Source organism: Pongo pygmaeus, chromosome 2 (assembly GCF_028885625.2).
Source record: "Pongo pygmaeus isolate AG05252 chromosome 2, NHGRI_mPonPyg2-v2.0_pri, whole genome shotgun sequence".
Lineage (NCBI taxonomy): Eukaryota > Metazoa > Chordata > Mammalia > Primates > Hominidae > Pongo > Pongo pygmaeus.
The window spans coordinates 59,148,483-59,217,620 of record NC_085930.1 but is presented as its reverse complement, the minus strand read 5'-3'; the positions used below and the strand labels follow the sequence as shown (position 1 = coordinate 59,217,620).

Genomic DNA, 69,138 nt, shown 5'->3' with positions numbered 1-69,138 from the left:
ACACTGACAGGAAGCTGCTAAATTATACAACTACTCCCAGAAATCTTAGGCAGCCATTCAAATGTAGAGGCAGCTCTTTATAGACTGATCTGAATGATGTACAGGTCTGTTACAATTTTTGTTAAAAAGCACAGCAGAAGAGTGTGTCTGATATGCTGCCATCTTGTGTTTACTAAAAACGGTGTGTGTGTGTGTGTGTTGTGGATGAGGAGCAGGCAGCAATCATTACCTTTGAGGAGGAGAACGGGGAACCTGGGGACAGGACCAAGAGTGAGGCACACCATTTTGTGGGTTGTCATACATGAGCCTAATGCCGTATTCCTGTATTACAACATCAGTAATGTAAGGAGCGTGGTGTGGCTGCTGGAGGCTGGTGATGCCTTTGGAAAGCAAGACAGCAGCACTGGGCAGCAGGGTGCCTGCTGAAGATTTAAGGGTCCCCCCACTGTGTTCTACAAAGACAGGGGCTAGAAAGTCACCTTGGAGTCCTTGGGAGGGTAAATAAAATCAGGACACTTTGCAGCCTTCTCCCTGGAGTGGGGGCAGGGGGACCCTACTAAGTGGGGTGGGCAGGTGGCTTTATTGTCTCAGAAAGGAGGTGAAGTGAGGACCCTTGTGAAGAAAAGATTGAAGGGGGTTGGCTTCCCAGGCCCTGGGGGCAGGACACGGATGGGTTCCCAACCTGCAAGAAGCAGACCCTGGAGTCACATCTGTGGTGTTCGGGGAAGGGTAACTGGGCTGCACTGTGCCGCCTCAGCCAAGACTCCAGGCTCCCTCCCCAGTTGGGGCCCTAGGTCCATGCAGGGGACTCGCAGCGTTTGCCTGGGGATGGAGTACAGCTTCCAGCAGCACCCACAGACCTGCAGGAAGCAAAGACCCCTGGGGTCCGCTCCTGTGAGGATGGGAGCCAGGCTGATCTTCATTTGGACTGTATAAGCTTCGAGGAGGTTGGCTCTGAGGTTTAAGCTATGCATTGTTTGATATAAGCAAAATACAGCAATGCATGTTTACCATACAGCATAACCAGGGACACGAGACCCACTCTTATCCCTGCTGGGTGCTCCTTCCCCCACTTCACCACACCCTGAGTACCTTGTCCCCTGCCCATCAGGTTACCACATCCTTCTGCCTACTTGAAAAACGTTGTATCTTGGCCAGATGTGGTGGCTTACGCCTGTAATCCCAACACTTTGGGAGGCTGAGGGCGGGTGGATCACTTGAGCCCAGGAGTTCGAGACCAGCCTGGGCAACATGGTGAAACCCCGTCTCTACTAAAAATACAAAAATTAGCTGGGCATGGTGGCACATGCCTGTGATGCCAGTTACTCAGGAGGCTGAGGCAGGAGAATGGCTTGAACCCAAGAGGTGGAGGTTGCAGTGAGCCGAGATCACACCACTGCACTCCTTGAAATAACACATTGTTTGCTTTTTTCAATTATATAAGACTGTATCAAACTCTGTGCAACTTTTTCCCCTCCACAGCAAGTTGCTAAGAGTCATGTGATGATGATGCTACCGCTGTAGTTCCTTCATTTTCCACTGTTTCTCATTCCATGATGTGCCCATTCTCTTTTGGGTAGATGTCTGGGTTGTTTCCACTTTGTGCTACTGTGGGTGCTGCTGCTCTAGGCATTCCTGTCCCTGTCCCCTGGGGTGTACTCTCTCCCCTCCCCCACCCAGGATAGGATTTGCTGGTTGGTTGGTTGGAGGGCTCCTGAGCACCTCCTTTATCAGCTCATGCCAGACCAACTTCCAGAGAGTTCCCAGCCTCTTCAGGTTCCCTCTGGTCCACACCTGCACTACAGGCAGGGCCCAGAGCTTTCGGGGCTGGAGCAGGAGGGGGCTGGCTGCCTGCTCTTACACTCATGATAGCAAAGCTGGTGGTGGTTTGTAGAAAAAGTTGGTAACTCATTACCTGAATCCAGAGTCAATTATAAAAATATACATGGTCTTTAATTCGTGCCTCCTCTCCTGGGAGTTTAAAGGAAGAATCTGAGGGCAACTGGGATGTGTTTGCAGCCCCTGCCTTGTGCACCAAGTTTAGGTTTATGCGCATGTTATTCCTACAAAGAAGAAAATGAGCCCCCAGGAAGCTGAACCGCATGGAAGCCCTTGCAGAGGAGCGGGCGACAGCTGAAATGTTTGACAGGAGAGGGATGGTGCAGCAATACTCTCTAAGCATAGCTACTCCATAAACTTTAGAAATGCTCATGCAGTGGCCCAGATAGCAATACGGGCCCTGTGCCCTGCATCTCAGTGAGGCCATCTGGGTCCCCATGTGGCCTTAGGCTGTCAGCAGTTACAGTCAAACACAGATCCACAGGTGGAAAGGATGAGGCACGGTGGAGGTGCATTGGGAGGTGTGGACCCTCTCCTAGGAGTTTATCCTGCAGTCACTCACACCCGTGCAGGAGGAGGGTATGCAACAACATTCATGTCGGCACTGCCACAGAAAAGGATCCAAACTAATCTAGCATTTAAGACCAGTGGAACAAAAGCAGCACATCGTCGTGGATTTATGGTTGATTCCCTTTTGCCTGAGTCCCGCAGAACCAGCTCTGGAGGCAAGGATGGAGTGTGAGTAGTTTATGTGAGAGGCAATCCCAGTTAGCCCATAGAGAAGTAGGGAGGAGACAGGGAAGGGACGGAACCAGACTACTGGTTCCGTAGCTCAGTGTACCCTTGAGCTGGCAACCACGGCTTAGTCTGCTGGGACCACCGTAGCAAACACCACAGGCTGGGGGGAGTTAAACAATGTTCATTTTCTCCCAGTTCCAAGGAAGGCTGGATGTCCAAGGTGAAAGTGCTAGCTGCCTTGGTTCCCTGATGGGGGCTCTCTTCGGGCTTATAGATGGCTGCCTTCTCCCTATGTGAGAGGGAGAGGCGGGGAGGGAGAGAGAGAGAACTCTCCAGTGGCTCTGCTTATGAGGACACTAATTCCACCATGGAGACCGCACCCTCATGACCTCATCTCAACCTGATCACCTCCCAAAGGCCCCATCGCCAAATAGCATCACATTGTGGGTGAGGGCTTCCACATAAGACTGGGGAGAACATAATTCAGTCCACAGCAGCCACTGAGGGCATTTGGTGCCCAGTCCCTGTGGGGAAATCTGGGGTACCATGCAGATTGTGTCTCAATGTCCTTCATGCACAGATAAAAGCTGGAGCATTTATCCCCCAGCTTCCATCAGATGTAGGTGAGGACTGCTCCCAGGGGGCACTAACTCCTGCACACCCAGCCTTCTTGTGCTCAGGCCAAGAGGCCTGGTGGTCAGAGGGAGCCTGTGGGAGGGTTGAGGTGCTGAGGGCATGACAGCAGGAGGCAGGGCACATCTAATTGTGAGACACCTGGGAGTGAGACATCCAGATGGGTGTCAGTTTCAGCAAACAGGTCCCATCGGGGGCTGTGTGGGAGCTGAGTGAGCTGGGAACAAAGGCATGTGTCATCGAAATGGGTGTGCAACAATTGCACACACAGTGGCCTAGAACACAGCATGTGTGGCCTCTAAGGGAACATGTGAGGGCCAGGGAGCCCCTCACAAAGACAGTGGCCCTAGTGTGGCCAAGGCCCCACCCTTCCCTCCTCAGCCTGTCTCTAAACAGTGGGGCTCTGGCCCAGTACCTTAGTCCCTTTTCTGTTACTTGTAACAGAGCTCCTGAAACTGGGTAATTTATAAAGAAAAGAAATTTACTTCTTACAGTTATGGAGGCTGAAAAGTCCCAGCATTAGGGACTGCATCTGGTGAGGGCCTTCTTGCTGACAGGGGCTCTGGAGAGTCCGGAGGTGGTACAGAGCATCACGTGGTGAGGGGGCTGAGTACACTACCTCAGGTCTCATTTACTCTTCTTATAAAGCCACTGGTCCCACTCCCATGGTGACTCATTAATCCATCAACCCATCAATCCATTAAACCATCAATCCATTAAACTACCAATGGATTAATTGATCCATGAGGGCAGAGCTCTCATGACCCAATCACGTCTTAATGGTTGGGTCATCTCTCAAGACTGCCACATTGTGGATTAAATTTAACATGAGTTTTGGAGGGGACAAATATTCAAACCATAGCACCCAGGGAGCGCTGGAAATGGTGCAAGGCCCTGGGCTTTGTATGTGCCTCCAGTGGGGGAAGGGCCCAGGCTGGGGGAGGCCTCATGGGGAAACCAGTGGCAGCTGCAGCCCCTTCCCAGGTCCACTGGAGTTGGCCACCCCATTCCTGCTGGCAGGGCCTCTGGACACAGCCCTAGGGGAGCTCAGAGACAAGTGGCCCAAGACACACCCACACTCACACATTCACACACACACACACACAATACCTCTCACACACTCATGCACACATGCACACTCTTACACTCATACTCACTCATGCACACTCTCATACTCATATACTCACACACTCATGCACACATGCACACTCTTACACTCATATACTCATGCACACTCTCATATACTCACACACTCATGCACACATGCACACTCTTACACTCGTATACTCATGCACACTCTCATACTCATATACTTACACACTCATGCACACATGCACACTCTTACACTCATATACTCACTCAGGCACACTCTCATACTCATATACTTACACACTCATGCACACTCTCACAGTCACACACGCACCAGGGTGGGAGGCAGCACAAGGCCCCAGGGCTTGGCTGAGCTGCTGTGGGCTTCAGTCCTTGGCCCAAGTCAGGGGGAAAGAGTAGATTTTCCCCAAGTTGTCAGTGCCAGAATTTAGCACCTCCTACACAGTGCACTCTCTTCACCTTATGCCGCATGTAGCCCCTCACTCCTGTATGCACCACTGGGAGGTACCCAGGCTCTGTGGGCACTCTCATCTGATCTTCTTATGCCACTTGGCAACAGGGAAACAAAGGCTTGGAGACGGAGTGGTTCGAGATCAGACAGCTGCAGGCTCCCAGAGAAAACGGCCCAATGAAGCAGATAAATTCCAAAAAATCAGAAAGTAACAAAATACATTTATTTCAAAACCATGACCGCCCAGCTCACCAAAGTCCAATAAAACCTGTGACCGCATTGCACCAGGGGCTCTGTTGGCATGGAGCCTGAAGACCCAGCGTCTTGCCAGACTGAGACCGAAGGTGGCACCTGGGCAGGGCCAGCCGCGTGGGAGAGGAGAGGAGGCCCGATGGCAGTGGAAGGCAGCTCACAGCTGGCTCCCGGGACGGCCCCATCGTGAGGCCAGCCAAGGGAGGGCTTTCGTCCTTGGCCACAGCTGTCCTTGCCAGGGTGGGTGAGGTGGGGTGGGCACAGGCTTGGGCCACACCAACACAGGTGTCATTATTCTGTTCTGATGCACCATGAATAGGTTCAGGGGCAGGGCTGACCCCCAAAATGGCCTTTAAAAGCCTAAAACCCTGGTTATCAAGTCCTTGCCCATCTACGGGGCCTGGAGAGGTGCCTGTCAGCTGGAGCAAGTGGAGGAAGCAGGCCTCAGGCGACAGGCCGAGGCAGGCACACGCGTGCAGGGCCACCTGAGATGGGCTGCCCCCAAGCCTGGCCAGGTGTACCCTACGCCCGCTGGGCCGGCGGCCAGGTGAGTGCACGCAGTGGCTCTTGAAGAGGGGTCCTGGGGCCGGCAGCACCTGCATTCCCCGGGGGTCTTGTCGGAAAGGCACTTGCCCCGCGTGGCCACAGGCCCTCCAGGACCGCTAGTGCAGCCGCAGGTAGGAGGGGGCTGAGTAGTTGAAAAGCAGGAAGTCCATCTTGTAGAGGTCGAAGAGGCGCCGCTGGTAGAAGGGGCTGATGTCCTGGAAGAGGCGCGCTGCCAGGTCGCGGGAGGCGGCGGCTCCCCGGGGCCGCGGCGGCCCAGGGAAGCTCAGGCCGGGTGCACCCGCCAGTTCCAGCACGAAGGCCGCGTCCTCCGCCAGCGTCTCGAACTTGCCCACGACGTCGTAGCGGAGGCGACACGGGTGGCAGAGCGCGTGCGCGCGCTCCCAGTGCTCGTTGAAGGGCTCCTCACGCCGCGTGCGCGGGTCCAGCAGGTAGGCCAGGAACTCGGCGAAGCGCACGTCGTGGCCGCGGGCCCGGGCGTCGGGGAGCGCGCGCGGCCTCAGGCGCTGAACGATGCGTGCACCGAAGCGCCTCTGGAAGGCGGCGCTGTAGGGGCGCGCGAGCTTGTTGCGGTAGGCCGATGCCAGGCGCTCGAAGGGCTCCCGCACGAACAGGAAGGCCAAGTAGGCACGCAGGCGCCGGTTGATCTCGGCGGGGCTGAAGTCGGCCAGCGAGGGCAGGCGGCCGGGCGCGTGCGCCTCTTGCGCGGGGATGGCGCGCGGGTCGCCGCGGGCTTGGCCGCTCAGCGCCAGCAGCACGCGCTTCCAGTTGGTGCAGGCCACCTTGGGCACGTAGCAGTAGAGCAGGCCATGCGCGTCGTCCACCAGCACGTGCCGCAGGTCCTCCGGCTGTAGCAGGCGCTGCCGGCGTGTGTGGCGGCTACAGGCGCTGCTCAGCAGGTCGCGCCGCTGCCGGTGCACCTTCGCCAGGGTCGAGCGCGGGTCCTGTGGGCGACAGGGGACGTGACAGGGGGACGCATCAGGGCAGCGCGGGCTCCCTGACTCTGGCGCTGCCCCGGCGGGATGCGCCCGGGAATTGGGAGCAGGAGCTGGGCCGGGCACCCAAATTCGAACCCCAGAGCTGTCATTGATCACTGTGTGGTTTAGGGCCCGGGCATCTGTCCTGGGCCTGGATTTGGGAGAAACGGATTCTGACTTTGCTGAGGCTGGGAGAAGGACGCGCTGGGTATGTATGCTGTGGGGCACTCAGAGGAGAAGTGATAAGGAATTGTGGCATCAGAGTGCGCTCCGTGTGAGTATGGGCACACATGGACTCTTCATTGTCTAAAAGCAGGAGGCTGCATAAGAAGCAGCGCTGTTTAATTCCACACCCAATTGAAAACTGCAGCCGCTTGTGGGCTGTCGGGCTGCTTTGGCTCAATAATAAATGGGCTGATTCTGTACTTATCAATCAGCACTCTCCTTTGCACCTTCACTCCTTTTATTCCCCCAGCAAATTCTTATCTCAGCGCTGGGGCAGGAAGCCTGCCCCTTTTGAGCCTGTCCCTCCTATGAGAAGGAACACCGACTGGCTTTAACCTAGCACCTGCTGCGGGCCAGCAGCCTCACCGCTCTCCGAATTAGGTCCGGAGCCCCTCGCAGCCTCAGCCATGCAGAGACCCAGGCCAGCGCTTCTATGCTTCAGCTCCCCTTTCTTCAGATCCCTCCTGCCCCACCCGGGGTTCTTATCTCCAAGATTAACACCCCTGCCTATGATTTTTTGTGTAAGAGTTCATAAAAGAAAGTGTTTTAACTTTTTAAAATTACATTAAGAGCCTTCAGGATATAATTAAAAAGACAATAACGAATTGGTGAGGATGTGGAGAAAGTGGAGCTTTCACCAGTTGCTGGTGGGAGTGTAAAGGGGTGCCGTTGCTGTGGAAAGCAGTTTGGCAGTTCCTCAAAACCAGTAAACATGTGACTCAGCAATTCCGGTCCTAGGCATATTCTCAAGAGAACTAAAAACATGCATCATGCAAAAACTCGTCCGTGAAGTTCATAGCAGTATTCACATTAGCCAGAAAATCCAAGTGTGCACTGCTGAGTGGGCAAATGTATGCGGCCATCCATGCAATGGAATATGACTCAGCCATGAAAAGGAATGCGGTGCTGCCACATGCTGCCACATGGGCTGACCTGGAGGACGTTATGCCAAGCGAATACTACAGTCACAAAAGGACGAGTGCCGAACAGTCCCACTTATTGAGGTCCCTAGAGCAGTCACATCCAGAGAGACTGAAACTAGAACCTGAGTGAATTGTGGAGGACTGCTGATAGACACTGGGCTGCTGATGGACACTGGGCTGCTGATAGACACTGGGCTGCCTTTGAGGGTGATCACAATGTTTGGAAATTAGATAGTGGTGATAGTTACAAAACCTTGTAAAAATGCTGAAAACCAGTTGTAGGGTTTGAAGGAGTGAGTTGTATGGTATGTGAGTTCTCAGTTAAGAAAAAAGCCTTCCGGTGTTTCCATTTCAGAAGAGGCCAAAGCGGCCTTTGGAGGAACACCAGAGCCAGGGCCTGCTTGGGAGGGTCTGACGCCAGTGGGGTGGGAATGCGTGTCTGTGGTGCACGCGTGTGGTGTGTGTGGCATATGTGTGTGGTGTGTGTGTGGTGTCTGTGGTGTATGTGCCATGTGTATGGTGTTGGGTGTGTGTGCTGTGTGTGGTGTGTGGGGTGTGTGTGTGCTGTGTGTGTGGTGTGGTGTGTGTGTGTGTGTGGTGTGTGTGGTTGGGTGTGTGTGGTGTGGGGTGTGTGTGGTATGTGTGTGGTGTATGTGGTCTCTGTGGTGTGTGTGTGGTGTGTGTGGTGTATGTATGGTGTGGGGTGTGTATGGTGTGTGTGCAGTGTGTGTGCAGTGTGTGTGGTGTGTGTATGGTGTGGGGTGTGTGGGGTATGTGTGGTGTGTGGTGCATGATGTCTCTGTGTGGTGTGTGGTGTGCGTGTGTGTGGCATGCGTGTGTGGCATTTGTGTGTGTGTGGCATGTGTGGCGGGTGTGGCATGTGTGGCGGGTGTGTGGTGTGTGTGGTGCATGTATGGTGTATGTGTGTGTTGTGTGTGTTGTGTGTGTGTTGTGTGTTGTATGTGTGTGGAGTGTGTGTGGTGTGTGTGTTGTATGTGTATGGAGTGTGTGTTGTGTTTGTGTGGTGTGTTTGTGTTTGTGTGTTGTGTGTGTGGTGTGTGTCTGTATGGTGTGTGTGGTGTGTGTTGGTATGCGCATGGTGCACACTTTTGGTAGGTGGTGTGTGTGTATGTGTGTGTGTGGTGCACACTTGTGTGTGGTGTGTGTGGTGTGTGTTGTGTCTGGTGTGTGTGGTGTTTGTGTGTGTGTATGGTGTGTGTGGTGTGTGTGTATGGGGTGTGTGTGTAGTGTGTGTTGTATGTGGCGTATATGGTGTGTGTGTGGTGTGTGTGTAGTGTGTGTCGTGTGGGTGGTGTGTTTGTTGTGTGTGAGAATGTGTGGCATTTTTGTGTGATATGCGTGTGGTGTGCTTGTGTGGTATTTTTGTGTGATATGCGTGTGGTGTGCTTGTGTGGTATGTGTGGTGTGTGGGGGGTGCATGTGTGGTTTGGGGGTGTGTGTGTGTGGTGTGAGGTGTGTGTGTGGTGTGTCTGTGGTGTGGGATGTGTGTGTGTGATGTGTGTGGTGTGTGTGGGGTATGTGTTTTTGTGGTGTGTGGTGTGTGTGATGTCTGTGGTGTATGGTGTGTGTGTGGTGTGGAGTGTGTGTGTGGTTGGGTGTGTGTGGTGTGTCTGTGGTGTGGGGGTGTGTGTGTGGTGTGGAGTGTGTGTGTGGTTGGGTGTGTGTGGTGTGTCTGTGGTGTGGGTGTGTGTGTGTGGTGTGTCTGTGGTGTGGGGGTGTGTGTGTGGTGTGGAGTGTGTGTGTGGTTGGGTGTGTGTGGTGTGTCTGTGGTGTGGGGGTGTGTGTGTGGTGTGGAGTGTGTGTGTGGTTGGGTGTGTGTGGTGTGTCTGTGGTGTGGGTGTGTGTGTGTGGTGTGTCTGTGGTGTGGGGGTGTGTGTGTGGTGTGGAGTGTGTGTGTGGTTGGGTGTGTGTGGTGTGTCTGTGGTGTGGGTGTGTGTGTGTGGTGTGGGGTGTGTGTGTGTGGTGTGTGTGTGGTGTCTGTGGTGTATGTGCCATGTGTATGGTGTGGGGTGTGTGTGCTGTGTGTGGTGTGTGGAGTGTGTGTGTGTGTGGTGTGTGTGGTTGGGTGTGTGTGGTGTGGGGTGTGTGTGTGGTATGTGTGTGGTGTGTGTGGTCTCTGTGGTGTGTGTGGTGTGTGTGTGGTGTGTGTATGGTGTGGGGTGTGTATGGTGTGTGTGGTGTGTGTATGGTGTGGGGTGTGTGGGGTGTGTGTGGTGTGGGGTGCGTATGTGTGTGGTGTGTGTGCAGTGTGTGTGGTGTGTTTGTGGTGTGTGTGTCCATGTACGCTCCTGCACACATGTGCACGCTGTGCTCCGATGCCTTTAAAACTATCCCACAGATGTCTAAGATACACTAAGTGAGAAAACCAAAGTGCAGAACAGGGCTTAACATTGATGTTGAAAAAGGGAAAGAAATAAAAAACGTTTCACAAAGGGTGGGTGGAGGGAGACTTATTATTTTAGAGATACGTTCAGACATAGTCACAGAATCCACAAGGCTGGGACTGGCTTCACCGTCATCCCAGGTGGGAGTAGGTGGTGGGAAGGTGGGGGTTCCTTGAACTATTCTCCCTTTTTCTTGCATATGTTTGAATTTTTCAGAATGAAAAGACAGAGGCAGACAGACATAGGACACACATGCCTGTAGGTGAGATTCTGAAGAAGTTACTGTAAGCACACGGCAAAGCAGTGGACACTACTTACATGCCTAGAGCATGTCTGGAAGGACACCCAGGGACCTGGTGGCCTCCAAGAGGACAGGTGCTGGACAAGGAGACCTACTCTTCACTGTACCTACCCTTCTGTAGTGTTAAATGCCATGTGATGTGCTTACATTTTTTCAATCTCACCATTTTGAGAAATAGTGAACCCTGAGGACATCATGCTAAGTGAAATAAGACAGTCACTTAGCCACCCTCACCATGGGAGGGCTGCCAAGTTCAGCTATGCCGTGGGGGTATGGGGACACCTGGGAGACCCTGTTTCCACCGTCAGGACTGACCTCAGAAGCCTAGCTCTACATGGTGCCAGGAGAGGCTGTCCTCCAAGGGGCCCACAGCCAAGGTCTGCTTTCAGCTTTTAGATGACCCAACACATTTCTTGTGGCAGGGAATGTTGGCCATCCGGCCACCTGTCAGTCTTCCTCCTTCCTTGCCGGCAGACCCCGGCTGTGTCAGGGCATGAGCCCAGCTTCGGGGAGCCGGATCTTCAGCTTCGTGTGTCGTTGCTGAAGCACTGGGTCCAGTGATTCGGGGGGGATGTGGCCTGGCTCTGCATGAGGTGATATCAGGGGAAGTTAACCAGATGACTCCCAGGAAAGACTCCCTTAGGGTGAAAAGTCAGGGGAAACCCTTACCCCACCACTCACTTTCTGCCTGGGATGCCCTCCTGTGAGGTGTCTGCAGCCCTGGCAGTCCTCTTATAGCCAGGAGGCCAAATCTATGACAGAAGTCAACATCCAGAGGACAATGGTGGGCAGCTGGCTGCTGCTGAACCGTGGGCTGCCAGTCTCCGAGCAGCTCAGGAGTGGGCACTAACTGTCCTCATGGCTGGAAGCAGCTTGGGCTGCCACTGCTGTTGCTCATAGGCCCATGAATACCCATTTTACAGAAGAGAAAACTGAGGCTCAGGGGAAACGAGTTGCCTGAGGTCACACAGCTCTCTTTGGGGAAGCCGGGGCTCCAACTCAGGCCCCTTGGGACTCTAAAGCTGGACCTATGTCCACTGTCTGGGGCTGCACCTACAGCTCCTGTCCTCACCCCCACAGTGTGGCTGCCTGGATTCCTCACTGGCTGTAGTCCATAGAAGCTCTGTGACCTTTGCAGGGCACTTGCCTCCCCATGCCTGTTTCCTTGTCTGTAAACAATAACGTGGGGACAATAAGGTGGGGACAATAACGGCCCCACCTTATGGGTTGCCATAATGAGTCCACAGAACTGAAGGGCCTGGCACGTGGTCAGCACTTGTTGGCCAGATGGTTTTTATTACTTTATTTCTCCAGCCGCAAGGTGCTAAGCCTCCAGGGACTTGATACCCAGGAGGGTATCAAAGGTCACAGGGTCCTCAGGCTGTGAGGGGCCATCTGCCCCTCAGAAGCTGCCAGCGCTAGTGGAACCCAGGGCCCTACTGAGTGCCTGTCCTACCGTCAGCCTGCTGTGTGGCCCAGGGTCAGTCAGTCACTCTCTGTGAAGGAAGGCCTCCCTACCTGCTTGTAGGCTTGGGCCAGATGAGCTCCACAGGCCCCTTCAGCTCAGCCCTCAGGATTTGGGGAGCAGCCACCTATCCAACACCACCCTGATCCTTCTCTACACAGTGGTAGGGATACCCCAAGGGTAAAAATCTGATGCTGTCCTTCCTCGCTTAAAACCTTGCATGGCTCCCCGCTACCCTTGCACACCTGCAGGGCCTGCGTGCTGCCCACTTCTCCAGGCTCCCCTCATGCTCCCGTTCCTGTCCTCCACTCCCTGCCAGGCCTTTGGCACAGCTGTTTCCTCTGCCTGTGGCGCTTGGCCCTTCCTGTCTGCCTGTTGACTCTTGCTCTTCAGCCTCAGCTTCAATGTCCCTACCTTGGAGAGGAGTTGCTCTCCCCCATCTAAACTAGGATCCTCTCAGGAGAGCTCTTGTTGCACCTCATACTCCCCTTTAGAGCAGAATTAGTTAAGTATTAGTGTGGGTGGTGATCAGATGACATCTTCCCCTGCTGGACTGGTGGCTCCACTAGGGGAGGCACCTGGCCGACCTGCTTGCTGCTGGATCTCAGCATCCTGACCACAGCCTGCATGCAGTAGGTGCTCAATACGTGCTGTCCAAATAAGTACTTCTGTGTGTGTGTGTGTGTGTGTGTGAGAGAGAGAGAGAGAGCCAGAGTGTGGGGTTCTTGGTGGTGGGGTACAGTTGTATGTGTGTGTTTGGGGTTGTGTGTGGTCCCTGCAGGCCCCCAACTGAAGTTAGGTGTGTGGGCCAGCCAGCTGCCTGGTCCATCTGTTTGAGAATCACGCCAGGGCTGGGGGTCCCTGCACACCTCCCCACTGCCGCACGCACTGAGATTTGGTCTCCCACTAGACTGTAAACTTCCTGAGGGCAGGTACAGGGTCTGTTTTGACTCTTTCTTATCTGCAACACAAAGAACTGTGCCTGGCCTCAGATTGTTGATGGATGGGAGGATAGGTGGGTAGAGACCCCAGGTCTCTCATCTTACCCCCAAGATTTGCCCTTGTCACTGCTGTCTGACAAAGCCTGGGTTTGGGGAGGACGCCCTTCCATGCCCCAGTGTGGGGTCCAATCTCATGCCAGCAGGTCTGCACTCTTGCTCTCAGGCTCCTGGCTGGGATGGAGGTGGGCATGCCTGGGTTGAGGGTCTGTCCACCTACCTGATCCAGGTCATAGAGCTTCTGCAGGGGGCTTCTCCTCTCCCCACCAAGCCAGCTGGAGCCCAGGGCTCTGTTTCCAAATGCTGTGGGCATAAGGAGAGAGGTGTCGCCACCATATCAGAGGGACTTGCCTGGACCTGGGGGGTTGGCCAACCCATCTAGGCACATTTGACCCACCTCTGGCACTCAATTTCCTTTCTGGATCTTGCCTACCTCCTAGGGGCTTGGTGGAGTGGGGGACAGCAGGGGATACTAATGGGGCAGAATTACATCAGGGTAGTATCTTGTGTCATTCCTGCTCCCATGTCCTACCCTCCAAAGTTGGAGGGTACCAGGCAAGAGGGGACAAGTGGGAAGGTGATACCCAGCCCACCAACCCTCTAGGAAAGGCCAGATCACCCAACTTCACCCACTGCCTTCTGCCCTGGCCTCATACCCCACCCCTGTGGGGCTCACCAGGCTGGCTGGCTGCCCAGCACCCTCAGATCCTGTGTATGGGCAGCCAGAAAGGTTTGGGCAACAGTGGAGATGGCACAGTGGGCTGCAGCCTCTCAGTGCCACCTCGCTAGGCTGGGTGACCCACTGTGGATGCCTGTGGCAGCAGTGCTTCCCCATCAGGGAATATGCTGCTTCACATGGAAGCAGGTTTAGCTATCTCCAGATGAGAAGAGGGATGCTGTCTGTCTGTCTCCAGCTGAGGACAGTGATGCTGTCTGTCTGTCTCCTGGCTGAGGAAAGCGATGCTCCCTACTGTGGAAAGTGATTCTGTCTGTCTGTCTGTCTCCTGGCCGAGGAAAGCGATGCTGTCTGTCTATCTCCCGGCTGGGGACAGGGATGCTGTCTGTCTGTCTCCTGGCTGGGGACAGGGATGCTGTCTGTCTGCCTCCCGGCTGGGGACAGGGATACTGTCTGTCTGTCTGTCTCCCGGTTGAGGACAGCGATGCTGTCTATCTGTCTCCTGGCTGAGGACAGGGATGCTGTCTGTGTGTCTGTCTCCCAGCTGGGGACAGGGATGCTGTCTGTGTGTGTCTGTGTCCCGGCTGAGGACAGGGATGCTGTCTGTTTTTCTCCTGGCTGAGGACAGGGATGCTGTCTGTCTGTCTCCTGGCTGGGGACAGGGATGCTGTCTGTCTGTCTCCTGGCTGGGGACAGGGATGCTGTCTGTCTGTCTCCTGGCTGAGGACAGTGATGCTGTCTGTCTGTCTCCCAGCTGAGGACAGGGATGCTGTCTGTCTTCTGGCTGAGGACAGGGATGCTGTCTGTCTGTCTGTCTCCTTGCTGCACTCCTCAGTTTTCCTAGAACTATTATAAGTGAAAATCCGTTTACCTATAAGTGTATTCCTTTACTCAAAATCTGTTTTAAGGAATATCTTTTTAAGCATAGTCAATTAATATTAATATGTTCTCAGTAATATAATGGATCCCATTTTCATGAATGGGCAGCCAGAAAGGTTTGGGCAACAGTGGAGATGGCACAGTGGGCTGCAGCCTCTCAGTGCCACCTCGCTAAATGAATCCCATTTTCATGAATATGATTATGCATATTAATAAACTAATAAGGTGTCAGGCGATCTTTGAAAAGATCTCAAACACTGGCAAGCCTTTTGCTAGACTGACCAAAGAGAAAATAGAAAAGACTCAAATTACTAAAAACAGGAAAGAAAGAGGGGATATTACTACTGACCTTAAAGAAACAAGAAAGGATTACAGGAGAACTCTGAACAATTGTAGCCCAAGAAATGAGAACACATACAAGAAATAGACAAATTCCTAGAAAGACAGAAATTCCTGAAATTGACTCAAGAAGAAATATAAAATCTCAGCAGACCCATAACAAGTCAAGATGTTGAATTAGTAATAAAAAAAATTCCCACAAACAAAAGCCCAGGATCAGGTGGCTTCACTGGTAAATTTTACTAAATGTTTAAAGAATTAACACCAGTCTTTCATAAACTCTTCCAAAAAACAGAAGAGGAGAGAACACTTCCCAACTCACTACATGAGGCCAGTATTATCTAGATGCCCAAACCAGACAAAGACATCACAAGAAAAGGGAACTACAGAGCCATGCCCCTTATGAATATAAGTGCAAAGTTCTCAAAAAATATGGGCAAACCAAAAATAACATCCTATGAAAAAGTTTATACACCATGACCAAGTAGGATGGATCCCAGGAATGCAAGATTGGCTAAATATACACAAATGAATCAATGTAATACACTATATTAATAGAATCAAGAAAAAAGCCCACACGCTCATCAATAAATGCAGAAAAGGCATTGGACAAAATCCAATACCCTTCTTCATGACAAAACCCAATACCCTTCTTCATGACAAAACACACTAAACAGCTTAAGAATAGAAGGCAACTTTGCCAAACTGATAAAGGGCATCAACGAAAAACCCTCAGATAACTTAATAGTGAAAGACTGGAAGCTTTCTCCCTGAGATCAGGAGCAAGGCAAGAGTGCCTACTTTTGCCAGTTCTATTAATTGTACTGGAGGTTTTATCCAGGGTAATTGGCCAGGGAAAATAAATAAAAGGCATCCAGGTTGGAAAGTAAGAAGTAAAACTATGTCTATTCATAGATGACATAACCATATATATATATAGAAAACCCTAAAGAATTCACAAACCATAAGAGCTAATAAATGGGTTCAGCAAGGTTGCAGGATACAAGATTAATATACAAAAGTCAATTATATTTCTATATACTAGCAATGGATAATCAAACAACATCAAAAATAATAAAGTAATAAAGAAGAAGTTGGTAACAAAGGAAGTATAAGACCTGTACACTGAAAACTATGAGACATCGTTGAAAGAAATTAAAGACCCAAATGAATGGAAAGACATTTCAGGTTCGTGGATTGGAATACTTAATGTTGTGAAGATGGCAATAGTCCCCAAAGTCATCTACAGATTCTTTGCAATTCCTGTCAAAATCCCAGCTGCCTTTTTCTGCCAAAATTGACAGCTGATCTTTAAATTCTTGCGGAAATTGAAGGGATTCAGAATATCCAAAACAATCTCGAAAAAGAACAAAGTTAGAGGATTCGCATTTCCTGATACCACAACTTTATTATACAGCCACAATAATCAAGACTGTGTGGTGCTGGCTAGGAGAGACATATAGATGAATGAAATAGCATTGAAAGTTCAGAAACAAACCCTTACATTTGTGGTCAGTTGATTATTGATGAGGGAGCCAAGACAATTCAATGGGGGAAAGGACAGTCTACAATAAGTGGTGCTGAGACAGCTGGATATTCACATGCAAAAGAATGAAGTTGTACCCCGTCTTCATACCACGTACAAAAACTAACTCAAAGTGGATCATAGCCCTAAACATTGAAGTTAAAACTATGAAACTCTTAAGTGAAAACACCGACATAAATCTCCATGACCTTGGATTAGGTGATGATGTATTAGATATGACACCAAAAGCACAAAACAACAAAATTTTAAAAAATAGATAAATTGAACTACATCAATATTAAAAATATTTGTGCTTCAAAGCACACTATCAAGAAGGTGAAATGACAATCCATAGTTGGGAGAAAATATTTGCAAATTATCTCTCTGGTAAGGAACTAGTACCCATAACATATGGAAAACTCTTACAATGGAACAACAAAAGACAACCCAATTTTTTGAATGGGCAAAGAATCTGAATAGACATTTCTCCAAAGATATACATATGGCAATAAGCACATGAAAAGGTGCACAACATCACTAGCCATTAGTGAAACAGAAATCAACACCATGAGGATGGCTATTTAAAAAGACAGTAAGTAACAAGGATGTGGAGAAATTGGAGCCCTCGTATATTGCTGGTGGGGATGTAAAGTAGTACATCCATGAGGGAAAACAGTTTGGCAGTTTCTTAAAAAGCTAAGCTTAGAATTACCATGCAACCCAGAAATTCCTCTCCTAAGTATGTTCCTAGAACTGAAAACTTGTTCACACAAAAACTTGTTCACAAATGTTCCCATCGGCGTTATTCATGATAGCCCCAAAATGGAAACAACCCAAATCCATCAGCTGATGAATGGATAATAAAAATGTGGTATATCCATAACATGGGCTATTAATTGGCCATAAAAGGAATGAAGAATTGACTCATGCTTCCGTGTGGCTGAACCTTGTAAACGTTACGTTAAGTGAAAGAAGCCAGACATAAAAGGCCAGCTAAGACACGATTCCATTTATGTGAAATGGCTGTCTTAATATGTCTGTAAGAGTTCATAAGAACATTGAATATTCATAAGAAGAATATGTTCAAGAATTCAGGAACATGTGAGAAAAGAAGGATAAATGCTTCTGTGATCCTTGGCCTTCAACCAAATGAAGAGTCTATAAATGTCGCTAAGAAGAATCTATTCACTTGAGACAAACTTCTGGCACACCAGTAAACTTGGGAAATCTGAGGAACAGGTCTGTTGGCAAACTGACCTAGAGCAGCCGTTCCCAAACTTCACCTTGTGTGAGGCCCATTAAACTCAAGAATCCCTGGCCCCACCTCTGGAGTTTCTGGTCCAGTAGGTTGGGGGGTGGGGCCCAAGAATCTGCATTTCCAGCAGCTCCAGGTGAGGCTGCGGCTGCTGGTCTGGGAGCGCGCTTTGACACCAGCTGCGCCAGTGCAGTGCCTGGCAGGCAGAACATGGTCTGTACTGAATAAACAGAGGTTTGTGGAAGGAATAGATGGCAGCTGGACAGGCCTTGCGCTGGCCTCCAGAACCCTAAAGCCCATTGTCCAGAACCCTCCTGCGTGTACCTGAAGCCTACTGTCCAGGGTCCAGCCACCCCCTGCCTTCCTCAGGCCCCCTCTGCGCCCCAGGCCACATCCTGTAAGGCCCAGGGATGAGGGCCAGATTCCAGTGACCAGGGCATGCAGAGGAGGCTGAGGAGGTTCAGGGCCACCTGTGTCTCCAGGCCACTGACCAGCCCAGCATTTGACCTTGCGTCTCCAGACAGAGTCAGAGATCTGAACTACCGGACATGTCCCAGGAACAACACCATCATCAGAAAAGGAGCTGACAAGAGAGGGCAGCAATGTTGGCTGGTCATGCAGGTGCAGGGAGACCCAGGCTGGGTTTGGCCTGAGTCTAGCAGCAGCCATGGGGAGCTCCGCTGGTGCCACACCAGGCAGGGCAGGGCCAGGCACCCCATGAGAGGAGGCCGGGCCTTCTTGCCGTGTTGCAGATGAGACGTGTCCCTTTCCTGGGGACTGTGGCTGGGGACTGAGGAAGAAATGGTGCTCAGCAGCCTGTGTTCTGTGGGCAGGGGGTGGAGGGGCAGTTGCAGTGACTGACAAGCCTACCCAGGCCTGTCTCCGCCCCAGGGCCCTGCTACTCGGAGGCTCCCAGCCTTCCGGAAACGCCAGCCCTTGCATAAGGCCTCTCATTTCCTGGCCAGACCACAGCCTGCTGGAAAGTGGGTACCATAACAGCCCCCAGGGGCCAGTGGGTAGAAGGCAAAAGGGAGCAGGTACCAGAGAGAGGCCCAGAATAGCTGTGGCCAGTGATTACAGGGCTGGGCCGCCTCCTTCCAGCCCCACCCTGCCTGCCACCCTGCCCCGAGGAGCCTGGGCCCTGCAGACGGACAGGCTGCCATGGAGGGACAGATGGGCACAGGAGGTCAGAAGGGGGGTATCTTGAGGATCCCTGGGTCCAATCCTGACTTGCCCAGCTGGGGGCTGGCCCCAAACAGAGCCACACTGGGGCATCCACCCCCTCTACCCCCATCATCCCAAGCTCCCTTGTCTGTGTCCTCTGTACCCCAGCCCCTCCACTGGGCCCTAGGTCCCAGGCTCTCTGCCACCCCCTGCCAAGGGGACAGAGGAGCAGGCAGAACAGGGAGAGCCAGGCAGTGTAGCCCAGGAGCGCCCATCCCAGAGCAGCACAGGGAAAGCCACGCGGTGACTGCTTAGAAAAAGGAAACAAAACCAGCAGGAGGTTAGGGAGACAGGGGAGAGAAGGGGGACAGGATGATGGGAGGGGAGGAGGGATGGGAGGAGTGCCAAAAACAATGACAGAGACAGGGAGACAGTGATAGACGACAGAGCCCGAGGCTGGGAGAAAGAGGAGAAAGGGACAGAGGGAGACAAAGCATGGTGGGGGGTGCAGGCCCCAGCACAGTGCCAGGTGCTTAGTGCACACTGACATGCTTACCCCTCTCATGTAGAAACCATCATTATCCCACTTGACAGAGGGGGAAACTGAGGCAAAGAAACTTGCCCGATGCCTCACAGCTTCCTTGCTGTGCCAGAAACAGAATTTGACCCCAGGCCACCAGTGCCAGCATCTGCACCCTTAACACCCATGCTGCCCTGCCTCTGGGTGCCCCCTTGTCCTGACACCTGTCCCCCCTTGCGGCACCTGTAGGCAAGTGGGCCCCATTTCACTGACCCATGAGGAAATACCAGCCCAGGGAGGGAGAGCAGAGAGAGCTGCTCAAGGCCACGCGATTGCCGCACACAGGACACCCGCACGCGTCATGTTGCAAGGCCTCCTCTGCCAATGAAGATACCGGGTGAAACACCACACTAGAAACCTACAGCAGAAGCACGACCATCCTCCTCTGCATGCCCACCTCAGCCAAAGCAGAGCTCGCGCCCTGTGCAGGGGGAGGGCACAGCCATCATGTAGGGGGATGCTATTTGGAGACTCCCTAGTCCAGCAAGCAGAGATGATGACACTCGGCTTCTGGTTAATAAGTTCCAGCAGGTTACAGTGTTGCAAGAGGAGACAAGCAGGGCAGCCAGGCCCCAGCAAGCTCCTGCCAGCAGGCATGGGTGCCCACCTGGCCTCCGAGGGCCTCTGCCCTGCCCCATTCCTTCCCCCAGGGACTTTCTGGGGCGACCCGCATGTCTCAGAGTCAGGGACATTCCTTCTGGGGATCAGGCCCAAAGGAGGGACACATTGGACAAGCCCTTCACGTATTATTATAAGCAATTCTGTTTAGGGGAGAGAACTAGAGATCTCTCCACGTGTATTTAGTTCAAACTCCATTTGCTGAACTCCACAGGCCGTCTAGTATGGAACCCCAGTCTGCCCAGATCCTCCCTGGGCACAGTCCCGTCGGCTGTGCCTCCAGAACCCTCCGGATCCCTACTTCCACCTTCCCTGCCCATGGCCAGCCCCGGGTAGGCCCCAGGGCTCTCCCTGGGACAATTACCAAGACTGGAGGGAGACACCTCACCTGTCTCCTATTTCTCCTTGCCCCACCTTGGTGTTCTCTAAACCCACAGGGCTTCTCACTCCTTACAGCAATCCCTGGTTCCCCCCCAGGCCTACCAGTGCACCACCACCCTTCCTGGTTCACTGCTCAGCTCCAGCCACGGCACTCTTCATTGCTGAAATCTTTTGAGTTCTGTGTAAGTTGATCACTCTGGAAGGTCAGTTCTACAAGGAAGGGGACTTTTTGCTTTTCTGTAACCCCTGCAACCTTGCCCAGTGCCAGTGACTATTTATTTAAAGACTGATGCCCTCTGACAGCCATAGGAAGAACACCCCAGCCCCTAGCATCCCATTCAAGACTATTTATGACTGAGCCTCAACTTAGAGTATCTTCCTGCCTCCCATCCCACCATTCTCTCTCAAGGACCCAGAGCCCCACCCACAGCACATCCCTTCACACCCCAGGCTATTTCACTCCTCCATGCTTTTCTCTGTGCCATTCCTTCTGCTTGCAGTTTCCTCTCCTCATTTTCCTACCTGTTAAACTCCTATGCAGCTTTCAAAGCCCAACACAAATGCCCCTGCCCTGTAGAATGGAAAGAAAAAGGATTTGGGGTTTCAACTGGGATTTAAATCCTGGCCCCATACTTCCTGACTTGAGCAAGTAACTTCCTTTCTCTTGATCTTTTCTTTTCTGCAAAATAGGATTGCCAATTCCTGTTCTGCAGAGCTGCCCACCTGCCAGCTTGCCTCTTCTCATGGTACTCCCTGGGGGTCCTTTGAACTCGGGATACTCCAGCAGTACCTGAAGATGGACAGCAGCACAGGGAGCATCTACCAATTTGGCTCCAGCAGCCACTCCCCCTCCCTTTGCCCACCCACCAGAGGAGGACGGCTGCCAGGCCTTCAGCCCATGTGATTCTGATAGGCTCCCCTATGCCTCCACCACCTGCTGGGATAGGCATGTGGCCTAGGCCTGTCCAATCACAGCTGCCCAGCCCTTCCTGCCACCTGACTGGCTCAGAGACGGGCACTTGAGACCCAGACTGGGCCAATGGATACCTCCCTGGGACTTTGGGTGGAATCAGTGGCAAAGGAGCCCTCTCTAGCTTTGGGTTGGAGTTGCTGAACTGGTGCAGCTGAGAGTGAGGCTATGGCAGAGAAAAGCTAAACCACAGCTGGAGGTGTGATCTGAACCCCAAGATCTATGCCTGTCCGAGGCAGAGGCACCTGACCTTTTCAGTCACAGGCACAGACCCACTCCCTCCCAGCTGAAGGGAGTCTGAATTGGATTGGGTTTGTCCTCGCTGAGGCTACCATTGTGTGCCATCGGGTGGCCCACAGTCTTAGCTTCCTTGCCTGCCTGGGGGTGAGCAGGGGCTGGGTTGGGATGCAGAGGCCCACCTGGCTCCAAGAGGAACACCTGTGACTCCAAACACTGGGACAGATGCTCAGCCCTGTGGCCGCGGGAGTGGAATAGGGGAAGGGGGTGGCGCCAACACTGCTCTCGCCGGTGTCTCAGAGGCAGAAGACATAGAGCTGAGATCTTGGGTTTTCATATTAAAAATGTAAGTTCCTCAAGGCAGGGGTATTTCTAAGTTTTGTTCCCCACTGTCTCCCAGCACCTGCACGAGCAGGCAACCAACAGGTCCGTGGTCCGTGGTGTGCCAGCCATGGGAAGCATGGCCACCATGCCCAGGCAAGAACACAGAGGGAGCCAAGGGGGCCGTAGGAGACCCAGGGGTCTGCCACTGGGAGCTGCCGCTGGGCACTGGGAGTGAGGGTGGGGTTATGAGGGCAGCAGTGCTCCGGGCAGCTGCCCCACCTTCCTGGAATCTACTCCTCCCTGGGACCCTAGGCAGTAGGCCAGTGCTGGTGGTGGAGCCCTGGGGCTGAGGCTGTGGCTGTGGAGGGGCTGCCGCAGACCTCCCCCTACTAGAATATCTCTGAGCTCCCTGGGATAGCAAGAGCCCCAGGCCTGAGCCAGTAGCCCTTCAGTGGCCCCTTGCCCAACTTAACGGCAGCACCTCTTGCTCTGGAGAAGGAGGGGACAGTGCTGGGCCTGCCCTCCTGGGAGAAGGAGCTGAAATTCCTCCTGAGTTCTGGAGCCCTTATCCCCAGGCCAGAAGCCCTCACAGGGCACAGACCACATCCCTTCCAACTCAGGCATGGCTGCAGAGACACTGCAGGCCCTCATGAGGCCATTTCCAGAGGCCAAGGGCAGGGGATGCCCCTCCAGCAGGACTAGCCTGGCAGGAAAAGGCCTTTCCCAGCTGAGTGCCCTCCCTGTGTGCCACCTGCAGGCCCACAAGCATAGTCTCAGCCAAAGCTTCAGCTCAGGGCTTGGGAGAGAGAAAAGCCAGTGCGAGAGGCTGGATAGGTTGGTCTGATTAACTCTTGCTCGCCCAAGGTCACTCACAAAGCTGTGATGGCTGGAAACAGGCCATGGGAGAGGTACAGGAGAGCCTGACAGAAACAGAGAGAGATGCTGAGATGCTGGGTGAGAAGGTCATGGCCAAGAGCAGGACAGGCCAGGTGGGGAGCCCAGCCTGCGCAGAGGCTGGGAAGGGAGGTTCGGAGCCGTCCTCCTAACACCTGCTGTCTCTTCCCAGGCTCTGCAGGAGAGGGAGGGAGGTCAGAAGGAACTAAGCCCAGAAGGTGACTAGTACCTTGGTTTGTTTCTCATCTCTCAAACCTGGGTAGAGTAGGTGACAGGAGAGAAGTGTCCCACAGAGACATGGGGACGCAGACACTCCATGCAGTCACTCAAAGATGTATGCTCCTTTGCAGACACTCCCCAGGACCCAGGCACTCAGGTGTCCTCTAACATCCCACGCTGAGCCCTGAGGGGCCAGTAGCCACCAAGCCCTGCCCTGTCTTAGTACTGGGTAAACATCTGTCTACTGAATGACTGGGTGCACAGAGGCTGTGGCAGCCACAGACACTGAGTCCGCACCCCAGACTGCCAGGAGACTGTCTGCTCAACACCACCAGCCAGCTCACAGAAGGGGTTGTGGGGGTGCTGGAAAGAGAGACCCCAGCCCTATCCCATGGGCTTGGGGAGGTATCCAGGTCTGACCTGCTGTGTCTGGACACACAAGGGGCAAGGGGCAGTGTGAGGGTCAGGGGGAGTGGGCAGAGGCCTCCCCAGGCCCTGATATCCTCAAGTCTTGGGCCACTCCCACCCCCACTGCCCAACATCCCTGCCCACCCTGGACCTAGTTACTGACTCCCTGGGACTGTGTCTGCCAGGTTCCAAGGGTGGGGCCCAGGATTCTCAGAGCCCACACTGGGGGTGGGGAGGCGGACTGAGTCATCCCACCCAGCACACATACCACATACAAGGAAAGGCAAACAGCCCTGAGGTCAGGAGACCGGGGTGCTGGCTGGGCCCCTCCAGCCCCAAGTAGGTTGTGTAGCCAGCACATTGCCACCACACCTGTCTCCCCACTCTCTGGCTTGCTTCAGTCTGTGTGAAATGGGTTGATGGGAGGCTTCACATGAGTTGAGGAGAGACTCAGAGCAAAGACTCAGCACCGGTAGGGCCCAGGGCACTCAGCTCTGTGGAGTCATGACTAACTGCCTCAGTTTCCCCAGCCAGCCAGACCACGAGGTGGGTGCACAGGAGTCCCAAGCCCTACCCGGTGTGGATTTCAGGGTGGAGCAGGGAGTGGCACCCACTGCACAGTAGGACAACCAAGGGACCGGACCGAGTGGCCCAAGCTTCCCCTCCTATGCGCATGGGCCCAGCAGCGCTCACGTCCGGGGGCTGTGGAGTGCGCAGGGGAAGGGGGCGAAGGTAAGGGAGATGGCCTTCCCGGATTGGCCAAATGTCCTCTACCCCCCACAACTGACCCCGGTCTCCAGGCACCGGCTGTGGGACTCAAATAGTCACCGCTCTGGGAGTGGGGAGATAACTCCGGAGGAGGAGCAAGAGCCTTTGCACGCGGGGGCGTCTAGAGCCTTTCTGTGCCCCACCAGCGCCCTTGCCCGCCACCCCTAGCCCCAGCCAGGAAGGAGATGGCAGGTGTCCCCGCCGCTGTCGAGGGGTCAGGCCGCGGTGGGAAGCGCGAGGAGCCAGGTTTGGTTGCAGGTGCGCGGCTGGGCCGGCGGGCACTTACCCGGGCGCAGGCAGCGGGGCGCGGCGCATAGGAGCAGGAACGCGGCGCCCAGACAGGCGGCCGCCAGCACGCGCCGCCGCCAGCAGCGCCTCCCCATGCTGTGCCGGGCGCGCGGCGGAGGACAGTCCGCTGGATCCGGCTGGGGGCGGAGGTGCCCTGGCCCAGGACCCGGCCCGGGCAGCCTACCAAGCTGGTAGGGGCCAGCGCCTACCAAGACGCGCGGCGCGGCGCAGGGCAGGGGAGCACGGCAGCTGGACCCCAGCCCCACCAGCCCCTGCGAGTCGCTGGGGACTGAGGAGGCGGGACACGGTGGGGCCGCAAGCCCGGTCCTCTTTTTTTTTTTGTGCCCCAACCCTCACCCGACCGAATGGGGCCGAAGTCCAGGGCGCTAGGGCGGATACTGATTGGGGAAGCCCCTCGCCCCTAGGCTCCGCCCCTAGGGTTTGCCCAGGGGTGCCATTATCCACCCAAGGCCAAGAGGCATTGTTGCGGAGGTGTGACCCACCCCGGGCGGTGTCCCCTTGCCTTTTTGCTGCCTTAGATGCCAGGGGCCCAAGGGCTGATCTGGGATGAACTAAGGAGCCTAGTAGAGTGTTGCCCTGTCCGTGGCTCTCCGGGGCCCCTGCCCTCAGTAGGAGGCCTAAGAGTGTCCCTCCCTCCCCCACCCAAGGCTACCCTGCAGCCTTGCTTTCCTCCAGGGTCTCCAGGTCCTGCCTGAATCTAGCTCATGCAGGTGGCACTAGCCTCCGGACAGAGAGGTAGGGTCTCAGCTTACATCCCCCGGGGAATGGAGCTTGTTGTGCCTCATCATGTCACCCACAACTTCTCTGGGCACCACGTGAGCACTGAGGACTTGCCAGGGGCGGTGTGTGTGTGTGTGTGTGTGTGTGTGTGTGTGTGTGTGTGTGTGTGTGTTGGGGGGTGGAGGGGGCAAGGTGAGAGTAAAGTCCAGCCTTTGAAAAGCACACACATCCAGCTAGCCCTGTGGGCGGGAGCCCACGTCTAACCGCAGGGTCTTGCTGCCCAGAAGTCAGGCTAGCAGGGAACCGGAGGGTGCGGCTGGCACTGTGTGCGCGGATGAGTGCGTTGGAGACAACATTTAGCAGTGTGAGTGCATGGGATAGGGTACTACATTAAACTCTAGGTTTTTTTTGGAGTTTTTTGTATAAATGTAAGGGACACAAGTGCAGGTTTGTTACATGGAAATATGCAGTGGTGAGGTCTGGGCTTTCCGTGTAACCATCACCTAAAAAATGTCCATTGTACCCATTAAATAATTCCTCATCCCTCCCACCCCGCTCACTCTCCTACCCTTCCAAGTCTCGAGTGTCTATTATTCCACACTCTAAGCTCCAGTTGTTAAACTGGTCTTGAAAAATCTGGTGCCTCCAAACCCACCTGGTGCCACTTATTGCTGTGGGAGATTAGGAAATTAACTGCACCTCTCTGTGCCCCATTTTCCTGTACAGGGGGATAATCCTAAACCTCAGTGCTGTGAAGATTAAATGAGATACGGGAAATGTTTGCAACAGTGTCTGGCACTCAGTGAGTGCCAGGTAAGTACTTGATATTAGTAATTAATTTGTTTATGGTTACTGCCTGTTTCTGGCAAGTGACTGGTTTCTGTTACAGTGGTGAAATAAAAATGTCTTCCTATTACATTTATTTAAATTGTGGAAGATCTATTTAAGGAAGAATATTAAGCAAATAATAGTTCTGCTGGTTTTGAGATACAGCTTTAAATGGTGATGATGTTCTCAAAGGACAGAGGGGTGGGAGTCCCGACTCACAGTATGCCAGAAGCTTCTTATTATGACTTTCCTGGCCTTGGGGAACCTCCAGCCCACCCCCAGACTGGCCCAGGACCCAGGGATTCCAGGTCATCTGCATTCCCTGCCGGACCTAACTCGCATCCAAAGGTGCCTTCCAAATTTCCCCAGACCGGCATTCCCTGGCCCCACTGCCAGCCTGGAATCCTCAGCGTGCCTTGCCTTTATGTGCTGTCACCTGGTGACCAAAGTTGGGAATAACATCTCAGCCCTTCATCCGGAGATGTCCCTGGAAATGGGGTCCCTGGAGAGAGGAAGAGATGGTTTTGGGTCTTGAGGTGGGAGGGTGCAGATACCTGGCTAGACGCCCAGGGCCTCGGGAGCTTCCCTGCGAAGACGCCCTCTCCCAGGGACTCGCATTCATTCATTCATTCGACAGATACAGAACACCCACTCCATGCTGAGGCCTGGGTGGAGAGGGTGAGACCCATGCAGTGTCTGCCCTCACAGCATTTCCATTACAGATGGGAAGCATGGAAAATCAGGATAGAGAGATAGCGCAGTGAATGCTGCTGTGAAGAAAACACAGCGGGTACCAGGATGGAAAGTGTGTCCAGTGTAAGGAGGGTGCCGGGACAGGCCTCGGGGAGGTGGCATTGGAGCAGAGATGTGACTCCAGGGAGCAGAAGCCAGCAGGTACCATTGCAAAGGCCCTGAGGTGATGTTCCAGTTGCTGTTGCTAGGTAACAAACTGCCCTAAAATTTGGCCGCTTAAGACAACCATTTAAATTTTGCTCACAATTTTGTGTATTGGGAATTGGGGCATGGGCTTGGCTGAGTGCTCATGCGAGTCTCAGGCTGCCGCAGTCAGAAGGCAGCTGGCACTGCATCACTGGGAGGCTCACCCAGGCCATGTCCCACTGGCTCACACTGGCAGGTGGTATCCGTCTGGGAGCTCTGCTGGGCAGCGATCCAAGGATCCCCTCAGGGCACCCTTCATTCTGGGGGCCTCCTGGGGCACCCTCCAGCCTGGGGACCTCCTCGGGGCACCCTCTGGCCTGGGGTCCTCCTGGGGGCACCCTCCAGCCTGGGGGTCTCCTTGGGCCACCCTCTGGCCTCCAGACCTCCTCGGGGCACCCTCCGGCCTTGGGCCCGGTGTGCTGCTCCCACAGAGCCTGGCTGTGTGGCCATTTTCTGACCTGGCCTGGGGCTGCCTTTTGTTGGTTACCCAAAAATCCCTGAGGCTGGACCAGACTCAGTAGTGGGGCCACACCCACCAGCAGTGCCCAGGAATTTGCGGGCATGTTTTAGAACAACCACCGCCTGTCCCAGGAGCAGCAGGGAGGTTCTGGAGTGGGCGAGAGTGAATGGGTGAAGTCAGAGAGGCAGACAGGGAGTCCAGATCCCACGGGTGGGTTTTTCTAAGCACAGAGGGAAGCCTTCCATGAAGAACAGCTGAATCACAGACGGCACCTCTGCTGCTCTGTGGGAGGCAGGGAGGAGGTGGGGACCAGGAGAGGAGCCAGAGCTGTCTCTGTGAGAGATGATGCTTTTTTTTTCATGGAGGAAACCGTTAGAAAAATAATACTTCATCTTGTCTGTGACGCATTCTGTGCAAGGCACTATTCTAAGCCCTTCATGCGTGTTATCTCATGTGATCCTCAGATGCATCCTATGAGGTACATAATAGACTTTCATTTTACAGATGGGGAAACTGAGGCACCGAGAGGCTCAGTAACTTACCCAAGGACACAGCTAAACAGTGATGTAGCCAGGGTTGTTTGAAACTAGCAGTCTGCCATATTTAACTTCTGTGAGATCTTCATTCTCTCTCTCTTTTTTTTTTTTTTTTTTTTTTTTGATCTTTCGCCTAGGCTGGAGTGAAGTGGCGCGGTCTCAGCTCACTGCAACCTCCGCTTCCCGGTTTCAAGCGATTCTCCTGCCTCTCAGCCTCTCAAGTAGCCGGATTACAGGCGCCCACCACCATGCCTGGCTAATTTTGTTTTTTTAGTAGAGATGGGGTTTCGCCATATTGCCCAGGCTGGTCTTGGACTCCTGACCTCAGGTCGTCCTCCCGCCTCAGCCTCCCAAAATGCTGGGATTATAGGCATGAGCCACCACGTCCAGCCAAGATCTTCATGCTTTTAAATAGTTAGGCAATGTTTGTTTGTTTTTAATTAAACTATTTTGAGGTCACTAGATTTGTGTGCAGTTGTAAGGAAGAAAGATCCCATGTCCCCTTTACCCACTTTCCCCCAGTGCTAAGATCTTGCAGAACCACAGTGCAGTAGCCCAGTGGGGATGTGACATGGACGCCATCCACACGACTTCTGCACAACGTTCACCTTTTCACAAATTGGTTGCTGATGTTTAAAACTCAGGAGATTTCAGAAAACCTGCTGGATTTCTGGCTGCTCTTGAGCCATGAGGCACGGGGCGTCCTGTGCAGTGGGCCCTGAGACCAGGTCTCGGTGCTGTTTGTTAAGGGTCTGTCTGTTGGGGAGTGCATGGTGAGCTGGGCAGGGGAAGCAGCTGACCGAGGTGCAATCTCCCCACCCTGAGGGGCAAGGGACCTGGGTGCTTAGGGGCTGCTCCCTGGGCAGGTGGGGAGGGGCTGCTAATTCTCCATCCCTTCCAGCTGCCCTCTGAGTGGGAAGAAGACACTTAGGATCACCAGAAGACACCCTTGAGAAGACAGCCAAAGGTGCTGGCCGCTGGCGTCCAGGCCGCACAACTTCTGTCTTGTGCATTCTGTTCCCAGGGCCTGCAACAGCACCTGTCATAAGAAGGATTGAGTGCGGGATGCTTAAGCCTGAGCGCCTATCTGCATGCTCTGTCCCAGGTGGCCCTGGCTGGTGAGGAGCAGAGACGCCACAGGCCCAGTATGAGAACAAACCTTCTTCTTCATTCACACAACACAACACGTCCCAGTCACCAAAGTACATGTGGGCTTTTTCCAGCAGCCAGCTTTTCAGCTGGGTGTCTCCTCCAGCTAGGTGTCCCAGTCAGCTCAACTCTGACACCACCTGCTGGGGATGGCATGAGATCCCACAGGTTGAGGGCTCAGTCCCACAAGATCGCCCCCCACTTCAGATGCTGCAAGCACAGGTTGTGTCTGTGGACTGTGGTTCTGACCACAGTCTGGCTATAAACTGGGGTTTCCAGGGTTCATTTAATTTGCTACTGTGCCTCACAAAACTCAAAGAAACCCTTTATTATTGATGTGTACTGGTTTCTTATAAAGGACATTACAAAGAATATAGATGAACAGCCAGATGGACAAGATGCCCAGGATGAGGTGTGGGGAAGATGCACAGAGCTTCTGTGCCTTCTCTAGGCATGCCCCTCTCCAGGAATCTGCCTGTGCTCAGCCATTGGGAAGCTCTTCTGAATCCTGTCCTTTTGGGTTTTTAGGAAGGCTTCATGACCTACATGACTGACTAAATCATTGGCCTTTGGTGATCAACTCAGCCTTCAGCTTCTCTCTCCTCCCCAAAGTCAGGGGGCTGCTGAAGGTTCCAATCCTCTAATCAAAGGTTGGTTCCCTTGTCAACCAGCCCCAATCCTGAGGATATCAGGGATCTGCCAAGAGTCCCCTCGGTAGAACAAAAGGTTCCGCTCCTGTCATCCAGGAAATTCTAACAGATTTAGGAGCTCTGTGTCAGGAACCAGGGTCAAAGATCAAATGTTAGAACAAAAGATTCTCCTAGAGTTTCTATCTACAAGGGCCTCAGGAGCTTTGTGGCAGGAACAGGGAAGAGACCAAAGCCTGTTTCTTATTCTGTCACAGTCGCACATTGCCCCCATTAAGGGTGCCCTCCCTTTGCTGCAGCAGGGCCAGTGTGGATGGGAGGGTGCTAGAGCCAGACCTCTGGGTCCTCAGGGCTCCAATCTCAGCTCCCCCCATGACTGGCTGTGTAACCCTGGGCAAGTCCCATCCCTCTCTCCACCTGTTTCTTCATCCTTAAAATGGGGGCAACGAACTCCTCAGGGCTGACCCACAGGATGCTCTCAGAGGAGCAAGCACTCAGAAGGCAGCTGGGCTTCCATGTGCGGGCCCTGCACTGGGGCTTGCCTAATGGTACTCCACCGCCTTGCAGCCGAGCTGTCCATAGCCACCCACTTGTGTGGACAGGACATGGCCAAAGGCCACAGGGCCGGTCAGGCTCTGCACCGGGTACACCCAGGTGTGTCGCTTCCCCCAGACTGCTGGAATTCAGCTTCGGCCACTTCTTGGCTGTGTGAGGGAGACCCAGGCCTTGGTTTCTCCATCCGTAGTATAGGGCTCATGAAGAGTGCTTTCTGGCAGAGTTGTTAACAGATTTGGGGATGAGGGTCATCCCTCAGGCAGGTCCTTCAAAAAGAGCTTTGGGAGGGGGTAGAGTGATGTGCCCCCAGCGAGAGCTGAAGAGGGTACACTTGCCGACTGAGGGCCCCCACTGCACCTGTCACCCAGCCCCCCCAGTGGGAGCCAAGGAGGGCACACCTGCCACTGAGGGCCTCCACTGCACCTGTCACCCAGACCCCCAGTGGGAGCTGAGGAGGACACACCTGCTGCTGGGGGCTCCCACTCCACCTGTCACCCCACCCCCCAGCAGAAGGCAGCAGGAGGAGGGGATCTACACTCTGTGCCTCTGTGCCTGGTTCAGTGTCACATGGCTCCCCATCTCCTCATCATCAAGATGCAGATCCCCACATCAAATGTTTGGTGTGGTGTGCCAGAGGGCTGCCACAGCACACCCCAGCATTAGAGCCCCACCCACCCACTAAAGCTGTCCCGGACAGCACAGCCTTCCTGGAAGGGGAAGTGGGCCCAGCCCCCCTCCCCACTGTGAAGCCTGCCCTCCTGCAGAGCACTGTCCTCCCCAGGTCAGCGCTGCAAGTGCCCTGCCTGAGGCCAGTGACCCTCCGACCTGCACATGTCTCCCTGCACAGGCCGGGCGCCCAATGAGAGGCTGGAGGAGGTGGCCCTGGGGCTGGAGGTCCCCGCCCTGCTGGGCCCTATCTGCCCAGTGTCTTCCTGGCCTCCCCACAGTGCTGGCCTCTGCCTCCATCTCAGTCACACATGTCCAGCCTCCAGGCGCTGTGCTCTGGCCTGCCCCTGCGGCCCCTCCCAGAGAACCGGGGACGCCAGGCTGGGGTGCCCCATGCCCCAGTCAGGACCCCCAGCCTCAGCCCTGCGGAGAAACAGGTAAGCAATGGGCCGGTGCTCCCAAGGCCTTGGCCTCTAGGCGTCCTCCAGGTGGTCCATAGTGAGCACCCACACTTCCTGCCCTCTCGGTGGGAGCTGCTCAACCGCTCACCCTGGACTCCAGGGGCTCCAGCCTGTGTGGGTGCAATGTACGGTGGACTCTGTCTCTTGGGTGCAGCCGCCCTTGGGTGCAGGATCGCCGTGCCTGTTTACAGATGAGGACCCTGAGGCTCAAGGTCAGCAGCCGGTCAGTGGTGGCTCTTTGGCCACCTCCAGTGGGAGGAGGCCTTGGGTGGGTGTGAAGTGTTCCACACCCAGCACCAGGTCTGCCCCAACACGCAGAACGCTTGCGCACAGGTCAGCTCTTGTTTTCATTTGCAAATGTCCCTCCCGCAAATCTCCAGAGAATGTGCGGCTGCATGGCTGAACCCTGTAGCCGGCAGGCAGGTGCTAGGGAAAGATGGGCTGAGGCCAGTATCCCCTCACCTAACAGCAAAGCAGGCCAGGGATAGTGCACGCTTGCCAGTGGTGCCCTGTCTAGGAACCTCCCTTTTGTCATTTGTAAGCTTGAGATGAAAATGGTGACACCAGGGGGTTGTGGAGAAGAGTAATGAAATAAAGTAGGTGACACGGTTATATAGACTTTCCTCCTACTTTTTACTGGAAACTACTCAAGAATTTCAGAAACAGTAGGGAAGTGGAAACTGCAAACAAGCATAAAGATTAAAAGAGGAATCCTACCTCCCCAGATAAAGATGGCTGCCCTTTGCACCGGAGCCCCCTGGACTTTTCTGGAGCCACCCACAGAGGCCTAACAGGACACAGTGGGGACAGTAGCGGTCACTCAGGGCAGAGCTGGCGCTAGGGAAGGGGGAAAGGGGAAGCAGGTTGGTAGGTGTGGGGGTGGAGGGGAGTTGGGGGGCTAGGAGGATGCTGGGGGTCCTTGTTGGAGTAGGGCACTGGGGGCAGGTGGAGCGGGTGCTGGAGGGAAAAGGAAATGGGGGAGGGGACAGCAGGGTAGGGTAGGTGGTGGGCACTGGGGGGAGGGGGGAGGGAAGGTGGTGGGCACTGGGGGTGGGAGGAGGGTAGGTGGTGGGTGCTGGGGTGGGGGGAGGGTAGGTGGTGGGTGCTGGGGGACGAGGGGGAATGTAGGTGGTGGGTGCTGGGGTGATGAGGGGGAGGGTAGGTGGTGGGCACTGGGGGGAGGGGGGAGGGAAGGTGGTGGGTGCTGGGGTGGGGGGAGGGAAGGTGGTGGGCACTGGGGGTGGGAGGAGGGTAGGTGGTGGGTGCTGGGGTGGGGGGAGGGTAGGTGGTGGGTGCTGGGGGACGAGGGGGAATGTAGGTGGTGGGTGCTGGGGTGATGAGGGGGAGGGTAGGTGGTGGGTGCTGGGGAGGGGGGAGGGAAGGTGGTGGGCACTGGGGGGTGCAGGAGGGTAGATGGTGAGTGCTGGGGTGGGGGGAGGGTAGGTGGTGAGCACTGGGGGGTGGAGGGAGGGTAGGTGGTGAGTGCTGGGGTGGGGGGAGGGTAGGTAGTGAGCACTGGGGGGTGGAGGGAGGGTAGGTGGTGAGTGCTGGGGTGGGGGGGAGGGTAGGTGGTGGGTGCTGGGGTGATGAGGGGGAGGGTAGGTGGTGGGCAGTGGAGTGGGGGGAGGGTAGGTGGTGGGCACTGGGGGGTGGAGGGAGGGTAGGTGGTGAGTGCTGGGGTGGGGGAGGGTAGGTGGTGGGTGCTGGGGGGTGGAGGGAGGGTAGGTGGTGAATGCTGGGGTGGGGGGAGGGTAGGTGGTGAGCACTGGGGGGTGGAGGGAGGGTAGGTGGTGGGTGCTGGGGTGGGGGGAGGGTAGGTGGTGAGCACTGGGGGGTGGAGGGAGGGTAGGTGGTGGGTGCTGGAGTAGGGGGAGGATAGGTGGTGGGCACTGGGGGGTGGGGGGAGGGTAGATGGTGGGCACTGGGGGGAGAGGGACAGTAGGTGGTGGGTGCTGGGAGTTGGGAGGATAGGTGGTGGGTGCTGGGGCGATGAGGGGGTGGGTAGGTGGTAGGCACTGGGGGACAGGAGGAGGGTAGATGGCAGGCACTTGGGGACAGTGAGGGTAGGTGGTGGACATTGGGGGGCAGAGAGGGTAGGTGTCGGGTGCTGGGGGACAGGGAGGATAGGTGGTGGGTGTTGGGGGTAGGGGAGGGTAAATGTTGGGTGCTGGGGGTTGGGGGAGGGTAGATGGTGGGCACTGGGGGTTGGGGAGAGGGTAGGTGGTGGGTGCTGGGCAGATGAGGGGGAGAGTAGGTGGTGGGTGCTGGGCAGATGAGGGGGAGAGTAGGTGGTGGGTGCTGGGGGTTAGGGGGAGGGTAGATGGTGGGTGCTGGGCAGATGAGGGGGATGGTAGGTGGTGGGTGCTGGGGAGTGGAAGGGGTAGGGGGTGGGTGCTGGGGAGTGGAAGGGGTAGGGGGTGGGTGCTGGGGGTTAGGGGGAGGGTAGGTGGTGGGTGCTGGGGAGTGGAAGGGGTAGGTGGTGGGTGCTGGGGAGTGGAAGGGGTAGGGGGTGGGTGCTGGGGAGTGGAAGGGGTAGGGGGTGGGTGCTGGGGAGTGGAAGGGGTAGGTGGTGGGTGCTGGGGAGTGGAAGGGGTAGGGGGTGGGTGCTGGGGAGTGGAAGGGGTAGGGGGTGGGTGCTGGGGAGTGGAAGGGGTAGGGGGTGGGTGCTGGGAGACAGGGAGAGGGTAGGTGGTGGGTACTGGGGGGGCAGGGGAGGGTAGGTGTCAGGTGCTGGGGAGGCTGGTGAGTGGTGGGTCCTGGTCGGGGGCGGGTAGGTGGTGGGTACTCAGGGGCAGATTGCAAGCAGGTGGTCCTGCCCCTTTGCTCCCCTTGGCCCATCTCCCAGTTGTCCAGGTGTTGTTAATGTTTCTTCCCCTTGGCCACCTCCCTGCTGGGCGCCAATGCCTCAACCTTCACCCCGGAGCTCAGGGAGGGCCCTGCAGCCTACACATCCCCTGCGGCGCCCTGTGGCTGTGATCAGCTCCCTGTGGCTGTGATCAGCTCCCGGGGTGTCTTGTGCTGGGAGAAGGTGGCTCCAGGTGGAGGATTGGCCACCTGGGCTTTGCTGGGTTATGTCCTTTGCTTGAAGGTCAGGACACCCTCGGAGTAGGAGCGGATGCGGGTCTGAGGGCTATGGGCGGCTCCCTGAGTCCTGTGGCTTGACTTCCATTTTTTATTTAAATGTGTTTCGTTGATCTTTAACATACGTATTTGAAGACAATTTTATGAGATAAGAAATCGAAGTATAAAAGTGTAAATTCCCCAGTTCACCTTCTGAAGTCACCGCGGCCTATTTTTTGGCATTTGTAAGCCGAAGATGAAAACAATGACAACAGGGGGTTTTGGAGAAGACCAAATGAAATAAAGTAGGTGACAAGGTTATACAGACTTTCCTCCTACTTTTTCTTTACTGAAAACTACTCAAGAATTTCAGAAACACATTCTGTACATCTGTGCAGTGCAGAAGATGTCTGTGAACCCTCTTAAAAATACAAGCAGAAGCATCTCTACACATTAGGTTTTTTCAGATTGTTCCTTCTTGGTGCATTTAGAGGGCCCTGTCTTTGAATGGCTGCATAGTGTTTCATTATTTGGATGAATTAACGTGCGCATCATTCTTTGCTCATCTTTAACGGAGCTCTGTGACTGGAGTGGGGCCTTTGCCAAGTTAATCAGTACAGTCTCAGCATGTGCCCGACACAGCTCTCACCGTGCACAGGGAAACTTCAGTCACACGACTGGAGCAGTTCCCCTGTTAAAAATGTCCTCAGTATCTACCCCCAGGCGCAGTTTCTCCTGGTGACCTTTTCCCCAAATCCACCCCACCCACAGCGCCTGTGCCAGGCATCCAACAGCAGGTCCGAAGATGGCCAGCGTCTGTGTCCCCATCACTACCAATGTACTCCCCTCCTGAACTTCTTGAGGGGCAGAGCTCCACTGGGTTCATTTCCAGGTCTCCAGTGACAGCAGCAGATGTTTGCAGAATGAGTAAGAGTTGTACTAGGAGCCCTAACTAACATCCCATAAGATTTCAGCCAGCAGGAGAAATTTGACAGGACTTCTTGGAAGAGGTGGCTATAGCAGCTTAGGCAAGGTTCCTAGCCTGGGAAAGAAGAAAGGCCATTTGGAGACAAGGGGAGGCAGTGTGCACAGATGTGGAGACGGAGCTATCTGAGGTGTCTCAGGGTGAAGGAGGTTCTGTGCAGGCCGGGGCTTGGTATTGAGCTTGGAGAACCAGACCCAGTCGGCTGATGGAGGACTCTAAATGCCAGGAACAGCATGGCCTTATCAAATGGGTAATAGGGAGCCCATGAAGGTTTCTGAATAGAGGCATACCTGCTGCTTAACTGTGCCCCCCACAGAGTATAAAGGCTTCTATGGAGGTCCCAGAGGGGTGGGGTGGGCAGAGGCCCAGCTGGAAGAAAGAATGGGCAGCATGGAGGCCCACGAGTGTGGAAGATGACAGTTTTGACAGCCGGGCACTCACACACATTTAGGTGTGCCAGGGGCTTTTCTAAGTACCTCAATTCATTGAGTCTCCAAGGCAGTCCTCCGAGGTGGGTACTGTTATTATGCCCACTTTACAGATGGGGAAAGGGCAGTCAGAGAGCGGCAATGTGCATGTGCCATGTGGCAGGCCTGTGCCACAGCAGCCTCGCAGAGCCACTGCAGCCCATGCAACCCAGAGCGCTGTCCGCACCCAGGAGGCAGTGCGCACAGATGTGGAGAAGGAAGTCTGGCTGCAGCTCCTGGCTGTCAGTGCAGCCTCGGCCTAGAGCTGGCGGGGACCCTGAAGAAGTCTACACGAGTGGGGTGCAGGAACAGGAGTGACTCAAATGAAGCCAAGCCATTTGGATAGTGGCCGTGGTTTCTGGCAGAAATAGTGACAGTCAGAAACTTTCAGGTGGGTGAGGTTTAAAAGTGAGCTACTGCCGCACAAGCTGACTGCCAGGTTAGAATGAAAGTAAGTCCTAGGCTGAACACACACACACACACACACACACACACACACACACACATCCTGCTCTGTGGGCTGAACAACGTTGCAGGCTGGCATCCTTTTATTTTGGTGCTCGGCCACCATGCAGGACAGGCGTGTGCCTGGCACAGGTGCCCTGGTGCCCAAGGCAGGGTTCTGTTATTGCCTGTATTAGCTTCCCATGTCTGCTGTAATAAATTGTCACAAGTGTAGTGGCTTAAAACAACACATATTTATTCTCCTACAGTTCCAGAGATCAGAAATCCGAAGTGGGTTTTACTGGACTGCGATCAAGAAATAGTGCAAGTGTACGGATGTTGAATCATGCTTGCTCTTTGCTTCCTTAGTGTGTCTTGTAAGCCTCATTTTTTTGCAAAACTGTTACATACAAGACTATCCTGGTTTATGTTTACATGTTTGAAAAGTTCATTATATATATATATATATGTATACATTTTAGAGACAGGGTCTAGTTTTGTCCAGGCTGGAGTGCTGCAGCGTGATCATAGGTCACTGTAACCTCAAACGCCCGGGCTCAAGCAATCTTCCTACCTCAGCCTCCCGAGTAGCTGGGACCACAGGCATATGCACCATGCCTGGCAATTTTTTATTTTTGTAGAGATGGGGGTCTCCCTATGTTACCCAGGCTGGTCTGGAACTCCTGGCCTCAAGTGATCCTCCTATGTTGGTCTCCTAAAGTGCTGGGATTACAGGCATTAGCCACCATGCCTAGTCTTGTATTTTTCGTAGCATAAACATATAAAAATCCTGAGAGCACTGTGCTCCTTCTGGAGGGAGCTGGATGCAGTGCCGCAGTGCCCACTGTTCCGTGGTCATCAGGAAGCTGTGGGCCCCATCACACCACACAGCCCTTCCTGGGAACAGTGGGCACTGCTCAGCCTGAGACTCCTCCTCTGCTGAGGTTGCCAGGGTGGATGGAGGCACTGGGCTTCCCCTCCAGGCCACCCACAGTCCTGTTGCAGGGCCTTGGGCAGGTCATGTGACCTGTGTGAGCCCTATCATCTTGTTTTAATGCTGAGAGCTGCCTCCAGTCCAAGGCATGGAGGATTAAATCCAGGCCAGTGAGAGTGAGCCTTTCTTCCCCACAAAAGAATGTTTATTGCATGCCTATTAGGTAACTCTAGATACAGAGGATGAAGTATTAAGCAAAAATAGAAGACAACTTTCATGAACTAAATAAAAACATGAAATTGCAGATAAAAAGACAGTTTATCCTGGAAAGAAAAAAAACCCTTGATATGGAATAATCAACATGAAGACATATCTAGGCTAACTTACTGAATTTCAGCAATAAAGAAAAATTCAATGGTTAGCAAATGGAAACTTTATACAAGGGGAAAATGTGGCAGACAGAGCTTTGGGGCTGTATTTCGGATTTGGAAAAATTGCCAGAATCTCCTTTGCTTAGGGCACAAGTTTGTGCTTCATTTCAGAACAGATTGAGCTTCTTACACATTTCACCTTTAAGAATGGCCGAGTCATTTCCATCAACTGACATGATTTTAAATTCACTAATTTTCACAGAACCTTTGTTGTACTTTTTGAGCTATGTAATTATCTGAACAATGTTTCTAATGCATTTGACACAACTGATTACGAAAGAGGTCCTCCTTGGCTAGCACATGAGTAAAATGTCCCTTCAAGCCCCGAGGCTGAGGCTGGCACTGCCTTTAGAATAGCGAGGATAGTGGTCTCAGGCTGCAGCTACCACCTACCAGCAGGCTACGAAATCAGTTTAGGAAGTGCAGCAGTATTGACTTGAAATGAAAGGAGCTAGAAGAGGATGGATGTATTAGAACCCACGTGGGAAGGTTGTCTTGTTGCATGGAGTATGGGTGTATGTATCCAGGTAGCCATAGGAATTGCTTCCTGTGGCTCACGATCAAAAGAGTTCATGTGTGTGTGTAAATATATGTTGCTTTTGACAACTTTTTCTTGTATGTGCTTGCACTTGCACAGGGTACTTAAGGCCATGTGGGGTCTACTTTCCCCTCTGGAGCTTCTGCATTCTACACCGTAGCCACAAGCCTCAGGCAGGCCCCTCTCTGGTCCCTGCCTGGGGGTAAGCAGCGCCATCCCCAGAACAGGAGATGGTTCACCGTAAGCAAGAAGAAAGAGGGATCGGTCTGCCTTCATGAAAAGGGCAGGAGGGGGCAATCAGGGAAGGCTTTCTGTAGGAGGTGACACTGTAGATGGGCCTGGGGTGAGAACAGTCTCTGGGTGGGCAACAGGCTTCTGAGTGGAGCAGAGACAAATCCATTTGGGAGGAGGATGGCCCATCTCGGGGCCTCAGAACACCGGATCTGGAGCCCCAACCCACACTGCCTCTCCGCTCTCCTACCCCAGCTGGCGCTGAGGAACGCCCTGCGCTACTTCCCGCCGGATGTCCAGGAGCTGCTGGCCCCAGAGTTTGCCCAGGAGCTGCAACTGTACGGGCACATCTACATGTACCGGTTTTGCCCTGACATTGAAATGAGGTCAGCCTTGTAGGCACAGCTTCAAAGGGACCCAGAGGGGCAGGCAGCTCCCGCAAGGGACTGTGCTGGGGGCCAGGAACAAGGGGGCAGTCAGCAGTGAGGGAGGGGGAAACCCAGTCTGTCCAGAGTAGGAGGCAGGGGAGGGAAGATTCTGGGTCGTCGCCTCGGGAGCCGGAGCCCAGCGCTGGCTGCAGCCCTGAGCCTGCCAGAAGATGGGGGCAGCTTCTCAGGTCTCTCAGGCCCGGCCCATCTGTCCTGAGCAGCCAGTCCTGTGCAATTCTGGAGCCAAATTGTATACAAAACCCCTTTTAAAAACCATGGCTTGTTGTTCTGCCAGAGGGCAGGGAGAGCTTTGGGGAGCTCTGGCAGTGACTTCAAATACCTCACTATCTCGATGAGGGTCTCAAACTACAGTGTGCACAGCACCCCTGGAGGCCTTGTGGGAACACGGGCTGCCAGGCTTCACCCCAATTTCAGACCCAGCAGTTCTGGAGTGGAGCTTTGAGTCTGCATTTCTGCAGTTCATTGTTCTTGAAGGTGCCAGCAGCCCAGGCTTGCCTTGAGTCATCCCAGGGTTGTTCCCTTTAAAGTAGGAGCCACGTTCCTCACTCCAGCCAGTACCTCCGGGCCTGGCACCTGCTGGAGAATTGGTGCCCAAAAGTGTTCGTTGAATGAATGAAAGAACAAATGAATAAACTCTGCTTACCCAGAGGGAGAGGCTTCTGGAGAGCAGTCATCAGTTCTGCTTTGCCAGCAGCTGTCTCCCAGGTGGAGCGTGCCAAGTGGGGAGGGAGAGCAGGGTGGGTTGGGGCCTGAACGCCACCTCCCTCAGCCCTAGTGGCTTGGAGCCCCCACTGTATGTTCCTTGCTAGTTCTGCAGGCCCTGTGTCCAGCTATCCTTGCCTGAGCAGCCAGGGGCTGGGCGGGGCCGGGCTAGATGCTGTGCTTTGGCGGGAAGGGCAGCCTGGCGGTTGGGCTTTCCCTTGCAGGGCCTACTCGATTGAGCAGTACCCCTGCCAGACGAAAGCAGCTGCCGCCATCATGCACATGATTATGAACAACCTGGATCCTGCCGTGGCCCAGGTAATAGCCAGGGAAACCGAGGCCCAGCACTGTCCAGCAGAAACAGAACACGAGACACACATGTCATGCTTTTAAGCTCTTAATTTTGAGATAATTATAGATTCACAGGAAGTTGCAAAGCTAGTAAGAGAGGTCCCTGGCCCTTCCCTCGCCTTCCCCCAGTGGTCGCATCCGTGTCTATAGTACGGCCTCAAAACCAGGACGTCACTGTGGCTGCAGTGGACACACGTCCAATTTTAAATATTCTAGCAGCCATATGAAAAAGTAAAAATAAACAAATTTACACTATATTTTATTCATCCTGATATATCAAAAATATTATTTTTTTACTTTTTTTTTTTTTCAACCTCTGGGGCTCAAGTGATCCTCCCACCTCAGCTTCCTCGGTAGCTGGGACTACAAACACCCGCCACCGTGCCCAGATCCAACATATTATTATTTTAACATGTAATCTATATAAACATTATTAATGAGATATTTTACGTTGTTTTTCATCCTGAGCCTTTGAAATCAGGGGTGTATCTATGCAAGGAACAGAGCTGAAAAGCCATTCATGACTGGTGGCCACCATATTGGGTAGCATAGATCTGGTCCCATGTGCCTGTCTGGGGCACCCTGAGCCAGTCTATAGAGCAGCTGCCATATTTGAGAATGGAATGCCTCTGGGGTGTGTCCCTGCATTCCTTAGGGGTGATATGTTGCCAGAATGGGACCACTTCGCCTAGTAGGTGGGAACGCCCTAAACCCTGGCCCCGGCCCCAGACCCTGGTCACAGATCAACCCTGCCTTTGACCCCAGGCTGAGTTCCCAGAATGACCCCCGACCCATTCTGGGAACGGTTAGATCTGCCCCTAACCCCAAGCTGAGCCCTTTCTCTAGTCACAGCAAGGGCTGGTGTTCTTACAGATGTGTCCATCCCTGGGCCTCACCCTTCTGGCTTCTCTCCTTGTCCCATTGAGCCCCCAGGGGATGGGGGCCCTTTCTCTCCCTGTCTGCAACTCCATAGGCCCTTCCCAGGCCCTCATCTCAGATGACCCCGTGTCTTCCTCAGTTTCCCCAGGAGCTGGTGACCTATGGAGGAAATGGGCAGGTGTTCAGCAACTGGGCTCAGGTACTGCACACCGTGTGGCCTCACCCCCACCCCTGGCCTTTCCCCTAGTCTGGTCCTCTGGCCTAGGAGCTTACAAACCCACGGCTCAGGATGCAGGCCTCTGCCTCCCTGGTGCCTGAGGCTCCAGCATTGGAGATTGTGTGGGGAAATTTCAGGTTATAGGAATGGGCGAGGTGGTGTTGAGGGAGGCACCAGGGCCACTGGAGTGGAATGGAGACCTGGGGGCCTGCGGGAGCTGTCCGGGCATGGACGGTGGTGTGGGGCTGGGTGTGGGGTGCTGCTTCCGCTGACAGAATCCCCACGCTCTGCTCTTCCCCCAGTTCTGGCTGACCATGTTCTACTTGTCGAAGATGACAGAGGAGCAGACTTTGGTCATGTACAGCGGGCACCCACTTGGCCTCTTTCCCAGCAGTCGCAGTGCCCCACGGCTTGTCATCACCAATGGGATGGTGGGTCCCAGCAGCTGGCACAGCACCTGCCCAGGGCTCCAAAGAGAGGGTGCTGATGCTGGAAAGAAAGCCCAGTGCCCCAGTGCTGTGCATCATCCCCAGGGCTCTGTGCTCGCCCTCCAAGCCCTCAGGCCCTCTGTCTGCCCCCATCCTCTTCTCCAGGTCATTCCCAACTACTCCTCCCGGACGGAGTATGAGAAGCTCTTTGCCTTGGGGGTTACAATGTAAGTCACTATTTCAGTCTATTTACACTGTGTTTCCCCGTTAGCCATGGGTCATTATAAAGCAAAATGGTGATATTAAATACAAGTTTTGAAAGACATAGTCACAGAGCTGTAGCATAATTAATTTTATTTTTACATATTCCCTAGTAGTTTTATGTATATGCTTACAAATTTTATATTCTTGAATGCAAGAGAACCTACAATTTTAGATCCTGCCTTTTTCCACATTTTATTATGAACCATTTCAAACATACAAAAATGGACCGAATTTACAGTGAATATCACCGAATTTCTGTGATGAATATGCTACTTATCATACTCACTTTATCATGTGGCTATCTGTCCCTCTGCCTATCCATCCATTCAACTTGTTTTTTTTTATGCATCTCAAAGTCAATTGAAGATATTACTGACTGGAATTCAATATTTGTTTACGGTTTTTTTTCTTTTGAGGTGAAACTTGCATATAATGAGATGCACACATCTTACGTGCACCACATTTCAGGTTCTGACAAAGTGTGCATCTGTGCAACCAAAACCATTAGGCACAGAATGCTGCCAGTGCCCCAGAGAGGTCTCTCACAGCCTCTCTCAGGGAATGAAAGCTTTTCATTTGTTATAGAGGTAATGCAAACTATTTCTTTTTCTTTCCTTTTTTTTTTTTTTTTTTTTTTGAGATGGAGTTTTGCTCTTGTTGCCCAGGCTGGAGTGCAATGGTGTGATCTCGGCTCACTGCAACCTCCGCCTCCTAGGTTCAAGTGATTCTCCTGCCTCAGCCTCCCGAGTAGCTGGGATTACAGGCATGTGCTACCATGGCCAGCTAATTTTTTGTATTTTTAGTAGAGATGGGGTTTCACCATGTTGGCCAGGCTGGTCTCGAACTGCTGACCTCAGTTGATCTGCCCACCTCCACCTTCCAAAGTGCTGGGATTATAGGCATGAGCCACGGTGGCCGGCAATGCAAAGTGTTTCATCAACCATTATAAATGGAGCTACACTGAAAAGGAGATCCCTCTCACATCCTGGATTCTCCAGTTGACAGTGTCTCCTGTGTTCTTCCAAACACTTTCTATGCATGTGGGCTTGGCAATTTAGGTGGTTAGACCATTTGAGCTGGCCTCTGCGCCTTGCCTTTCCCACCTTCACAAGAGAGCTAGGAGATTGCTGCATTTCAGGAAGCAGATCTCACGTATTCTTCCTTTACCTGCAATGTTCAATTGCACTAATTTATTTAACCCTCTTGCCTCCCAATCTGGCTTGCTTCCATGGGCACAGTGCAGGGCCCTGTCCCTCTCTGCCATGTGGTGTTTCCGCCACTCACTTCTCTCGTATCCAGTGGAGGGGCATCTCAGCAGCTTCAGGTCTTGGCCCTTGCACCTAAAGTTGAGGTGAACATCCTTGTGTGTGTCTCTGCCTGGTGTAAGCATGTAGTGTGGGCATGCTGCACACATTCAGCTGGAGTCTATACAGCCAAATATTCCCCAAAACAATTCTTCACCAATTACGCTACAGTTTTTAAGAGAACAAAATCTGCTTGTAAAATGTCTGGGAGGCGAGAGGGGACAAAGGTGTCCATAGCCTTCTTGTGTTCTCTGTGCTCTCTCTCTCTATTTTATGTAAAGGAGAATATATTAATGCCTCTTGGGTAATTAAATACTAATTTTCAACCTCCTAAAAAGAGTGGCTGGGAGGACCTGGGCCTGGCACTGGCTGAGCCCTGGGTTTGGCTTCTCTCCCTGTGGTCAGGTACGGCCAGATGACAGCAGGTAGCTACTGCTACATCGGTCCCCAGGGAATCATCCACGGCACTGTGGTGAGAGATGGGGCCACGCCTGGCTGTGGGCTTCCCAGCATGGGGAGTGGAGGGGGCGGGCTGGGAGTGGGCAGTGAGCCCCCACCTTTTCTCCCTGCAGCTCACTGTGTTGAATGCTGCACGTCGGTACCTGGGCATCGAGGACTTGGCTGGGAAGGTCTTTGTCACCTCTGGGCTCGGTGGAATGAGTGGGGCTCAGGCCAAGGCCGCAGTCATCGTGGGGTGCATCGGTGTGATAGCAGAGGTGAGCTGGGGGGCTCCTGCCCTTCGCTCCTGCCTGCCTCCCTCCCTCCCTCACTCACTCCCTCCTTCCTCCCGAATCACTCACACCACAGACCCCCCTTCTCATCCTTCCTCGCCCAGGCCACCCTTGCCTCCTCTGAAAAGCCCCACTGGACCTCACTGGGTGGGTTCCCATGGTGGCGTAAGCTTCCTGCCTTCAAAGTGCCCATCACCCTGCATGGGCAATGCCTGTCCACTGCCCTCCCACAAAACTCTGACCGTCTACTTATGGGTATAGCTTTTCTGTATCCCACCACATCCCTGGAATACAGATGGGAGGGAATGAATGTGTGTGAATAAATGAACTCATAGACTCCCCACCTTGAACAGGTGGGGAGGCAGACAGGTCACCCTCCATAGAGGTGAGTGCAGGCAGCTTTCCCTCAGTGGCCCCATCTTAGTTACTTGAGTTTCTATAAAGGAACACCTGAGGCTAATTTATAAAGAAAAGAGGTTTGTTTGACAGTTCTGCAGGCTGTACATAAAGCATGGTGCCCACATCTGCTTCTGTTGAGGTCTCAGAAAGCTTCCACTCATGATGGAAGGTGAAGGGGGTCTGGTGGGTCACACGGTGAGAGAGGGAGAGCAGGCAGAGGAGAGGGAGGTGCTGGACCTTTTAAACAACCAGCTCTTGTAGGAACAAACAGAGCAAGAACTCAGTCATTACTGCAAGGACTGCATCAAGCCATTCATGAGGAAGCTGCCCCATGACCGAAACACCCCCCATCAGGCCCCACCTCCAACAGCAGGGATCAAATTTCAACATGAGGTTTGGGGGACAAATATATCCCAACTATAGTAGGCTCTCACATCTTTCTTTGGTGGGTGCTAAGGAGAGGAAGGGAAGTCGGAAGTGGAGGAGGCAAGGAGCCTTGAGGCAAGCCTTGGCAATATGTGCCAGTGGGATTTGCACTCAGTTGATGCCAAACCTACATCATATGTACCTGTGCTTGTTAGGAGTGCACTGAGCTGCAGGTAACAAGAAACCTACCTACAGCGGCTTGTGTAAATAGGGTTTTATTTTACTCATGTAACCAACAGTGTTGGCATTGGTTTGGCAGCTCAGTGATGCTAATATCTCTAGATTCCCTTGGGCTTCCCTTGTAGAAACAATGGCTGCCCCCACCCCAGCCATCCTATCCATGTTCAAGACAGGAAGAGGTGAGAAGGGAAGTGTCCACTATGACTCTATTTTTTCAGGAAAGTCATGTCTCCAAACCCCCTCCTTTTATCTCATTGGTCAGTCTTAGGTGAAATCGATGTTCTTATCTGCAAGGGAGGATGGAGATAGTGGACAGGTCCTTGTGATTAGCTTGGACGTAGACCATCTCCTGGGGCTGAACCGTGTCAGCCTGAACACTACCTGGGTTCTGTTGATAAGGGAGGTGGGAGAAGGAATAAATAGAGGGAGGGCAGCTCATGGTGTCTTCCCTGAGACTGTGTTATAGAAAAGCTAGGGACCTACAGGGTATGGCACCTCCCTAGTTGAGGATGATACACTTAGGGAAGATTTGTAACTGGGTGGCCCCATGTCTCTGGCCCCAGGTGGATAAAGCAGCCCTTGAGAAACGCTACAAGCAGGGCTGGCTGATGGAAGTGACTGACAGCTTGGACCGCTGCATCCAGAGGCTCAGGTACAGCTCCAAGCTCAACTCCAGACACCTGACACCTGACATGTGGCAGCAGGAGACCGCAAGAGGACCCCCATGGGGCAGCTTGGTGTGGGCCTGTTTAATGCCTGACAGCTGGCTACATGTGGGCACCACACATACATGCACATGTACATATACATGCACACACACAGGCACACGCACACAAGGGCTGACCCACGGGTGGTGATAGGGCAGAAGCCTCTGGAAGGGCCTCCAACATTCCATCATTGCCAGCTGCAGCCACTGGGCTGTGGGTTTGGTGTCAGACACTTGGCCTTGATGGGCTTCGGGTAGCCTTCTTGGGGCTCCCATGCTCTTACCTGGTTCTGCGAAGCATGAATCTTCTCTTCCCTGCTGTGTGGGCTCGCAGAGCCGGCCCGGCCTGTGATAGGGGCTGCCCTGCACTGCTGCAGTGGCGAGCCTGTGAGGTGTGCACCCCCTCCCTGTACTCCAGGGCAGAGCTTCGCCCACGGTGCTGAGGGGCAGTCGGTGGGTTTCTCCGCCTCAACCCCAGGCAAAGTCTTCAGAGGCATTTCAGTGGGATAGTGGGAAGATTGCCTTGGGGGCTCCTGCTCGGATGCCACTTTTGAAGCATCCTCTCAATTAATTTACTGTGCAGAGCAGAGTCCTGTTACCGGAAGACACATAGGTGCAGTGGTTGCCCACCTGGCTTCGACTAGAATCTCCACAGGGGCTTAAAAGCTGTTTCTGATGAAAATGTAAACAAAATTTGAGAAATGATGCAGTGAACTATTTTGACCTAGATCATTCTAACATACCAATCTAACCACATCGCACCCTCTTTAGAACTCTCAGATAATTTTTCATCGATGATAGAAGAAATTCCACACTCCAGGTGTGTTGTGAGGGGCTTCCCTGACCTAACTCCCATCCCTATTCAGGCTGTTTAGCATCCTGAGTGTGTGCATGTACACACACACACACATAAATGCACACACATAAACACGCACAACACTCATGCACACACATATAACCACACAGACACACCCACATAAACACACACATAACACACACATAAACACACTTAACACACACATGCACACACATACACAGAGAACACAGAACACACATGCACACATGCTTGCACACACAAACACACAACACACATGTAACACACATAAACACACTTAACACATACACGGAGAACACAGCACACATATGCACACATGCTTGCACACACAAACACAACATACACATGCACGCACATAAACAGATACATAACACACAACACATACATAAACACAAACACAGATAGACACACACATAGACACACGACACATGCATGCACACACAGGCACACACAGAGTGCACACATGCACACACATAAACACACACATACACACACATAAATACAGACACAGACATATACACATGCACACACAAACACAAACATGCGTAAACACATAACTCATGCACAAACATAAATACAGACATAACACACACACATACACACTAACATGCATAAACACAATATGTATGCACACACATGCACACACAACACACAATGCACATATACATAATAAACACAAACATAACACACATACACGCACACACAACACACATACACACATGTAAACACACGTATGCAAACATGCATGTAACACAAACACATAAACAAACACACACAACACACAACACACATGCACACATGCATAAACATGCACAGAGACACGCAGCACACACAAACACAAACACATAAACACACAGGTGCACACACAAACACACAGACACATGCACACACCATAAACACACACAGACACACATACACACAACACACACACACGCACATGCCCATAACATATATTCTCACACGCATACATACACATATGCATATACACGCATATATACATATATATGTACACGTGCATGCACATCCACACATGAACACACACACACATACACATACATCAAAATCAGTTTAAGGAACTGCCTCGAGCAACCTGTCTGCCACACTTCCGCAACCCCTGAGCTGGGGAAGACCCATGGGAATGGAGTGAGCTCTGCTCACGGTTCCCACAGGGTCCTTCAGCTGGGATTGCAACAAGCCCTGGGCTGGGCCGGCCTCCCTGCTGCCCTGGGACTGTGTGTCCTTTCCTGCTTTGTCAACCTTGCACCCCTGGGGGAGGGGACATGCCTGGCTCCCTCGGGCTTCTCCAGGCCACTCCTGGTGAGCGTTCAATCTGCTCTCTCATGGGGGCCATACCACCTTCCCTGCATATTGCTGCTTTTTGATATCTCTACTACCTGCAAGGCCTGTTCAAATCTTCTGTTCCCCAAAATATGCTTTGATTTTTCTTGTCCTATTTTTCCGAATAATTTTGGGAATCATCTTTAGTGAATCCTGCAACTCTGGGACCATTTTGGGTGGGTTCTGTAAAGATCCCTGTGGAGGTCCCACATCAATAACCCGAATTCCATGGATCACCCAGGCAGTTTTGCTGCTGCCATGTGGGTTTTCTGGTCTGGGGCATTTGGGTGTGGATTTTCCCTTTATGGTTGTGTGTCCTGGACAAAAGTCGGGGTCCTGCAGGCATGCTTCATGGCCCAGCCCCATGGCCCCCACGCTTGTACACAATACCTCTGGTGGCCTCCTGGGTCTGCCTCTGTGTGCAGCTGGGGTGCAGGTGTGTCTGGGGCACCTATGCACAGGTGCGGGGGGCACCTATTCTGCTTTTGTGTCCTTCCAGGGAAGCAAGGAAAAAAAAGGAGGTGCTCAGCCTTGGTTACCATGGCAACGTGGTGACTCTTTGGTGAGTGGGGGTTGGGAGTTGATGGCCAGCTTGGGAACCCAGATGGGGCCCCCTGAGCAAAGACCTCAATGCTGACCAGGAGCTGCCGGGACACAAAGCTTTGAGCCTCAGTTCAGCGCCACCCTTGTTGGCCCACACCCTTACCCAAGCTTGGGGCAGCCGTCCCTGCCCTGCCCACAGCCTTCCCGTAGGTTCTCTTTCCGGGGGAAAGCAGGGTCTGGCTCGGGCTGTGCCTGCTGGATTTGTGGGTGGGAAAATGTGCTACGGTCCCCACCTGGCTGGCCCCAGACTCTGGGCCCAGGCTGTGTGTGGCTTGTACTGACCACCACATGGCTTCCCCAGGGAGCGCCTGGTCCACGAATTGGACACGACGGGGGAGTGCTTGGTGGACCTGGGGTCAGATCAGACATCCTGCCACAACCCGTTCAATGGCGGCTACTACCCCGTGCAGCTCAGCTTCACGGAGGCCCAGAACCTCATGGCGTCCAACCCTGCTGTGTTCAAGGACCTGGTCCAGGAAAGGTGCTACTTCGGGTTGGGGGTGGCAGAAGCATTTGGCCTGGGCAGACCACCTTGTCCTGCTCTGGCCGCCACCTGGTTCTCCAGCAACCAGCTGCTTGGCCTTGGGCAAGACCTTAACCTCTCTGAGCCTCTGCCTCCACCCGTCAGACGGAGTCATGACTCACCTTTCAGCAGTGCACGGGGACAAGCTGGAGTGACATTTGCCAAATGCCCACTGTAGTCCCGGCATGGTGCCAAGTAGATGCTGGGGTGTGAGACCTCTCTGGGGCATCTGTTTTTCCCCAGGGCCTGATGGGGCTGGGGACCAGGAAATGCTTGTTTAGGGAGCTGCCAGCTGGGCCTTGAAAGGTGCAGAGGTTCTAAACAGATGATAGGATCAGGGGCATTCCAGGTGGGTGGGGCCGACCCGAGGAGCAGGGGCAGTCAAGGCAGTGGGGCTGGAAGTTGGCAGGGAGCATGGCGGGTGCGACTGCGGGTGCCACATGGGGGAGGCCCCAGGGCCTCGCAGCAGTGGTGCTGACCCATGGCTTGTTGCAGCCTGAGGAGGCAAGTCTCAGCCATCAACAGGTTGGCCGAGGAGAAGTTCTTCTTCTGGGACTACGGCAATGCCTTCCTCTTGGAGGCCCAGAGAGCAGGTAGGAGGGAGGAGGAGGGAGGGGCCACGACCCTGGGCCCAGCCTCTCAGGCCAGTGCCACTGGCTCCCACCTCACTCGGAGATGCCATGGGTGGCCCAGCGAGTCCCGACTGAGGCTTCGCTGTGCCTCTGCCAGGCCTTCTGGATGCTGAGGCCCAGCCAGGTGGCTCAGCCTCTCTGGGCCTCAGTTTCTCCATGTGCTTTAGGAACATAAAGTCCCATACGGAGAGCAGGTACAAGACTCAGGTGCAAGCTCCGGTCCCAAAATTGCAGCTTACCTTTTCTGTGATGGAAACTTCCTTCTGTAAAATGGGCAATTCTTTCATGGGGTATGAGGTTCAAAAGGCACGGTGTCCACAGTGGGAAGCCCCCCCAGCCCTGTCTACCTCCCTGCAGGTGGCAGGCTGTGGAGCGCTGGAGACTGACATGGTGTCCATGGCAAGCGCATGCATCCTGCGCCTGGCCACACAGACGGCAGCATGCTGGCCACGGCTGCCCCTGCTTTTCTCTTCTTTTACTTGAAAAAGACCTCGTGCATCCTTCCCCAGCCTCCCACTGGGCCCTGTGTTTAAGTTGCCATCTAGGGTGGCCATGGGTGTCCTGCCTTGGGTGGTGACTGTCCGGGCTCTGCCCACAGGAGCAGATGTGGAGAAGAAAGGTGCTGGCAGGACAGAGTTCCGCTACCCTTCCTACGTGCAGCACATCATGGGGTGAGTGATGGGCAGCTGCCACATCTAGTGTGCCCTGTGCCGCCCCTGCCCCCTTCAGGGTCTGCGTCCTGGGTATTTAGGTTGGAGAAGCCTCAGCCTCTGACCGCCCCTGAAGTCATGCACTGAGACCTCCACACCACCCCAAAGTGGCCAGGCTCCGTCCATGGGTTTTCCACCGCAGACAGGCAGGTGAGGAGGAAATGCAGATGAGAGACACCTCCTGCAGGGCCTCAGTGAGAACAGGGGGCTGCGGGGCCTAGAGGCCGAGGCCGCTTCCTGGCAAACAACTACACCTGAATGATATGTCTTCACAGGCCCTTGTGGGTGGCTGATGGCTGGATCATGAAGCCCAGCACCTGCTGTGGCCCTGGGGGTCGTGGGCCTCTCTGGCCATGGGGGGCAGGTCTAGGGAAGGCCAGCAGCCCAGGACAAGCAGGGGATGAGGGCAGGAGCCAGAGAGGAGCCTCAGCCAAGCTGAGAAGTCTGGGCTTTCTGCTGGGGGCAGGAGGGACCACACAACTTTTGGAAGATGTGCCAGTCCTCAGTGGGTGCCACATGGGACCCGAGAGAGATGGAGGTGAGAAAGGCAAATGCCACTCACTGTCAAGCTCACTGTGGGGTGCAGAGGTGGGAGGGGCTAAGCACTGGCAGCTGGCACTCTCCGGAGAGGGAGGGCTGCCCAGGAGGAGGCACCCCCTGGCCTAGCAAGTGCAGGAGACCAGGGAGGGCCCAGGCCACGGCATCCTTCCCCCAGGACAGCCCTGTCCTGGAGCCTGGCTCCTGGGAAGATAAGCTCACCTAGGGCGAGTTCCCCAAGGCTGCAGCCCCAGGTTGACTCTCCTCTCAATGTGACTGTCACTTTTAGGTGACAGATTTTCTTGTCATCTGTAACAGCAATTGGGGTCATTTCTGTTTGCCCAGGTCCCGGCTCCCCACTCCTGTAGCTAGAGATGGTATAGCCAGGAGGCAGGGATGGAGGGCTGGGGGCACTGGGACACAGAGAGGGGACAGGGAGGCCCCTGGAACTTTCTGTCCAATGACAGCTTAGGGGGTTCCACACCTGACTTCTGGATGCTGAGCCCTCCTCCCTGGTGTGCTCACACCTGCACCCCCTCCCCCACCAAGCCAGCGGGCCCAGGGTGAGGAGGCATCTGTGCTTGCAGGGACATATTCTCCCAGGGATTTGGGCCTTTCCGCTGGGTCTGCACATCGGGGGACCCCCAGGACCTGGCGGTCACAGATGAACTGGCCACATCTGTGCTGGAGGAAGCCATTGCTGATGGAGGTGACGCCATTGGTGGGGATGACCATGGGTGGGTGGCCCCCCAAAGCTCCTGCCTCCATAGAGACAAGCTTCCATAGCAGGCCCACCTAGCTAATTCTGGGAGGGAATCCGGGCACAGATGACTTTGTGAGTCTGGTGGGTGATCAGCTGGCAACACAAAGGGACTTAAAGAAACTTGAGTGAGTTGCAAAGATCCTGGTCCCCAAGTGTCGTTCTCAGCCATGGAGGCACAGGCCCCACCCACACCAAGCTTCTGCCCTCCAGAGCTGTCCTGGGCTCTGCCAGTGAGGACCTCTGACTGCGAGTGACAGAAAGCCCCTCAAAGTGGCTGAAGCAGGACGGTCCAGGGCTAGGGTGGCCAGACAGCAGTGGCCGGGGCCAGGGTTGCTGGGCAGCCCGCAGCATACCACGGCCCCTCTCAGACCCAGCCTCCCCCTCCATGTGGCCAGGGCAGTGCTGACAGCAGTGCTTCTAGTTCCTTCTTGCTGCCTTCCATGATGAAGCTGCCTCCACATGCTCCCGCCAGCCTTCCACGCCTGCCAGGTCCACAAGGGTCTCCTCTGCATCAGGGTCCGCCATGTTCATCTTGGGTTTTGCTGATGCTAAGTGTTGGTTCCGCCAGAGGGTTGTGTTTTTGCATGTCTACATGGCCCGCCTGGTTTTTACCAACCTTTGCTCTCGTTGAGTGGGTCTGACGTTGCTGTTTCATGGTTATTTTATGACACTTCCTCTGTTGTTGCAGTTCTTACTCTGCAGCTTTCTTACAGGTCGGGTGGCTTTTCTGTGTGGGTCACCAGCCTCTGCTGTGGGCTTCACATCTCTAGGGCCTGTACCCACCCTGCTGCTGGCCAGGTTCGGTGGGCTGGGCAGGGGCCCAGGTTACACAGACCCAGAGCAGGAGAGCCAGGCAGGGGGGAGACGTGGTCACCTGTGTGGAGGAGGAGGCGGGCAGGGGCCCAGGCAGGAGGGCAGGGGAAGCAGGGGCCTTCTCCTAGGGGTCTGGTCAGATGTCTCCTGGGCTTCCCTGGTGTGAGAACACCAGGCAGCCAGTGGGGAACGACCAGCCCTCCGGAAAGAAGCCCTGAGCTGCTGCACACGCAAAGACCCTGGTGTAAAGACTCCAGGTCTGGCTGGTTTCCAGGCGTGCTGACCCAGCTCCACATGCCTGCAGCGCACGCCTTGTGGCATCTCCACTCGGCAAATACTCTAGTCGACGGCTGTGAAGTCACAGGAGTGAGAGATTTCTATTACCTTCATTTTTAGTATAATTTGGTAAAAGTGTAAGCTTATTTAAAATTTTAATGATATTTGTGTTAACCACTGACTCACACAATTTCTGGAAAATTACCAATCTACTTTCACGAGCTGGTCAGGCTGGCTCCCGTGCCCCCTCACACGCACACATCCTCCATGAGCTTGGCTGGCTAGCTCCTGCATAGGCCAAGTTTATTTCCACCTCAGGGCCTTTGCGCTGGCTGTTCCCTCTGCCTGGAAGGCTGTTCCCTCAGAGCGTCCTTGTCCGGTTCCTTCCCAGCCTTTAGACTCAGCTTGATGGCCACTTCCTCAGAAAGCCCCCGCATCCACCACCCTGGGGTCCCCCTCACCACAGTCCTGTGTTCTTCATGGCCCACAGCGGCCTTTGTTCCTGGTGCCTTGCTCAGTGCTGGTGTATAGTAGGCACTGAATAGCTATTTGTGGAGGGACCGAGTGCATCAGGCAGTGGGCTGCATGGCTGTGCATTAATTCGTGGGGCCATTGGCACTGTTGGTCCCCAAGTTCACAAAGGCAGGGGTGGGGTGGGGTGGGCTCCCTCACCTTGTGTCCTGGCTCAGTGGTGGGCTCGGGGCAGGGTCTGTGCTGAGCTGAGCAGCCTGCCTGAGGGTAGGTCTGTGCCCCTGGAGGGTCTCTGACGCCTGCTCTCCTTTCTCCTGCAGTGAGGGCGTCTGTGAAGCTGCAGTACATGGACAACATCCGCTGGATCCGGGAGGCCGCCAAGCATCGGCTGGTGAGGGCCCAGGCCTGGGGGAGGCTGGGGTGGCGGCGCTGTCAGGAGACTGCCCAAAGGTGAGGTGCTGCCGACGGGCGCTCAGCCTCGTCCACGGCCTCCAGCTTGCCAAGCCCTGAGAGGGTGCACACACTAGATCCTGTGTGACTGTTTGTGCCAGCCCCATGATGGCCACACTGGGAAGGGAAGGAGCCCAAGGGGCTGCTGGAGAAAGAAGCCCGGGACTTTTAAAGGGTGGCCTGGGAAAGGACATGGAGAATTTGGAACCCTTGTGCACTGTTGGTGAAATGGTGCAGCCACATGGAAAACAGGAGGAAGCTTCTGCAAAAAATCAAAAATAGAATTACCCTATGACCCAGCAATTCCACTTGTGGGTGTGTAGCCCAAAGAATTGGAAGCAAGGACTCAGAGAGATACTTGCACGCCCATGTTCACAGCAGCACTATTCACAATGGCTAAGCTGCGGAAGCCACCCAGGTGTTCACTGATGGACGAATGGATAAACAAAGTGTGGGTTAACCATGAGATGGAATATGACTCGGCCTCAAACAGAAGGGAGTGCTGACACACGCGACAACGTGGATGAACCTGGAGGACACCATGCTAAGTGAAATAACCCAGTCACAAAAGGACAAATACTGCATGGTTCCACGTCTATGACGTCCCTAGAGCAGTCAAATTCATAGAGACAGAAAGCAGAATGGTGGGTGCCAGGGGCTGGGGAATGTGGAATGGGGAGTTGGATGGGGCAATTGTTTTACATTATGAATCAACTTAATACCACTAAACTGTGTACTTAGAAATGGTTAAGATGGTACATTTTATGTAATGTATATTTTATAATTTAAAACATAGAGGGGGAAAGTGGCCTGGGGCTCTGGGGCAGTGACCATAGTTGGGCAGATCGTTCTTCATCCTGTTACTCAACAAATAGAGGCAGCCCTGCAGAGGAAAGAGTTTGGGCTCTAGAGCCAGGCTGCCCGGGCCTGAGCAGCCTCCCATATCCTCAGCTGTGTGACCTGGGGTGAGTGGCTCAGCCTCTCTGAGCGCCATGCCCTCATCTGCAAAGCGGAGACGGGTGGTGGCAGTGTTTGGAGCAGGCCCCTGTGGCCCTGCTTGTACAGGGGAGTACGTTGTGAGGCTGAGCTGACAGATGTGTCTTGCCCAGTTTCTGCTGGGTGTGTGTGCGGGAAAGCACCAGCAGGGAGGGGTGGGTGGGGCTGCCTCACACAGAGTGGCCAGGGAAGGGGTCCGGCATGTGCGTCCAGGTCTACATGCTGAGAGGGTGGCAACCAAGTGACAATCGGGTGAGGCAGAGGGACCAGCCCGTGCACAAGCCCCAGCTCGTGCACAGGCCCCACGGTGGCAGCAGGCTGGGTGTAATGAGAACAAAACAGAAGAAAAAGTGGGCATTTGGTTCATACACCTTTGGCCATGGACCGTGTCTGAACTAGTGGGTCTTGGCCCAGGAGTCCCAGGGCCAGGAGGGGCCTGCCCCTGTCCTGGGCTGTCTCATCCATACGCAATGGTTTGCGTTTGTATCCAGCCTCAGAGCCCCCGTGCCAACAGCATCTCTGTGACGGTGCTGAGTCAGAGATGCCAAGGCCAAGACTCGGAGGCTGGAGCTGCAGGGTCAATGCAGAGATGGGGTGGAGAAGAGAGGGGGGATAGCCTGAGAGGATGCCAGCATGGCTGAGAAGGGGCCGAGGGAGGTGCCAGAGTTGAGGGTGTAAGGGGTGGATGCTGCAGCTGGAGCTGCAAGCGGGGTGGGTCTGCTTTGACTTAAAGTCCCCTGGAGATCATGTGCCTCCTGATACTTACTGTTGCTTCCTCTTCTGAACGGTGGCTGCAGAAGGTTGCCTTTTAAAATTTTTTGATTTATTTTCTTTTAATATACCCTCTTGACAAAGTGGACAATCCTATGTCAGTTCCTCACCAATTTTTTTCTGGATCCAAAGAATCTGAAAATCTCTGCAGTGCTGATTCACATGAGTAGTTTTTCTGAAAAGGATTTGAGACAGCTGGTGTGAGTAAAATAAGGCTGTTCTCTAGGAACCCATGAGGGAGGAAGAAGCAGCTAGACTCACTGTCCCGGCCAAAGCTGAGCTTGCAGTCAGGTGCACAGCTGCTTCCGTGGCCCGGCCCTGCTGCCTTTTACCGGCTCCTGGTCGAGCTCACCAGCAACTGGGGCAGACACCTGCATCTTCTTTGGAGAAACCAGGGCTTCTCAGCCTTGGCGTACTGACATTTGGGGCTGGACAAATTTTCTTTAATTATGGTAAATTATACATAAACATAAAATTAACCATCTTTGCCATTTTTGAGTGTGCAGTGCAGTGGCTTCAAGCACTTTCATACTGCTGTGCAGCCATCACCATCATCCATCTCAGAGCTTTTTCACCTTCCCAAACCAAAACTCTGTCCCCATTAAACACTAACTCCCCATTCTACTCCCACGGGCCCTGGCACTCAACACCCTCATATAAGCGAGATCAGACAGTGCTTGTCCTTTTGTGTCTGACTTATTTCTCCTATCGTAACGTCTTCAGGGTTCATCCATCCATGCTGTAGCATGGGTCGGAATTTCCTTCCTTTTAAGGCTGAATCACAATCCACCATATGGACAGACCACGTTTGGTTCATCCGTGCACCGCGCTGGACACCCAGGTCGCCTCCACCTCTCGGCTGTTGTCATGCTGCTGTGAACGTGTGTGTGCACACATCTCTTGGAGTCACTGGGGGCTTCTTCATCATGGGGGCCGTTGTAGAGTATTTAGCAGCATCCCTACCCATGCCAGCAGCACCCAAAAATGTCTTCAGTCATTGCCAAATGTCATCCTGCTTGAGGACCGCGGGGCTACACAGTGACTCATTTCATGCGCTGAAGCTTTGTCTCCCGGGGACAACCACCCATTACTGTCAGGAGATGCGGTCACTGGGTGGCTGAGCTCGTGGGTGCAGCAGACAGAGAGAGGGCCCAAGGCCAACCTGTGGACAGGTGGCTCCACCTCTTGGGGCTGTTTCCTCATCTGGAAAATGGAGCTTATGATGAGGATGACAGTATCTTCCCATAAGACTCACAGCCGAGAGGCTGTGTGGCATACTGAGAGTGGGGCAGACCCGATGCAAACTTGCCCTGGATGGTGTTGATGTCATCACTGTGGGATGGAGCAGGAGCAGTGCTCGCAATAGGTAACCTCCCTGGAGCACAGATGGCTCAGGGGCTCCAAGGCCCCTCTGGGGATAATCTGGGATTGCGGGAGGTGTTTGGAGGCCCAGACTGCGGTGGACATGTGGGGCCGGTATGGCTGTCTAGTGGGCTGAATGTGGGGGCTCACCTCAGGCCACAGATTTGACAGCTACCATGCACCCTGGGGGTCCTCCTGGACCTTGTTAGAGAGGCGCTCAGGCTGCCAAGGGCCATGTCCCACGGTGGAAGTGCCACCCGCGTCTCCCTGCACCACCAGGTCCTGGTATTGCTGCCTCTGTCGGCTGAGATGCCTGTTGCCCTTCCCTCCTCAGGTGGTGGGCTCCCAGGCAAGGATCCTGTACTCAGACCAGAAGGGCCGCGTGGCCATCGCTGTGGCCATTAACCAGGCCATCGCCTGCAGGAGGATCACGGTGAGGTGTCCTGTGCTCCGGGCGAAGCATCCCTCAGCCTCTTCCCACTGCCTTTCCTGCCCTGGGCCTTCCCGCCTGTGCCTCAGCTGCACCCCACAGCCTTCTGGGTGGGGAGACACCCCCGTTGGACCTTGGCAGCCCAGTGCTCAGGAGCAGTGGACCAGCCCCTCCCAGGAGCTTAGCCCTCCCACGGCTGAGGCCCAAACTTCCCCCTCTTTAGGGAGATCAGGTTTTGCTGAAGGTGTTGGTCCCTGGGACCAGCTGAGTAGAAGCGCTCTGCTGGGGAGGCAAGGGTGAGGAGGCCATGAAGGGTGGTGGGAAGGAGGGCCTGGGGGAGCAGGAGCAGTGCTTGAAATACGTAACCTCCCTGAAGCATAGGTGGCTCAGGGGCTCCAAGGCCCCTCTGGGGATAATCTGGGATTGGGGGAGGTGTCTGGGGACCCTGCTCTGTGTGTGTCAGGCCCCATCATTGTTCCCTGCTGTGTGACCTTGGGCAGGTCCATAGCCCTCTCCGAGCCTTGGTTTCCCTCTTCTGTGAAAAGAGAATAAAAAGCATGTGTGTGAGGACTGAGTGAGTCAGCTTCCACAAAGTAACTTTAAACATCTTTATGGAGTTCCCTTTTCTCAAGCAATGGCAAACTTCCCTAGCTTTTGCTCATTTTGCTCCCAATCAGCCAGGCCTGCCTCGAGGATGGAATCCTGGGCGTGCTTGCTCCGAGGGGCTCTGGCTCCTCCTGCCACAGAGTTCTTGTGGCTCTCTTTTCAGAAGTGCCAGGAATTTTACTGGTCAGATGTAAGATAGACATTGGGACAGAGGTGTGAAGGCCGCCCTGGCATGATTCTGGGGGTGGCACCGGCAGTAAAGGCAGCAGCCAGCCCTGCTGGGGCACAGCCAAATGCACCCACCCAGTGCTTCCTGTAAGCCCAGGTGTTCCTGGGGACTGCTAGGAAGCTCCAGGCGCACTCACCCCGGGCTGCAGTCAGCTGGCCAGCAGAAAGGGGTCAGTAAGCATGCGTTCATTCACTGGACAGTGCTTGGCTGAGCGTGGCCACTGTGCAGCATGTCCTAACCACCAGGGACACAGCAGAGAACAAGACAGGCCCATGTAGTGTGGTGAAGGGTGATTAACGCAAAGCTGAAGGCACACATTGAGACAGGGTTTCAGAGGATGAGGAGCGGCGTGCAGGAAATGAACATGGCAAAGAGGGGTGGTCAGGACAGCCTCTCTGAGTTGCTGACATTGAGCTGAGACCTGAATGGCTAGAAAGTGCCAGAATATCTGGGGAAAGGTGGTTTCATTGCACAGGTGAAGACATTGCACAGGTGAAGACCTTCCCTGTTGAAGGTGGGAAAGGCAGGCCTCTTCATTCAGGAGCACAGGGCGTCCTAGGCTTTTGGCAGGATGCATCTTCTGGCACTGGGGGCCTGTGAAATTTCGGGATCCCCTGGGGAGGCTGGGAAGATCACGCCCATCAACCAGCCCTACCTGCTTTACGGGACACTTGGAAGAAAAGTTTCCAGGGCCTGGTGATGGGAATAGGACTTCTTAGCTGAAACAGCTGGGCTGCTCCCCAGGTGCACTGCAAACCACGTACTGACCTGCCTGCTCCCTCTCCTGACTGAAAGGTGCAGAGCCAGGCTGACACGCTCCCTGTGCCGAGTGTCAGACGGCTCCCCCTACTCCTTCTCTTTAGTCAGGGTTCCTCCCAGTTCCTTCACTCTGATTTTTAAATTGCCAGTTAGAACTCATTTTCTTTTTTCTTTTTTTTTTTTTTCGGAGAAAGTCTCACTCTGTAGCCTAGGCGCGGTCTCAGCTCACTGCAACCTCCGCCCCCCAGATTAAAGTGATTCTCATGCCTCAGCCCCCCGAGTAGCTGTGATTACAGGCAAGCACCACAACACCCAGCTAATTTAGGTATTTTTAGTGGAGACGGGGTTTTGCCATGTTGGCCAGGCTGGTCTCGAACTCCTGACCTCAAGTGATCACCCGCCTTGGCCTCCCAAGGTGTTAAGATTACAGGAATGAGTGACCATGCAGGGCCAGGATTCGTTTTCATAGTGGGCCTGCCCGTGCACAGCATAAGGGAGTCAGCTGACCTGCCCTTAGCCATGGCCCTACCTGACCTCCAGGGCTGCACCACATCCATCTCGCCAGGGCTAAGCAGCAGCCAGCTGCCTCTCCTGGGTATCTGAGCAGCCACAGATTCCTGGGGAAGAGGGAGTGCTGCCGATGAGTGTATTAAAAAATCAAACAGTGTGAATGCTTTCTCCGTCTGAAAAGTCTTTGTCCTCAGAGAGACTGGCAGCACAAAAAGGCTCTTAGCAATTACCTCGTCCAGGAAACCAGAGCTATTCCCAGAGGGAAGTGACCTGCCCAAGGTCTCATGGTAGGTACTGCCAAATACTCCCCCAGTGATGCCCTCCAACACCTCCAGGCCATCAGCCAGCCACGTCTCTATTGCACAGGTCAGGGGCCAGGCTGCCTGAGGCTTGAGCCCAGACTAAGCGGACACTCGGACTTAACAATTTTTCTGCTTTACAATGGTGCGAAGCGACACTTGTTTAGTACTCTCCTCGACATACAATGGGGTTGCGCGCAAATGAACCCATCGTAAGTTAAAAATACTCTAAGTCGTTTTTTACTTAGGGTACAATTGGCTTATTAAGATGTAGCCCCATCGTAAGACGAGGAGCACCAGCACATAACACGTGTCGGGTTAAACCCCAGCTCACAACTCACTCGCTCTGTGATATAGGGGAAATTTCTTCTCTCTGTGCCTCCGCTTTCTCATTTATGAAGTGGGCATGATAACAGTTGTGCCTATCTGAACAGGGTGGCTGTGAGTGCTCGGTGAGCTCACACATGTATTACACACGAGTGCTGCCGGGCACACGTGAATCTATTCCAGGCTACAGATGACATCAGAAATAGTTGTAAAGAGGGTCTATTTTCCAGAGGGAGAAAGCCAGTGAGTTCTGGTGTGGCCTGCCCCTTGTCCTCAGCCTTCACCAGGCAGCCATGGTGGACACTGTTGGCTGACAGCTTCTGTCCTTCCATGCACAGGCGCCGGTGGTCCTGAGCCGAGACCACCATGACGTGAGCGGCACCGACAGTCCCTTTAGGGAGACCTCCAACATTTACGATGGCTCTGCCTTCTGTGCAGGTGAGGAAGACGAGAATGTCCTAAACTTTCATCTTAGTTTGGATTTTATTAAAAATTGATGCATTTAATCAGTTACAATGTTTCAAAAGATGTTCTGGCACCTGAGAGGCTCGGCATAGAGTGACCAACCCAGGACTGAGGGGATCTGGGATGTGGGACTTCCAGTTGTAAAACCGGCGAGTGCCAGGCACACCGGGCCAGCTGGGTGCCCTGGACGTGGGTGACCTTCAGGCTGTGGGCAGCCACCTGTTTCCTTACCTTTCCAGATCCTAGAGTTGCATTTCTTGCCTTTTTGGCTCCTGGTCTCTTCCCCATCTTCACAGCCCAGCACCAAGAGGAGGGGGATATTCTTAGGGTTCTCCCTGATCTTCTCTCTGGCACCCATTGGGATTTCGGGGGGAAGAGCCTGCAAGAGGGTGCAAACGCCTTTACCGCTGTCCACCCAGGGGCTCACGGTCTCAGGCTGGCCTGCACCTGTCCCTTAGCAATGTGTTGAACACTTATAAGGTGACCGGCTTGGGCTCTGTTTCTCTCTGCAGATGCTCTCAGTCCCCAGGTTTCAGGTTGGATGGTTGTCCTGGGACCTCAGCTCCCTAATGGGGTCAAGGGAAGCCTATTATTTGCAGTGTGCTCCTCTGCCCCCCTTTTTAAGAGTACGAGTGACTCTCTTTGGCACTCTACTTCTCTGAACTAACACTGGTTCCACATCCCTTTTAATTCTTTTGTTCCCTCTGCTTCCGGAGTGCTTTACCTGGTGCTCAGTGCTGGAGAGTGCCACCATGGGACAACTAGGCATGTGTCAGTTTCTCCCGCTCCAGCTCCAGCTCTGCCAGCACACATGACTGCTGCTGTGAGAGGCCCTGTCCCTAGGGACTAGTTGCCGCCCCATCCTTCCAGCCGAGCAGTGCTGGCTTAGCCAGCGGGGCCTGCTGACGCCCCCACCCGAGGCTGGCCTGACTGAGCCGGGTGCCAACCCAGTGCAGGGGGTGATGAGCAGAGGCATCTCTATTTCCACAGACATGGCTGTGCAGAACTTCGTGGGAGATGCCTGTCGCGGAGCCACCTGGGTCGCCCTTCACAACGGAGGGGGCGTGGGCTGGTAAGAAGGTTTCAGACGACAGGGTGTGGGCTGATGTGGAAGTTTTGGGGGTTCCTTTGGGGCAGGGCCAGGCTGAGGTTCCTGAAGTCCTGGGCCCTACCTACCTGGTCACCTCCTCTGCCAGCACCTTTGTGGAAAATGTGTTCCTTGCGTGAGCGGAGACAGATGACAGAACTTCAGGAGAGGACTTGCATTAGCCACCCCACATCTCTGGGTCTCCCCTGCCGCATGGGTCTTGGAGGCCTCTTACAGAGGCTCTGCAAGAATGGCAGCTGCCCTCCTCATGTCAGTTTCCAGTGTGCGGTCAGTTTCCAGCGTGTCAGTTTCCATATGTTCCCATGGAATTCCCGGTTCTTTCATGGCCAGGGTCTTCTCGTTCCTCCTCTGACCACCTCACTTGAGAGTGCAAAACCCAGCCGAGGCTCCTAGGGCAGCTGGGCTGGGGGCAGGAGACCTCAGGTCTCGGTTCCCCTGTCCCCTTGGCTCCCAGCGCTGCCCCTGCCCGGCTGGCCTCTATGAGAAAAGGTACCCAGGTCTGTGCTCCTGGTTGAAGCTGGATTCTGGGCTGCGGGGAGCAGCTAGGGGTGCTGCAGCTTCGGAGGGAGGACAACGCCCCCTGCCTGGCTCCAGTGGCCATCTCCAAACTGGCCTCTGAGCCTATTTTGGCCAGATCTGGTGGTCCCCTGCCCTCTAGAGCCAAGTCCCGGCGGAGCATTCGGACAGGCTGGCTTGGCCTCGTGTCCTTGGAGGCTGCAGTTCCACGCTGCAGCAGTCAGGTGGCTGTAATTAGAGGAAAATGTGACTGAGGCCATGTCCTTTCCGACACAGGGGCTGTAGAAAGCTCCAGGCAGTAAAGGGCTGCCTGGCCATTGGGTACCTGGCATTTCTGCACAGAATTTCCTGAGTCATTTCTGGAGGGGAGGAGAGTGGCTCTGAAGGAGTCTGAGCAGTTTTCCCAGGGCCACGGAGCTGGCGATGGAGCCGGGGTCTGACCCCAGGTTCCCCAGGATCCATTATCATTGCTGACAGACAGCCAAAGGCAGGAATGGATGGGGTTGGGCAGGCTGAGGAAGAGTGCACACCCTGAGGGCCTTAGGGCAGGGACAGCAGGGCCAGAATTCAGGCAGCCCTGAGGGCAGGGCTCCCCAAGACGGGAAATGCTCCCTGCAAATTCCTAAGTTGCTCTCCCAAGGTTTCCCCCAGACTGTGGACAGGAACACAGACTGACCAGACACTGGGACCTAAAACCTTTTACCCTGCTGCCCTTGAGGGGTCTTTTGGGAAAGTGCCACAAATTCATCCTGGGACCCATCACACTTACACATGTACGTAATCTAACCTGTCGGAAAAAATATCTATCCCCCAACCATGGCTACTCCAAAGGGACGCCACTCCCAATTCCATCCCCACCGTGGCTACTCCAAGGGGACGCCCCACCCCCTGCAACTCTGCAGTGTTTCTCCTTCCTGCGCATTGATCCCCGTTTCCAGGCTGTGTGTTCACCCTCACATTCCTGGACTGACCTTCCCGTGTTTCCACTTGTCTGTTGGCTCCGCTCCAGGACAACCAGTGACAGCTGTGTGTTGTTTCTGGCCTCCTCTGTGCCACTGTCTCCTGCAGCCCCTCTTCCTGATTGCCCGTTTGCCATCTGTCTTTGTGCCATCTGCCCAGCGCTCACGTTTAAACAGGGCACTGCTTGGCTGGCTGCAGCCCTGCATGCTCAGGTGGACGTTTGGACAGCAGACTGCAGGACAGGGCCATCTGGCTGGGCCACAGAGTGCAAGAGATCAAGACAAGAGCCAGGCTCTTGTTCTTGGGTTGGTCGGACCTCAGAAAAGACTTTTCTGATCTCCTTTCCCTATTGGGAGGACCCAGTCAGAGGGGTGAGGCCTCCCTGTTGGTGCTGCAGCCTCACATATGAGAGGGTCAGTTCCAGTGGCCACTGAGGGCCCACTCGGGCAGCCTCTAGGCAGCAGGTGGGTGGGCATCTGGGAGCCCACCTCAGGTGAGCAGGCTTCCAGCTGGTGTTTCCAACTTTACCTCTGCTCTTGCCCTTCTTCGGAGCCCCTTGGTGCTGACCACCAGCTTCTGAGTTTCCCTGGGTCCCGGGGCGCCGATGGGTTCTGCCGGTCCCTCCCATGGCCACACTGAGCTGGTGCTTTCTGATGCCTGCCTCCAGCTTTCAGAATCCCATCACCCATTCTCCTGTCCCTTTCTCCTCATCCTTGTGGGTTAAATAATTCCTCTGCAGTTTTGTTGGTGAGATGTGGGAGGGGCAGGGGTAAATGGCTGTGTTCTATCCACCATCTATTATATATCTAGATACTGCCACTTTTTCACACTAAACAATGTCTTACAGTGCATCTGAAACTTGAATGTGCACAGAAATCCTCTGGAGATATCATTAAAATGCAGATTATTGTATAGGCGTGCACCACCAGGTCTGAGTCAGGCCTGGTGGTGCACACCTATAGTCCCAGCTACTCAGAAGGCTAAGGCAGGAAGATTGCTTGAGCCCAGGAGATTTGAGTAAAGCCTGGGAAACACAGTGAGACATGCTCTCTACCAAAAAATAAAAAATAAAGGGGAAAAAAGAAAAAAAAAGCAAGTGTGGGGTGGGATGGAGATTCAGCATTTCTAGCAAGCTCCTGGTGATGCTGATCCTCTGCCCCGAGGACCTCTCTGAGTAGCCAGGGCTTCCAGGGCCCTGTCTGTGCACACAGCCCTCCCCCACCCACCCACATGCCTTCTGCCCATGTGCAGGGGATGATGCCCCTATGGACAGCCCTGGAGTGCCATGATTGACAGCAGTTCTCAGGCCATCTGCCTGCACAGGGTAGCCTTGCTGTGCCTTTGTTTCTCAATGAGAAAATAAGCATAATAATAGTAACTGCCTTGTAGGCTACGGGTGAAGAGGAAATGAGCTGATAATAGCTAACACTTGTAGAGTGTAACATGTGCAAGGCCTTCTACACTATTCATATATGTTAACTCATCGAGTCATGCACTTTAATATATCTGGCATTTATGTTTTTCTACTTTCATGTTTTTCTCAAAGGTATAGTTAGTTGTTCCAACATCATTTGTGAGTTACCTCAAATTCACCATTAGTAGCAATGTATTAGCATTCCCATTTTCCTGGGATCTGCAAGTTCAGGGTTACTCTGTGGTCAGTTTGCCAAGGTCCCCTGAAGCTGAGCGGCCTTGGTCTCTGACCCTCTGGGATGCAGGCTTCTAAAACAAAATCTGTAGTTCTAATCTCCAAGTGGCCTCTCTAGCTGCGGGACACTGAGAGTGCTCAGGCCTGGGCATGGCTGTTGCTCCTCTGACATGAATGGTAATGACCTTGGATCGACTCGGAGCACCTCCCACCTGGAGGCTGGTGGGAGGTGTGAGGGCAACCCACTGCAGGGCACGGACTGCCCAGGTGCAGGGATGCAAGTGCAGGGTGGTAGGCAGCACAGCTGGCTCACTTGCAGGAGGCGTGCAGCTTCTGGGACCAGGAATGGGGAGTGTAGGTGGCTGCAAGGGGCACAGGGCACCTCTCACTGGCTTCCTGGTGAGAACTGGCTGAGGTTGTGGTCAGTAGGATTCAGGCTGGGCAGAGAAGCAGGGAAAGCTGGATGGGCCTGAAGGATTTGAGACAAGGGAAACTAGATGCACATTTTGCATGCTGGAAGAAAAAGGAACAGACACACTGCAAGTGAGGAATAAGAGGCAGGAGGGACACGTTTGCAACAACACAATGATAGGCGTTTACAAAATTAAGGGTGCTTCTTGTGTGTGACTGAAAGCTGAGAAGACTGAGCAGGAGCCAAGGCTGGATCCTTCAAGGGCAGCAGCTCGTCGGTGGATGGCTGAGGATGGGGAAGGCCATCCCAGGCTGATGGGGAACAGCTCCAGTGCACGTGCATGAAGCAGCAGCAGAGCTTCAACATAGTTAATGAAGTTCAACTCATCTATTAGGAAACAAATGGAAACAAGAACATATCAAAAACTGTTAGAGGGAGAGAAATGCATTAATTAGAAAATCAGAAATATTGAAAATAAAGGAACTTAGCCTTCAGATTAAGTAATCAGAAGGACCCCACCATACACTTGAGGCAAGCAGAAAGAAGAGATAAGGAAGATAAAGATCATAAGGATAAAATCAGGCGGGGCACAGTGGCCCACATCTATAATCCCAGCATTTTGGGAGGTCGAAGCAAGAGGATTGCTTCAGGCCACGATTTCATGGTCATCCTGAGCAGCATAGTGAGATACCATCTCTAAAAAAATATATTTTTTTAAAGATAAAACCAGGAAGAGTGACGACTGAACTGAGTAATACAAGACACACCAAGGGGAGTGTGCTTTATAGGGCAGCACTCTGAGAATGCAGTGAGGGGGCAGCTACAGCCCACCGGGGGTGCCCAGGAGGTTTCCATCAAGGGGTGACCTCCAATGGGTGGTAGAAGTGGGCATGAGGCCGACGGGCCCAGCACAGGGGGCACAAGTGGGCAGAGAGGCAGCAGGTGACCACGCTGCTCTGCTTGCCTACATGCATCCACCAGGTTGCAGAGGCCGGCGGTGTGGCGGCCCCAACCCTGACGCCGTCTCAAGTCAATGCTTCCAAAACATAGGCTTCTGCCTGCTCTGTGCAGGGTTGGGCCCAAGGAGTGAACTGGAAACTCCTCTGCCTCTTGCAGGGGTGAGGTGATCAACGGGGGATTCGGCCTCGTGCTGGACGGTACCCCGGAGGCCGAGCGGAGAGCCAGGCTGATGCTCAGCTGGGATGTCTCCAATGGTGTAAGTCAGCCCAGTCCTCACCACCTCCTGAAGGCAGGGCCTTCAGCTGGGTGACCCCCATCCACATTTGCTGTCACACAGCATCTCCTGGGTGTGGGGACGGGGGCCGGATTCCTTTCATGACCACAGCACAGCAGCCAGGAAGGGGGAATCAGCTCAAATGGAGGTCAGGTCAGGTGATGATGGGAAGACAGGTGGGACCCAGAGAATGAGGGGAGGCTTGGAGCAAAGGCGGGAGTTCAGACAGCTTGGGTGACTGAAAGCCCCTGGGCTGGGCCTGGAGCATGAGCATGAGGACAGAGAGGGCGCTGGCAGGAGACTCACCCCAACTCACCGGGAGCTGCAGGGCTTCTGGCAAGGCTGGGGATGGAGGTCTTCATCCCAGGGCAAGAGGTTTTGTTCTAGGAGATGCCCCGGCTGTGGCATGGAAAAGTGGGTTGGGGGCAGGTGTGGGGACTGTGTGGACAGCGGGGGGCAGGGGTGGCAAGAATGGCAGGGGGGAATGGGGGAGGAGACGTGGCATCATCCAGGGGAGACCAGGTGGAGGGAAGAAAGAGGACTGCAGGGAGATTGTGAAGGTAGAGCTCAGGCTGAGGTGGATTCTAAAAGGGAGGGAGGTGCTGCGGAGGACTCGGGAGGCAAGGCCATTCTTGGAGCTGGGGGAGCAGGACTGAGTGTGATGACAGCCAGTTGCAGATCCCAGAGGAGGGCCAGAGACAGGGAGCCTAAGCTGGGCGTGGAAATGGGGCAGACACAAAAGGGCAGCTGTCCCCACGGACAGCCTCAGAGGTCTCGAAGCAGAGAGGCCCCAAGTGTGGGAGCCAGGACGCACATGGGGAGGCCGGTCATGTTGACATGGACTGCTATCCCCCTCCTTGCCCTAGGTGGCCCGGCGCTGCTGGTCAGGGAACCAGAAGGCCTATGAGATCATCTGCCAGACCATGCAGGAGAACAGCAGCTTGGTGGTGACACTGCCCCACAAGGTGGAGGACGAGCGGGTGCTCCAGCAGGCCCTGCAGCTCTGAGGGAGCCAGGAGTCGCGGCCCCTGCCTCCTTTCCTCCCTGGCGATCCTCACCTGCCCAGCCATGGCGCACACCCTTCCTGCACACCCACACCACCTGCACTTCTCGCACATCCTCACGCGGCCCTTATGGTGCCCTGTGCAGGGTGCCACCACAGCTTCATTTTACAGACAGCCCCCTGAGGCCCAGAGACATGCAGCTCTCTGTCCACGAGCATGCCACTTGCATGGGAGCCCTGAAGGCTGTCAATGTCCATTTAGGGACGAGTCCCAAGCCTGCCCGGGGGCCCTGCGGTGAACACTGGCCAAGCTCTCTCCGGCTGGGATGATCACACCCTCTGCCTCCTGGCCACCTGCCAGCCTCCATGTCTGTCTGCTGCCCATCTGCTGTCTGTGCAAGCACTTTCTGGACCCTTGGCACCCTGGGCTGCTGGCCTGGAGGAGTTCGTGAAGGAGGATAGACCAGGAAATAAAGGGTTCAACAGAGCTGTGTGCTGCACTGTGGGCTGGTGGGATGGGCAGGCCGGGTCTGCCCTAAGGATAAATGATCACTTACTGGGGAAGAAATGAGAGAGCAGGGGCATCCCCCTAGGCCAGCACAGCCTGAGGGGTACAGCAAAGGGGACCTCAGGAAGCATGTTGGCCCCTGAGGCTGGAGTCTGGCACCCCCGCCCAATCCCATAGCCCGGCAATGGCTGGGTCCAGAGCCTCGTGAGAGGTCACTGGGATGGGGGAAGTGGCCTCTGTCAGGGCCAGGGCTCATGAATCTCATTCCCTTAGCTGGGCATGCAGCAGACGAACAGATAACTCATCCTAAACAGAGAAATGAGAAAGAGCCTGTGGGGTGGGCCTCTGAGGGCCACAGAAAACCAGACACCCCACATGTCTGTGGATTGGAGGGGGCAGGCCACTGCCCTCTCCAGGACCAAGCCAGGTTCTTGGTCCTCACCCTCCCTGCACTCCGCATCTCCTCCCCAGCAGCCATTCTCACCTTTCCCTTGTGGACAAAAGCCTAGTTCTGTGTGGGCAGCAATATAGGGTAAAAAAACCACCTGATTCTCCAGCCTTCCTTGCTGTGAGGAGGGACTGTTGGCCTAGTCCTGGCCCACGAGATGAGGGCGGGGTCTGTGGGGCAGGGCTTCTTGAGAGCCATCGTTTTTCTAATAAAATGGACAGATCCGGAGGGATTGCTTTTTGCCTTCGCCCCTTCTTCCTGCCAGAACCAAGATGTGGGGCCTGGAAACACAGCAACCAGGTTGGTCAGCTAGGGCGGCTGCCACATAATGTCTGGCACCAGGGCCCAAACACATTTGCAGGCTGGAAGCCCAAGACCAGGTGCCAGCTGGCGTAATTCCTGGTGAGGCCAACTTCTCGCTGCATCCTCCCATGGCAGAGACAGAGAGGGAAGAGTGTTACAGAGAGGGGCAGAGACAGAAAGGCAGAGACAGAGAGAGAGTCACAGAGAGAGAGAGAGGAAGAGACAGAGAAAGAGAGAGATACAGAGAGGAAGAGACAGAGAAAGAGAGAGATACAGAGAGGAAGAGACAGAGAAAGAGAGAAAGACAAAGAGATAGCGAGAGAGACAGGATAGAGTGTGTAGGGATGCATCGTCTGTCCCCACATCTCCATGAAAGCATCCTGCTGCATGGATCTGTGCACACATCTTAAGAGCAGGCCACAGGGCCCTGGCATCACCCTTTCCCCATCCAGCACCTTCCCTCTTGAAGGACAGGCAGGGCTCTGGTGGCTTCCAGCTGCACACAGACGCCAGACCCCCTCTGGGCTCCATACCAAGCCATGCCAGGGAGCAAGCTACTTCCTTGGCCCCTGCATGCCAACCTGCTGTCTGCTGCTGCAGTGGGAAGTGACAGCTGACTCCCACGGGGCTCACAGCGGAATTGGGGCAGCTGGCCACAGCTGTAGTCGCCCATGGACGGAACAGCGTGGCTTCTGATGTGCCCAGTGCCATCTTCTTTTTCAGAAGGCAAGGATGTATAGTCCAGTTACAAATGTTTTCATCAAAATGATTAAAAGAGA

General features: G+C 54.3%; 2 protein-coding genes and 1 long non-coding RNA gene across 3 annotated transcripts; 2 read left to right on the top strand and 1 right to left on the bottom strand.

Moving 5' to 3' along the window:
* Positions 1-4,972: 4,972 nt before the first annotated feature.
* On the bottom strand, positions 4,973-24,849 carry CHST13 (carbohydrate sulfotransferase 13). Its single transcript, XM_054480802.1, has 3 exons — positions 24,405-24,849; positions 13,102-13,184; positions 4,973-6,531 (listed from the first exon to the last, which is right to left on the bottom strand). Exons 1-3 carry the CDS (start codon positions 24,499-24,501, stop codon positions 5,686-5,688), a joined length of 1,026 nt encoding a protein of 341 aa, XP_054336777.1. The 5' UTR covers positions 24,502-24,849; the 3' UTR covers positions 4,973-5,685.
* Positions 24,261-28,356, top strand: LOC129032842 (uncharacterized). The gene is made up of 3 exons (XR_008501482.1): positions 24,261-24,376; positions 25,874-25,960; positions 28,048-28,356. It is a non-coding gene; the product is annotated as an uncharacterized LOC129032842 (long non-coding RNA).
* Positions 28,357-31,184: 2,828 nt separating this feature from the next.
* Positions 31,185-68,281, top strand: UROC1 (urocanate hydratase 1). The gene is made up of 20 exons (XM_054480794.1): positions 31,185-31,364; positions 38,734-38,864; positions 39,854-39,947; positions 40,999-41,058; positions 41,379-41,507; positions 41,670-41,731; positions 43,478-43,544; positions 43,645-43,788; positions 45,372-45,460; positions 48,187-48,249; positions 48,592-48,771; positions 49,309-49,406; positions 50,044-50,116; positions 51,280-51,401; positions 53,336-53,406; positions 56,929-57,027; positions 60,093-60,192; positions 61,210-61,291; positions 65,980-66,079; positions 66,964-68,281. The coding sequence occupies exons 1-20, from the start codon at positions 31,239-31,241 to the stop codon at positions 67,102-67,104; spliced, it is 2,031 nt and encodes a 676-aa protein (XP_054336769.1). The 5' UTR covers positions 31,185-31,238; the 3' UTR covers positions 67,105-68,281.
* Positions 68,282-69,138: the final 857 nt, after the last annotated feature.

Coding starts and splice junctions, on each gene's coding strand:
- CHST13 (XM_054480802.1), bottom strand. CDS start 24,501: ATGGGGAGGCGCTGCTGGCGGCGGCGCGTGCTGGCGGCCGCCTGTCTG. Junction 13,185..24,404: donor GCCCCGCTGCCTGCGCCCGG/GTAAGTGCCCGC, acceptor TTATGCCCACAG/CATTTGGAAACAGAGCCCTG. Junction 6,532..13,101: donor AGCTCTATGACCTGGATCAG/GTAGGTGGACAG, acceptor TGTCGCCCACAG/GACCCGCGCTCGACCCTGGC.
- UROC1 (XM_054480794.1), top strand. CDS start 31,239: ATGTCCAGCCTCCAGGCGCTGTGCTCTGGCCTGCCCCTGCGGCCCCTC. Junction 48,772..49,308: donor AAGGACCTGGTCCAGGAAAG/GTGCTACTTCGG, acceptor GGCTTGTTGCAG/CCTGAGGAGGCAAGTCTCAG. Junction 50,117..51,279: donor TACGTGCAGCACATCATGGG/GTGAGTGATGGG, acceptor CTGTGCTTGCAG/GGACATATTCTCCCAGGGAT.